Genomic DNA, 72,089 nt, shown 5'->3' with positions numbered 1-72,089 from the left:
TGACATCTGCTGGCTTTGTGCAGCACCAAGTGCAACACCTTTCTATGTTTTGACACGGAATTGACTCTATTGTTACTATGCAAAGGTACACCTTGGACTTGTTATGACTGCATGTGTCATTGGATTCCCTACACAGACCCAGTCTGCACCAGCCCTTAAGATTAATATTGTTATCCTTGGGATAGTGCACATGTACTAATTTCTTCTAGTAGTTAACATGAAATATGGCAAACATTACATTCTATCTATTATATTGTCCCGTTGAATCTTTGTCATGCCTGCTGTGGAACATATAGTTATGTATGATAGTTGCTTATTTTGGACTCTGAATCCTAATGTCTCTTCCTGTACAGAGAAACAAAAATGTATATAATGTCTGTCATTTGGGGTTCTTAAATGTTAAGTCACATGATTCAATCAAACTGATTTACCTGCAACTCCGTTATATCCTTTAGGTCCTTCTTTTCCTGGAGGTCCAACACCACCTCTTATACCCGGGGCCCCAGTATTCCCAGGTTGACCTACAATCGGACGATACTCTAGTTTGGTCTTCTTACCCATATAGGTTATTATTTTAAGAGAAACTAAGATTTGTGGCTGGTATAGCACAGTGATGTCATCAAACTTGGCTGTTATAAAAGGAATTAGTCAGCACAAAAATTCAACTAAGGCTTGGATTTACCAAATGGTGCCTTAGTTCACCATAAGACTCATTCAGTTGTGTGGACTTTGACATATGTTAACGCTTAACTTTAACCAGTAAATGTGGACCAATTAATTAGTAGATCAAAATTATGAGGTGTACTGGAAAATATATAAAATTTTATATTACATATGCCTCAACAGTGAACATTTAATGCATAATAAAAATATTTCTATGATGACAACCACGACACGCATCTTCTCACCTGGGTCACCTTTCAGTCCATTGGTCCCATCTCTCCCATCTCTCCCATTGAGACCTGTAAGCCCTTGTACTACAGAGCACATGGTCGGTGTTTCTGAAACAGCCTGACAGGATAACAGCAGAACCATTCCAGCTGTGATGGTAATCGTCTGTACGTAGTGAATCATGTCTGATGTGGGAGTCCTAGGAGAGAAATGATCAATCTTACTTATCCAACCCTTTATCATGTTCCAATAATGCCCAAAATATTTTATCAGCGTCCTCTAGTTGTCGATTTATCTTGAGTAGCTAATTTTCTACTTCCGAAGCTGCACATGAAGTTGAATAAAATGCACCGGGGAAGTGTTTAGAAATCCTGGTAATTTAGATATAGTGATTACCACATGGGGCTTTCCTCTAGTCAACTCCAAATGGAAACAGACTGTAGCAAGGGATCAATTGAAGCAGAACGTAACTCTTTTTATATGAGAGAATATCGATTACTTAGAAATATCTTGATGAACTTTGATCCACTCCAAGAAGGCCACTGACAAACCCGGTGAAGGTCCAAATGAATGGGAACGTTATGTACATTGTGAAATAGTTTTCAGCAAGCATCAGTCTTGTCATTTTATGTCGCACTATTTTTGCATGGGGCAGCTTCTTCGTGATTTATGCTGGGGAGGTTCATCACTTTCTCTGGTCCTTGTTGAACCTAATGTAGAGGTTCTCAATAAATGAAATGATGCCACCTTCAGTGATAGGTGCATCTTTCAGCAAGTCACTTTGTCTAAGATAATTTGTGGTTTTGTTTATGGTACAAAATGAAGATTGCAAGCTTTCTAGACTAGGATTCAGATAACTTCATGACGTCAGCTCCTGCTCATTACCAACAAATGCCTTTGTACAATGTAATGAACAAAATATTGCATTTTTAATTAAGGACACGGGAATTTAATGAGTAAAATAAGCAGATGGTTTTCAAGTGCAATGTAAATGGAAGCTATTTCCCAAATTCACATAAAATTATATTTCTACTTAAAGTACACAGTTATTATCAGTTCATTAGTTAGTCTCAATGAACACCTCATCACAGTTTTCCCGTAAGCTGCCATTGCTTTCCCCTTGACACCAGTTTGTGTATGTCAAGGATGGTTCTGGGGAAGAGCAGATTCGTTGCAGGTTGTGATACCTTTTAGTGCAGGGGTGGCCAACACTAGACCTCAAGGGACACCAACAGGTCAGGGTTTCAAGATATCCCTGCTTCAGTGAAGGTGTCTCCAGGGACGGCGCAAAGGTTTCATACGCCCTATACGAAACTTGAAATTTGTGCCTCAGTTGTATTCTGCCTTACCTGTGCCGGCTGCTCTGCTTCTCTTTTTAAAATTGAGCGTCAAATGATGCCGACGTCACTCGGCGTTGCATACCATGGTAACGATGATATGACGCTGTATTCTGAAGGAGCAATAGGGTGGCAGGCATAGGCGGCAGACACAGGCAAGTGCCTAAGAGCACTAAGGGCATAGCTATCGGGGCTGCAGGGGGTGCGATTATTATTAATGCCCCCCTAAGAACTTTGCGCCCTCGGTGACCGCCTAGGTTTGCCTAATAGACGGACCGGCCCTGGGTGTCTCAATCAGTGGCTCAATCTTTGACTGAGCCACTGATTGAGCCACCTGTGCTGAAGCAGGGATATCCTGAAAACCTGACCTGTTTGTGGCCCTTGAGGACTGGAGTTGGCCACCCCTGGTGTATGTGATCTTACTCCCAGTATGACCCAAAAAGTTACCTTCAACCCCAAAGTCACCTATGCCCAGGTAGGCCTTTTTATTTGCTGATTTTACCGTCTGATAGATAATAGAATCGTCATCTCCGCTCAGCGGTACAGGTGACGTTCCACCACCTCTCCAACAGACATCTTCAGCAGTGGGAAAATCACCCTCCTTTCCATTCGTGGCATAGAATGTATCCCCAGTCGTCATCACGCCACTTACGAAAAAGTAAAACTATTAGAAAACAAAAATGGTATTATTCTGAAGCAAAAATAAATCTGCCATTTGGCTAAAATACGCAAAAAAAATTGTAATTTTTACCAAATGATTTTTCATTAACATCATCTATTGCATTGCAAATGAAAGTACTCGATTGTAAGTGAGGGTAATGTATGGATGTCTTGTGTATAATGTCCAATCTTAAAACTCCTGCAGAGCAATCTCTAATGTTTTGTACTGCACGAAGGTGTAATGTTGGCGAGAATAAATTCCTTTCTGATGTCCAAATATAAAGAATAAGAAGAAACCTATATAAAATTAAGACATTTCCATACATACTTTTTGTTCTAACAAAATAAACTACATTTTGTTGAAGAACCTTTGCGAGATTGTGTGCGGCGGGCGCGGGGTTTTCAGAGGTCCCACGCGCTTCCCCAAGGCACTTAAATTAAATGCCGGGGTGTCAGCCGAGTCCCCTGCAAACTTCCCTTATCTTGGTTCAGACGTCTTCTGGAGACGTGTCGCCATCGCAACGCGGCATCACATGGCGCCTCGGGGGTCATGTGACGTCGTGTTGCTATGGCATTGTGACATCATGACGCCCAGAATGCTGGAACCAAGTTAATGGCACGGAAGGGGGACAGCCAGCAGGGCGCAGGAAAAAAAGATTGCACTCCCCTGGCCTACACATAATAACAATAACTACATTTGCCTTTGAGCGTGAGATTTATTTAACTGCATGTAAATTCCATCCCTGAATTTGTAGTTACTGCTGTAAAATTTGGTAACCACGGTAACTGTTCTGGTCCAAGAACACCCTGAGAGATGAGAAGGGACAGGCAGGTTAGCTCAATCCCATATATCAAGCAAGGGAACCTTCTTACTTGCTGAAGTGTTTATTTGGGGCAACAACATACAAATAAAAAGGGGGGAAAGTACTGAGGGAACACTGGGGCATGAGAGCGATGGAGGGGGGGGAGAGCTATGGGGGATGTGGGATAAATGCAGGATATAGGGATAGGTGAGAATCAGTAACTTTACCAGGATAGGAGAGATGACTGCTCAGGATGGCTGCTGGTACTAAGAGGCAGCATGCTGGTCTGGACTGATGAGAAATTTACTGGGACAAAACCACTTGGCAAGGGGAGGGAGAGCAGTTCCTCCTGGTAAAAGGCAGGGGTGTTGCCAAGGCAACTGGCTGAAGCCAAGAAACCCACAACGGGTAGCAACATTGTAGCAACTGCTAGGCTGAGGAGTGCTGGCAGCCTTAGGACAGAGAAAACACACAATCCTGTTCCAGGACAGTGACAAACAACACTGGACAACAACAACCTGTAGCTTTACTTTGGCATTAAGGTGGCCGTGATAATTATTCCTTGCGCTACAGGTTTTTTCACGATATTCACAATGTGAGATCTTATCTTGCATTAAATGGGGTATGGATGGAAGGGAAGTAAACAGAATTATGCTACTGTATAAAGCATTAGCAAGACCACACCTTGAATATGGAGTACAGTTTTGGGCACCACTCCATAAAAAAGACATTATGGAACTAGAAAAAGTGCAGAGAAGAGCCACCAAATTAATAAAGGGGATGGACAATATAACTTATGAGGAGAGGCTAGCTAAATTAGATTTATTTACATTACAAAAGGGTCTTTTAAGAGGGCATATACTGTAACTGTATATGAATATATTCAGGGTCAATATAAGGAGCTTTCAAATGAATATTCATCCCACGGGCGGTACTAAGGACTCTGGGCCATCCCTTAAGGTTGGAGGGAAGGAGATTTCACCAGCAACAAAGGAAAGGGTTCTTTACAGTAAGGGCAGTTACAATGTGAGATTCATTACCCATCGAGACTGGGATGGCAGATACAATAGATTTGTTCAAAAAAAGGTTGGGCATCTTTTTTAGAAAGGAAAGGTATACAGGGATATACCAAATAAGTAAACATGAGAAGGATGTTGATCCAGAGAGTAACCTGATTGCCAATATTGGAGTTTGGAAGGCATTTATTTTTTCCCTTATGAGGCATCTACCGCCCCCCTAAAGCCCCTCTACAATCCCTGATTGACATCACCCAATTTCTTGGCTCCATTTCCTCTCTGAATGAGAAGCGTGAGCTGCTAGGTCTTGGGGATTTCAACTTCAATTGTCTTGACCCTAAAACTACAAAATCCAGATACAACTCAAGTCACTTAACCTATCGCAACTCATTTCCCAACCCACACGGATAAACCTGAAATCGCAAAACCATTCCTTGCTAGACTGGATTCTCTCCTCAAACCCCAGCAGAATCCAATCCTCTGGCATCCTTCCTGATATTTTCAGTGACCATGCAATAGTGTACTGTGTAAGGAAAATTAAACCGCCCCATTCAAGCCCTAAAGTTCTCCTCACTAGAACATTTAAAATGTTTAACCCACAACAGTTTCTGGATGACCTTACCAACTGCCCATGGCACAGAATCGATTTAATTCCCGACCCTGATTCTGCGCTCGACTATTTCCAATCCGAGTTCTTAAAACTCTGCGATACCCATGCTCCACTACGCAAAATAAGGGTACGGGGGGCCCACCTTCCATGGGTTACACCTGACCTTATAGCACTCTACCAGCTCAGGGATGCCTTGTGGAAAAGCTACAAAGTAACTGGCACTACCAAGGATCTCAATCACTACAGATGCATGCGGAACATGTGCACAAGGCAAACAAGGCACGCAAAAGCACAATATTACTCTGACAATCTCCACCAGAATACATCAAACCCAGCTAACTTCTGGAAGGTTATCAACAATATATTCCAGCCTTCTAACCATCAACAACCAAGTAATATCACTAAGGGGGATATTACTCTGACAAACCCCACTGACATTGCAAATGCATTCAATGATTACTTTGTGGGGTGTGCCACTAACTTACGGTATTAGCGAAACGCAGCCCAAACCACAAACCTGAATCTCATCCTGGGAGTGCCCCTACAGTCCCACCTTCTCCCAACACTGCCCACAATTTTCAATTTGGCCCAGTATCTGAAGAGGAGATTATACAAGCGCTCCTCAAACTAAAACTAAGCAGCCAATGTGGACCCGACTTACTACAATCTAGGTTCCTACGACTTGGTGCCCCAGCCATTGCCAAACCAATTGCGTCCATAGTCAACTCTTTCCTGTTTGCAGGCCATATCCCTAAGACCTGGAAAACTGCCAGAGTTGTCCCAATCTTCAAAAGTGGGGACAAAAACACTGTCTTAAACTACAGGCCAATCTCACTTCTCCCAATTCTATCCAAAGTCATGGAAAAATGTGTCCTCTCCCAATTAACCGATTTCTATACCAAGACAAATTTCCCTAGCCAATTCCAATCTGGGTTTCGTCCCAAACACTCCACCGTAACTACCCTGCTAAAAGTTTGCAATGAAATCCAGTGTGGAATGGAACAGGGACAACTCACTGGTGCAGTATTCCTAGATTTTGCAAAGGCTTTTGACACAGTTGATCATGCTATCCTGCTTAACAAACTCCAGAGCTCTGGAATAGGGAAGCATGCTTTAAACTGGTTTCAGTCCTACCTATCAGGAAGATCCCAACATGTGTCCATCTCAGGCTCTAACTCCAACCCCCTGGATATCACCTGTGGTGTCCCGCAAGGCTCTGTTCTGGGGCCCCTACTCTTCTCAGTGTTCATTAATGATTTTCCCACAGCTTGTAAGGAAGCCTCAATACACATGTATGCAGATGACACAATCCTATATGCACACAGCCATAGCCTCTCTGACCTTCAACACATACTTCAGTCTGACTTTTTGTAACTCGAAAACTGGATTTCCCAAAACAAACTGTTTTTAAACACTGACAAGACTGTAACAATGGTATTTGGGACCAAGACTAAATTTGTAAAGCTTCCAGTGACTGAGCTCCTGATTAGAACCAACGCTAACACTACCCTAACACCTGTCACTAGTTTTAAATACCTGGGCTTATGGTTTGACTCCCACTTATCATTCGGGATGCACATTGATACCCTGACAACCAAGACCTATGCCAAACTAGGGGTACTTTACAGGAACAAATCCTCCCTAAGTCTCCTGGTCAGAAAGCAGATGCTAATGCCAATTATTGACTATGGAGACATAGTATATGGCTCGGCTCCTCAAACCCACCTTAGCAAACTTGACACCCTCTACAATTCAATTTGTCGTTTTGTTCTCCAATGCAACTACAACACACATCACTGCGAAATGCTCAAAGAACTAGATTGGTTATCACTCGAGTCTAGGCGCAAAGTTCACCTTTCCTGTCTTGCCTTTAAATTCTTCATGGGCAAGCTACCCAGCTACCTGAACAAGCTCCTCACCCCTACCACTTGCAGCACTTATCACCTGAGATCAGACTCCAAAAGACTATTCATGGTCCCAAGGCTCAACAAAGTATCCGGTTGTTCCTCCTTCTCCTTCCGTGCACCCCAAAACTGGAACAACCTACCAGAGACTCTCACATCCACCACCAGTTTAAGTTCTTTCAAATCTAAGGCTGTCTCACATTTTAACCTGGTCTGTAACTGTTACATACGCTCATAATATATATTTTCTTTAACTGTGCACGCAATGTCTTGTATATAATGTATACCCTGTTCATTTATGTAACTGTACTTGAAACCATGTATTATTTGTTTTACTCTGTGCCCAGGACATACTTGAAAATGAGAGGTAACTCTCAATGTATTACTTCCTGGTAAAATATTTTATAAATAAAATAAATAAATAATTGAATAATTGGATACATTTTCAATGTTTGCCTTCCTCTGGGTCAATATACTGTAAATACAAATATAGGATAAGTATCTGTCATCTTATTTTAACACAGGTTGAACTCGGACATTTCTATTTTTTCAACCTCATCTACTATGTAATTATGTAACTATGTAACTATGTAACGATGTAATTATGTAACTATGTAACTATGTAACTATGTTCCTACATCACGGCCGTGAGAATAATGCTTTTTGTGTTTTTTGTTTTTGTTTTTTTAACTTGCGGACAGTTTGTTGCGAATGAGATTGTTAGATGAAAGTGTTGTGCAGTTTGTGATATTATAAACGGATTTCTTTTTGTCACAATAATGTGAGAGATGAGGTGATATTCAGTATTTATATTTTTGTTTGATCCTTGTGACAGATAATAGCCGCCTCTCTGGGCAACGTCATTGGCGGAGCCTCGACGGTCAGTGGAAACCAGGCTTATTTATAGGTTTGTATAATACCACACTGTAGTGTGAGAATATAATTGGCCAGACATTATTGTTTGTAACTGGTTTGACTATACTAGGATAACTTGATGAGAAAATCCCCACATTAATGGCATTTCAAAGGTTGTTTTGCCCGTGTTTCATTCCATGCTATGAATCTTTGTCCTATTAAGTTTAATAGCTCATCCAACAATATGGTTTAAAATATAGCATTTTCCCGTTTTTTTTATATATAGTTAAGAATAAGTATGTGTATATGTATGAACAGTGGAGACCATCATTTCACCCCTCCATGTATATTAAAGCTGCAGTTCAAGCTACTGTTTAAAAAATAAAATTTTAAAATCCCTGTTTAATATGTACATCAATACAATCTGCACACTGACAAGTTATTAGCTAAGCTGCAGATCGATCTGTTCTCCTGTAATCGATCGCTTTGTGATCGGGATATCTAATTCAGTTCTTGCACAGAATTGTGGGCAATGTAGTCCTGGAATATCATGCGACTGGGCAGTTAGAAGGTGGGGCTCAAGAGTCAGAGCCAATCAGAAGGGGAAGGGGCTGTCACTTTGGAAATGGTTTCTATAGAAACATTAAAAATGTCTATAAAAATTATTATTATTATTTTTTTTAAATGCTACAAGTATTTTCTCATAGTACAGAACGGATTTATTTAAAAAAAACCAACAAAACAGACTTCCGGTGACGTCAGCCGGTATGGAGTAGCAGCCTGGGAGCTCCACAGACTCTCTCGCATAAACTCGAGAATAAGCACCCTTCCACTTAAAATTCCCACCCAAATTCTTCACCCTCAAGTGGGGGAAACAACGATACGATGTCCAGGCAACAAAGGAAGCCGACATCACAAGCAGTCACGAAATACTTCTCCCCGCAGCAGAAAAGCCCCGATCAGCAATCTGCTGCACAAGATGGCGGAGGCGCACGTGGCGAACAAGCAGCACAAGGCAAGCCTGCCAGGGCCAAAGAGACCTCCACACAGGAGCAGCCTTTAACCAGGGCCTTCATGGAGGAGCTGATGGCAGCCCAACATATTAAAATGCATACATCCCTCCAAATGGAGATAAAAGCCGCGGTCAACGATCTCAAACAACAGATTAGCGGCCTAACGGACAAAACCGCCACGCTGGAAGGCGAAATGGAGGAGACCCACACGCGACAAACAGCAATGGAGAATGAGATCTTCAGGCTCCGAGAGGAAATCGCCCTGCTCAAGGACGGGTTGGAGGACCAGGAGAACAGGGATAGAAGACAAAATCTTCGTATTCGCAACATCCCAGAGACAGTTCTTCCTGGCCTCCTCCGCCCATACCTCCTGGACCTGTTTAAGTCTGTCTGCGCTACACTACAAGACGGGGACTTAGAAATAGACCGGGCCCATAGGGCCCTAGGGCCCAGATCTGAGGACCCTGGAAGAAGGCGAGACGTAATAGTGAGGCTGCATAGCTATTCTACAAAAGAAAGCATTCTTCAAGCATGCAGAGAAAAAGAATCACTCACCTTTCTAAACGATCGGCTTGAAGTTTTCAGCGACATCTCCAGTAAAACAGTGCTGCGGAGAAAGGAGATGAAACCCCTAACGACCCTACTGCGGGACCACGAGATCAGGTATCGTTGGGGGTTCCCCTTTAAGCTTACAGCTAATAACAAGGGCAAGTACCTCACGATCAGGTATCCTGAGGATATGGGCCCGTTTGCGCGGGCTCTGGGGCTGACCCCGCCAGCGGCGTGGACACAGGATCACCACCAAGCCCCAGACCAGAGCGAAGAAGAGGAAAACAACATCGAGCCGAGAAGAATGGAGGCCTCAGCAAGTAACAAGACGCCCAAACGCTGAGGGGACCGACGGAGAAGACGATCCCGATCCCGATCCCGATGTTTCCCAGCGCAAACAACGCGGGACTAACCCCCCCCCCAACACGAGGGCAAAGTAAAAAAAAAAAAATGAATGACGAAATCCAGAAGTTAGAGATCAGGCGCCCCAGGACGGAGAGGGCATCCACAAAAGTCCGTGGTCTTTCTGCCACAAAGTTTTAAATCAGTGTTAAGTTAAATCGTTGGAAAAGTTTTTTCCCCCTGGAGAGCCGACCCGTCCGGCTCAGGTTTACAAAGCTGGGAGGCCAGCATGGTTCCAGAGACCTGCGCCCGGGGGGTGGGGGGAGGGAGGTGGTGAGATCCACTATATCTTGGCAGAAGACTTCGAACAGTAAGTACTGCCCCCTCTAAGCTTGCTGAAGCTTCCCCCCCCCCCATGTGAAAGGTCCAACTTGTCACTGCCGAGTGACAAGGGGAAAAACGGCACAGCTCCAGACACCGAGAGAGTGCGCCCCTGTCCCACTTCCCCCCCCCCACCTTCTCCCCCCCCCCCCCCCACCTCCCTCCCATGGCCGAGCCAATACCCCCTCGGCAGGTATCCGAACTCAATGAGGCAAACAGGCCCACGCGTCGTCCCCCCCCCCCCCTTCTCCCTTGGACTACCACACAAAGGGTCCCTGCGCCCCATATATCTAATTCACTAACCACATCACCTAGCCATGCTCTAAGGGCCTACACAAAAGAACTCCTGAAATAACCCTGTAACCCTGGTCTCAGGGTTGAGCTGACTTACCAGAGTAAAACCGGAACTTGGCCTCCAGAACATTCGGACAAGGGGCACACATACCAACAGGCCAAGAGGCCCTAATAGAGTTTAAACGCCACACAGCGTAAAATCCAGTCAGCAGGCAAAAAAAAAAAAAAAAAAAATGCTTTGATGGGAAACTCAGGTCTACTTAGAAAGAAATGCACAGAACTCTCCCCTCCCCCCCCCCTCTCCCCTCCCCCCCCTCTCCCCTCCCCCTCCCTCTCCCCACCCCCCCTCCCTCTCCCCTCCCCCCCCTCTCCCCTCCCTCTCCCCACCCCCCCTCCCTCTCCCCTCCCCCCCCTCTCCCCACCCCCCCCCTCCCTCTCCCCTCCCCCCTCCCTCTCCCTTCCCCCCCCCTCCCTTCCCCCTCCCCCCCTCCCTTTCCCCTCCCCCCCCTCCCTTTCCCCTCCCCCCCCCTTCCCCTTCCCCTCCCCCCCCCTCTCCCCTTCCTCGCCCCCCCCCCTCGCCCCCCCCTCTCCCCTCCCTCGCCCCCCCCCCTTCTCCCCTTCCTCGCCCCCCCCTCCCACCTCCCTCGCCCCCCCCCCTCCCGCCTCCCCCCCACCTCCCTCGCCCCCCCCCTCCCACCTCCCTCGCCCCCCCCCCTCCCACCTCCCTCGCCCCCCCCTCCCTCTCCCCCCCCTCCCTCCCCCCCCGCCCCCCTTCCCCCCCCCTCCCCTCCCCCCCCTCTCCCTCCCCTCCCCTCCCCTCCCCCCCATAGCCCTCTCCCCTCCCCTCCTAACCCCTCCCCCCCCTACCTCTCCCCTCCCCTCCTACCCCCCCCCTCCCTCTCCCCTCCTAACCCCCCCCTCCCTCTCCCCTCCTAGCCCCCCCCCCCTCCCTCTCCCCTCTCCCCTCCCCCCTCTCCCCCCCCCCCTCCCCAAGGCTATACAAGGCAAAACATACAAACTGGAGTCAGCAGTAATACTTCTGGCTTGAATTAAAGGTTGACTTTGTGTATAAATCTTCAAGCGTGCGTACACATACTATTTGTCAAGTATGACTGTGTGAAACAGATCATACAAAGGACCAGGTCCCTGAATGTTGATAATATAAATATATTTCCTTAGGTATGGATAAGTATTGTAATATAAATATGTCTGCTTTAATTGGGAAAAGGTAGAGCAACATGCCCCCCCCCTTACCCATCCCCCCCTCCCACTGCCCTCCCCTCTCCCCCCCCCCCTCCTCTCCTCTTCACTCCCTCGCCCCCCCCCTCATCTCCCCCCCCCCCAGCCTATCCCCCCCCCTCCCCCCTCTACCACCAAGGGTACTTAAGGCAAACTATGTACTTTGGAGTCGTTAGAAATATCCCTGGATGGAAAGGAATGTCATCTGGTATAATATATTCTCAGGCGGGGATATACATATAATACTTACCAAGTATGTACGATGGATACAGACGGTGCAAAAACATATATCAGTGAATGTTAACTACGGAAATGTACCACTCCATGCATATATTTTTTACTGTATGATAAATATGTCCACTACAAATGGAAAAAGTAGAGCGAAATGTTCCCTTTCCCCCCCCCCACCCTCCCCCCCCCCGCTCCGCCAACTCCGCTCCCCCCGCCAACTTTTCCTGACGAGAACCCAATAGGATAGGATAAGATGTTTATAGTTTCAGAGAGTCTGCATCCCCGGACTTACCTGCTCCCTCGGTACAGGGGTCAGCGGATTTCTCCCATCGGGCCTTCAGCCCGCATGTTGGTTACAAAAACCAACAGTAAATTAAGAGGACCACTTCAGGCCCTCTTTCCACTCTATCTCTCCCTGGTGATTCTGTCACACCAGGTCTTCCCCCCAACCCCTCCCCCCTCCCCAACCCCCTCTAGCGCCCCTTATGTGTCTCACAAATCCCTCCCCCGCACGAGGCCTAACAAACCGCCTTATACACGACAGACAAGGCCTAAGAGTGTAGTGATCCAAAAAATCCTCTTGACATGGGAATCCCAAGAGCTTTGGAGCCCAAGGCCCCGAAGAAAACCAAAAAAACAATAATGTCGGCCATTAAATTGATCTCAATAAACGCCAAGGGGCTTAACTCCCCGAAGAAAAGGAAACTAGTTCTGAAAGACCTGAAAAAATCCAAAGGAAACATCGTCCTTATTCAGGAGACCCATTTCAATTCCCTAACTCCACCCAACACTTTTAAAAGCATATTCCCACAGGCATACTTTGCCTCGTCCCCAAGTAAGAAACGAGGAGTAGCCATCCTTATAAGAGCAGGGACACCATTTGCTCTCACAAAGACCCATCCTGACCCCTGGTTTCAGTCCTACCTATCAGGAAGATCCCAACATGTGTCCATCTCAGGCTCTAACTCCAACCCCCTGGATATCACCTGTGGTGTCCCGCAAGGCTCTGTTCTGGGGCCCCTACTCTTCTCAGTGTTCATTAATGATTTTCCCACAGCTTGTAAGGAAGCCTCAATACACATGTATGCAGATGACACAATCCTATATGCACACAGCCATAGCCTCTCTGACCTTCAACACATACTTCAGTCTGACTTTTTGTAACTCGAAAACTGGATTTCCCAAAACAAACTGTTTTTAAACACTGACAAGACTGTAACAATGGTATTTGGGACCAAGACTAAATTTGTAAAGCTTCCAGTGACTGAGCTCCTGATTAGAACCAACGCTAACACTACCCTAACACCTGTCACTAGTTTTAAATACCTGGGCTTATGGTTTGACTCCCACTTATCATTCGGGATGCACATTGATACCCTGACAACCAAGACCTATGCCAAACTAGGGGTACTTTACAGGAACAAATCCTCCCTAAGTCTCCTGGTCAGAAAGCAGATGCTAATGCCAATTATTGACTATGGAGACATAGTATATGGCTCGGCTCCTCAAACCCACCTTAGCAAACTTGACACCCTCTACAATTCAATTTGTCGTTTTGTTCTCCAATGCAACTACAACACACATCACTGCGAAATGCTCAAAGAACTAGATTGGTTATCACTCGAGTCTAGGCGCAAAGTTCACCTTTCCTGTCTTGCCTTTAAATTCTTCATGGGCAAGCTACCCAGCTACCTGAACAAGCTCCTCACCCCTACCACTTGCAGCACTTATCACCTGAGATCAGACTCCAAAAGACTATTCATGGTCCCAAGGCTCAACAAAGTATCCGGTTGTTCCTCCTTCTCCTTCCGTGCACCCCAAAACTGGAACAACCTACCAGAGACTCTCACATCCACCACCAGTTTAAGTTCTTTCAAATCTAAGGCTGTCTCACATTTTAACCTGGTCTGTAACTGTTACATACGCTCATAATATATATTTTCTTTAACTGTGCACGCAATGTCTTGTATATAATGTATACCCTGTTCATTTATGTAACTGTACTTGAAACCATGTATTATTTGTTTTACTCTGTGCCCAGGACATACTTGAAAATGAGAGGTAACTCTCAATGTATTACTTCCTGGTAAAATATTTTATAAATAAAATAAATAAATAATTGAATAATTGGATACATTTTCAATGTTTGCCTTCCTCTGGGTCAATATACTGTAAATACAAATATAGGATAAGTATCTGTCATCTTATTTTAACACAGGTTGAACTCGGACATTTCTATTTTTTCAACCTCATCTACTATGTAATTATGTAACTATGTAACTATGTAACGATGTAATTATGTAACTATGTAACTATGTAACTATGTTCCTACATCACGGCCGTGAGAATAATGCTTTTTGTGTTTTTTGTTTTTGTTTTTTTAACTTGCGGACAGTTTGTTGCGAATGAGATTGTTAGATGAAAGTGTTGTGCAGTTTGTGATATTATAAACGGATTTCTTTTTGTCACAATAATGTGAGAGATGAGGTGATATTCAGTATTTATATTTTTGTTTGATCCTTGTGACAGATAATAGCCGCCTCTCTGGGCAACGTCATTGGCGGAGCCTCGACGGTCAGTGGAAACCAGGCTTATTTATAGGTTTGTATAATACCACACTGTAGTGTGAGAATATAATTGGCCAGACATTATTGTTTGTAACTGGTTTGACTATACTAGGATAACTTGATGAGAAAATCCCCACATTAATGGCATTTCAAAGGTTGTTTTGCCCGTGTTTCATTCCATGCTATGAATCTTTGTCCTATTAAGTTTAATAGCTCATCCAACAATATGGTTTAAAATATAGCATTTTCCCGTTTTTTTTATATATAGTTAAGAATAAGTATGTGTATATGTATGAACAGTGGAGACCATCATTTCACCCCTCCATGTATATTAAAGCTGCAGTTCAAGCTACTGTTTAAAAAATAAAATTTTAAAATCCCTGTTTAATATGTACATCAATACAATCTGCACACTGACAAGTTATTAGCTAAGCTGCAGATCGATCTGTTCTCCTGTAATCGATCGCTTTGTGATCGGGATATCTAATTCAGTTCTTGCACAGAATTGTGGGCAATGTAGTCCTGGAATATCATGCGACTGGGCAGTTAGAAGGTGGGGCTCAAGAGTCAGAGCCAATCAGAAGGGGAAGGGGCTGTCACTTTGGAAATGGTTTCTATAGAAACATTAAAAATGTCTATAAAAATTATTATTATTATTTTTTTTAAATGCTACAAGTATTTTCTCATAGTACAGAACGGATTTATTTAAAAAAAACCAACAAAACAGACTTCCGGTGACGTCAGCCGGTATGGAGTAGCAGCCTGGGAGCTCCACAGACTCTCTCGCATAAACTCGAGAATAAGCACCCTTCCACTTAAAATTCCCACCCAAATTCTTCACCCTCAAGTGGGGGAAACAACGATACGATGTCCAGGCAACAAAGGAAGCCGACATCACAAGCAGTCACGAAATACTTCTCCCCGCAGCAGAAAAGCCCCGATCAGCAATCTGCTGCACAAGATGGCGGAGGCGCACGTGGCGAACAAGCAGCACAAGGCAAGCCTGCCAGGGCCAAAGAGACCTCCACACAGGAGCAGCCTTTAACCAGGGCCTTCATGGAGGAGCTGATGGCAGCCCAACATATTAAAATGCATACATCCCTCCAAATGGAGATAAAAGCCGCGGTCAACGATCTCAAACAACAGATTAGCGGCCTAACGGACAAAACCGCCACGCTGGAAGGCGAAATGGAGGAGACCCACACGCGACAAACAGCAATGGAGAATGAGATCTTCAGGCTCCGAGAGGAAATCGCCCTGCTCAAGGACGGGTTGGAGGACCAGGAGAACAGGGATAGAAGACAAAATCTTCGTATTCGCAACATCCCAGAGACAGTTCTTCCTGGCCTCCTCCGCCCATACCTCCTGGACCTGTTTAAGTCTGTCTGCGCTACACTACAAGACGGGGACTTAGAAATAGACCGGGCCCATAGGGCCCTAGGGCCCAGATCTGAGGACCCTGGAAGAAGGCGAGACGTAATAGTGAGGCTGCATAGCTATTCTACAAAAGAAAGCATTCTTCAAGCATGCAGAGAAAAAGAATCACTCACCTTTCTAAACGATCGGCTTGAAGTTTTCAGCGACATCTCCAGTAAAACAGTGCTGCGGAGAAAGGAGATGAAACCCCTAACGACCCTACTGCGGGACCACGAGATCAGGTATCGTTGGGGGTTCCCCTTTAAGCTTACAGCTAATAACAAGGGCAAGTACCTCACGATCAGGTATCCTGAGGATATGGGCCCGTTTGCGCGGGCTCTGGGGCTGACCCCGCCAGCGGCGTGGACACAGGATCACCACCAAGCCCCAGACCAGAGCGAAGAAGAGGAAAACAACATCGAGCCGAGAAGAATGGAGGCCTCAGCAAGTAACAAGACGCCCAAACGCTGAGGGGACCGACGGAGAAGACGATCCCGATCCCGATCCCGATGTTTCCCAGCGCAAACAACGCGGGACTAACCCCCCCCCCAACACGAGGGCAAAGTAAAAAAAAAAAAATGAATGACGAAATCCAGAAGTTAGAGATCAGGCGCCCCAGGACGGAGAGGGCATCCACAAAAGTCCGTGGTCTTTCTGCCACAAAGTTTTAAATCAGTGTTAAGTTAAATCGTTGGAAAAGTTTTTTCCCCCTGGAGAGCCGACCCGTCCGGCTCAGGTTTACAAAGCTGGGAGGCCAGCATGGTTCCAGAGACCTGCGCCCGGGGGGTGGGGGGAGGGAGGTGGTGAGATCCACTATATCTTGGCAGAAGACTTCGAACAGTAAGTACTGCCCCCTCTAAGCTTGCTGAAGCTTCCCCCCCCCCCCATGTGAAAGGTCCAACTTGTCACTGCCGAGTGACAAGGGGAAAAACGGCACAGCTCCAGACACCGAGAGAGTGCGCCCCTGTCCCACTTCCCCCCCCCACCTTCTCCCCCCCCCCCCCCCACCTCCCTCCCATGGCCGAGCCAATACCCCCTCGGCAGGTATCCGAACTCAATGAGGCAAACAGGCCCACGCGTCGTCCCCCCCCCCCCCCTTCTCCCTTGGACTACCACACAAAGGGTCCCTGCGCCCCATATATCTAATTCACTAACCACATCACCTAGCCATGCTCTAAGGGCCTACACAAAAGAACTCCTGAAATAACCCTGTAACCCTGGTCTCAGGGTTGAGCTGACTTACCAGAGTAAAACCGGAACTTGGCCTCCAGAACATTCGGACAAGGGGCACACATACCAACAGGCCAAGAGGCCCTAATAGAGTTTAAACGCCACACAGCGTAAAATCCAGTCAGCAGGCAAAAAAAAAAAAAAAAAAAATGCTTTGATGGGAAACTCAGGTCTACTTAGAAAGAAATGCACAGAACTCTCCCCTCCCCCCCCCCTCTCCCCTCCCCCCCCTCTCCCCTCCCCCTCCCTCTCCCCACCCCCCCTCCCTCTCCCCTCCCCCCCCTCTCCCCTCCCTCTCCCCACCCCCCCTCCCTCTCCCCTCCCCCCCCTCTCCCCACCCCCCCCCTCCCTCTCCCCTCCCCCCTCCCTCTCCCTTCCCCCCCCCTCCCTTCCCCCTCCCCCCTCCCTTTCCCCTCCCCCCCCTCCCTTTCCCCTCCCCCCCCCTTCCCCTTCCCCTCCCCCCCCCCTCTCCCCTTCCTCGCCCCCCCCCCCTCGCCCCCCCCTCTCCCCTCCCTCGCCCCCCCCCCTTCTCCCCTTCCTCGCCCCCCCCTCCCACCTCCCTCGCCCCCCCCCCTCCCGCCTCCCCCCCACCTCCCTCGCCCCCCCCCCTCCCACCTCCCTCGCCCCCCCCCCTCCCACCTCCCTCGCCCCCCCCTCCCTCTCCCCCCCCTCCCTCCCCCCCCCGCCCCCCTTCCCCCCCCCTCCCCTCCCCCCCCTCTCCCTCCCCTCCCCTCCCCTCCCCCCCATAGCCCTCTCCCCTCCCCTCCTAACCCCTCCCCCCCCTACCTCTCCCCTCCCCTCCTACCCCCCCCCTCCCTCTCCCCTCCTAACCCCCCCCTCCCTCTCCCCTCCTAGCCCCCCCCCCCTCCCTCTCCCCTCTCCCCTCCCCCCTCTCCCCCCCCCCCTCCCCAAGGCTATACAAGGCAAAACATACAAACTGGAGTCAGCAGTAATACTTCTGGCTTGAATTAAAGGTTGACTTTGTGTATAAATCTTCAAGCGTGCGTACACATACTATTTGTCAAGTATGACTGTGTGAAACAGATCATACAAAGGACCAGGTCCCTGAATGTTGATAATATAAATATATTTCCTTAGGTATGGATAAGTATTGTAATATAAATATGTCTGCTTTAATTGGGAAAAGGTAGAGCAACATGCCCCCCCCCTTACCCATCCCCCCCTCCCACTGCCCTCCCCTCTCCCCCCCCCCCTCCTCTCCTCTTCACTCCCTCGCCCCCCCCCTCATCTCCCCCCCCCCCAGCCTATCCCCCCCCCTCCCCCCTCTACCACCAAGGGTACTTAAGGCAAACTATGTACTTTGGAGTCGTTAGAAATATCCCTGGATGGAAAGGAATGTCATCTGGTATAATATATTCTCAGGCGGGGATATACATATAATACTTACCAAGTATGTACGATGGATACAGACGGTGCAAAAACATATATCAGTGAATGTTAACTACGGAAATGTACCACTCCATGCATATATTTTTTACTGTATGATAAATATGTCCACTACAAATGGAAAAAGTAGAGCGAAATGTTCCCTTTCCCCCCCCCCCACCCTCCCCCCCCCCGCTCCGCCAACTCCGCTCCCCCCGCCAACTTTTCCTGACGAGAACCCAATAGGATAGGATAAGATGTTTATAGTTTCAGAGAGTCTGCATCCCCGGACTTACCTGCTCCCTCGGTACAGGGGTCAGCGGATTTCTCCCATCGGGCCTTCAGCCCGCATGTTGGTTACAAAAACCAACAGTAAATTAAGAGGACCACTTCAGGCCCTCTTTCCACTCTATCTCTCCCTGGTGATTCTGTCACACCAGGTCTTCCCCCCAACCCCTCCCCCCTCCCCAACCCCCTCTAGCGCCCCTTATGTGTCTCACAAATCCCTCCCCCGCACGAGGCCTAACAAACCGCCTTATACACGACAGACAAGGCCTAAGAGTGTAGTGATCCAAAAAATCCTCTTGACATGGGAATCCCAAGAGCTTTGGAGCCCAAGGCCCCGAAGAAAACCAAAAAAACAATAATGTCGGCCATTAAATTGATCTCAATAAACGCCAAGGGGCTTAACTCCCCGAAGAAAAGGAAACTAGTTCTGAAAGACCTGAAAAAATCCAAAGGAAACATCGTCCTTATTCAGGAGACCCATTTCAATTCCCTAACTCCACCCAACACTTTTAAAAGCATATTCCCACAGGCATACTTTGCCTCGTCCCCAAGTAAGAAACGAGGAGTAGCCATCCTTATAAGAGCAGGGACACCATTTGCTCTCACAAAGACCCATCCTGACCCGGATGGCCGATTTCTAATTGTCCAGGGCACGCTTGCTGGCACACCAATCACATTGGTGAACATCTATGCCCCTAATGAGAATCAAGTCCCTTTCCTCAGGAAACTCCTTGAGTCCCTGGAGCAACAATCCTTGGGGTCTCTTATTATAGGTGGGGACTTCAATATGGTAGCTTCCCACACGCAGGATAAATCAACCCCCCCTAGCAACGCCCAACCGCCCCCCCAAGCTAGGTATATAACACAATCACAAAAGAAAGCTAAAGAATTTAGGGATACTATGGAGGAATTCTCGTTGGTTGATATCTGGAGGGCCCAGCACCAGGGCCAAAGGGATTATACCTTCTTCTCAGCCCCTCATCAGTCCTACTCGAGGATTGACTATTTCCTGGGTACAAGAAATGTTTTCCAGGCCTCCGCCCAGTCAAGTATAGGATCAATCACCTGGTCAGACCACGCACCCATAGATCTAACTCTAACTCTCCCCTTCGTCAAAAACACACAATATAGATGGAATCTAAACGATTCCATGCTCAATTGCCCAGACACAGAGGCAACTATACGTGAGAAATTATCACTATATTTCCAGCAAAATATAGGATCTGTCTCCACCCCATCCATGCTATGGGAGGCTCACAAAGCCACAATAAGGGGAGACCTAATTTCAATAGCCTCATACAAGAAAAAAACCAAACTTAAACTCCAAAAAGACCTGACAGATAAAATCACACAACTGGAAAAACAGCATAAAGCCACAATATCAAAAAAAGTACTTAAAAACTTAAACCTAGCTAGAGCGGCCCTCAAGCAGTCCCAATTAGAAGATGTCGAAAAGGCCCTCAGATGGACTAGACAGAAGTACTTCGACAAAGGCAACAAGGCAAGTAGATTGCTAGCCTCCAAACTGAGAGGAGCCAGGGTTAAATCCCAGATAACTCGTATAAAGAAAAAAAAAGGACAGGTTACATTCGCTGAAAAAGAAATAGCGCAGGAATTTGCGAATTATTACTCCGAATTATATAACCTCCACCCCCCAGGCCGAGACCCAGTGAGCCTTGAAACAATTACTAGCTACTTAGAGGAGTGCTCCCTCCCAACACTAACACCGGAAGAGTTAGAAACACTCAACGAAGAGATAACGCAAGAGGAGCTTAGTCTAGCTATAAGCACACTCAAGCCATCCAAGGCCCCAGGACCAGATGGGTTCTCCAACTCTTATTACAAACTGTTTAGGTCTACCCTGTCACCTCACCTCCTTAATATGTTTAACTCCTATCTACAAGGTGAACCAATCCCAGCCACCATCACAGCGGCAAATCTTGCCATAATACACAAGGAGGGTAGAGACCCACTCCTCTGTGGAAATTACAGACCTATTTCACTATTAAACACAGACCTCAAAATCTACAGCAAGATCTTAGCAAACAGGTTAAACCCTATTCTCCCTAGACTTATAAATAAAGATCAAGTGGGTTTTGTATCAGGAAGACAGGCCTCCGACAATACCCGCAAAATCATTGATATAATCGACCACGTGCATCTCACAGGTTCAAAAGCAATGATTCTAAGTCTGGATGCCGAAAAGGCATTCGACAGAATCAAGTGGACTTTCCTAGATCAGACTATGAGGAGGTTCGGTTTTAGTGGTCCATATCTAGAGGGAGTGAGAGCCCTCTATCATAACCCCACAGCCCACATAAAATTGCCAGGGGGCCCCTCGAATCCAATTCAAATTAGAAACGGGACCAGACAGGGATGCCCACTCTCCCCACTATTATTTGCCCTAACTATAGAGCCCCTCGCAGCCACAATCAGGAGCGAACAAAGTATAAGAGGCGTACCAATTGCGGATAGGGAGCACAAAATCTCTCTATTTGCGGATGACGTGATCCTGACGCTCACGGACCCCCATAACTCCCTTCCTAACCTCCAAAGAGTCCTAACTGAATTTGGTGTAGTCTCCGACTATAAAGTTAACATGGACAAGTCGGAGGCTCTAAATATATCCCTACCCGACCAAACCTGGAAGCTTATCCAAGCCAATTATAAATATAAATGGAGTACTAGTTGCATAAAATATTTAGGAGTCAAAATCTCCAACTCCTACGATAAGCTTTATCAAAATAACTATCCCCCTTTATTTGACCAAATCAGAAAAGATCTAGAAGCCTGGAAAAAGCACCAAATATCATGGTTTGGAAGGATAGTGTCCATAAAAATGAATATCCTGCCCAGGCTACTATACCACTTCCAAACCCTCCCAATCTTAATTCCGCAAGCAGTATTAAAAAGTCTCCAATCCCAAATCCTCCAATTTATATGGAATGACAAAAAACCCAGAGTCCCAAGATCGGTCTTGCTTGCGTCAAAGGGTAGAGGAGGATTGGGGGTTCCTGATATAGTCAAGTATTACCAAGCGGCACAACTGAAGCAGGCTGTGATGTGGAACTGTGATCCGGACTTAGCCGCCTGGCTGGAAATAGAGGCCCACTACGCGCATCGCAGCCCCCTTCAGTCAGCAATGTGGACCCCTGGCAGCAACAGGTCAGGCTCCCAAAAATTTGATCTAGGAGCAATGAGATGCACGTGGAGTATATGGCTGAAAAGCAAAGGGAAGTATGGTCTGATAGCATCCCCTTCCCGGCTCATCCCACTCTTCGGGAACCCAAACTTCCCACCAGGGTGCTCCCCAAGACAATTCGACCAATTTCAAGGTCATAACATTAAGCTGGTTGCTGATCTGCTGAAGAAAGAGGAAATCTTGACTTATCAAGAGCTTAAAAATAAATATCAATTCCATGACCTACACTTATTCAAGTTTCTGCAGGTCCGCCACTTCCTACAAGCACTATCACCAACAGCAAAATTCCCCCCACTCACCAAATTTGAATCTATATGCATCAAAAACAGATATATGAGAGGCCTGATATCTGAGATCTACAAGTGCCTGGAGCTAGGATCTCAGGATCCTATGCACCGATATATGCAAAAATGGTCAGAAGACCTACAGATAGATATAGAGCAGGAAGACTGGGCGGAGATCTGGGAACAAGCCAAAAAAACATCAATATGCACGATAACAAAAGAGAATATCTATAAAATTATGTATCAGTGGTACCTGACTCCAGTCAGACTGAGCCAAATCTACCCCGGCACATTAGACCTCTGCTGGCGGGGATGTGGTCAAAAGGGGGACATGGCCCATATTTGGTGGTCATGTCCAGAGATCCAGAAGTACTGGAGTATGATCCAGACACTGGTGGAGGACACAACGGGACTTATTCTCCCGACCGACCCGCTGACCCTGGTGCTGGGCAAACCTATAGAAGATACCCCCCCCCCGATGTCGAGACTCATCACGGCCATATTAACAGCAGCCAGGTGCTCAATTGCAGCTGCCTGGAAGCATATCAAACCCCCCTCAAGGACTATCGTGATCAGAAGAATCAACGAGGTAATGTTAATGGAGAAGCTCACGGCCATGCTCCAGAAAAAGATACCCCAATTCCAGAATACCTGGGAGCCCTGGCTAGGGAGATAAAACTAGAGAAGAATAGACTGAGGCTGACCCAAAGCGGGAAAATACGCCGCACTCTTGAGCCAGGGAAATAGACATGGCCTCAACCCCTCCCCCCCGTTCCCCCCCCCCCCCTCCCTACCAGTCCCTCCACCCCCCCTCCCCTGTGAGTGCTCCCTTCTCCCCTCTTCCCCCCCCTCTCCCCCTCTTTCTTTTTCACCCCTTTCTCCTTCTGCGGAAAATGAGAAAAAGACATTGGTCACGATGTACAACTATCTTGGGCTCAAGACAGAAATGTATGTAAAATTCTGTTTGAAGAAATGACCAATAAAAGAAATTGTTACAAAAAAAAAACCCAACAAAAAAAACCACATGTATATTGTTTGAACTTCTGTTGTAAGAAATAAACCTATTTCCTTTACATACTCTTGTAATGTTTTATTCAGCCCTCTTTGTAATGTGGTGGTGAGCGGAACTGTACAATCTAACATATACAAGCTTGGCTCAATAGACCCATTAGGGTCCCTATTCAATATGTTGTGAAACCCTTGTCAGAGAAGACTTGTCGCCCAAGGACAGGTCCTCGTGGCAACAGAATGGTAACATTTTAAAATGTGTGTAAGTGACTTCCCTTTAAAATAGATAAAAAATAATAGTAGTAATCCATACAAAACACAATGTTACAGAGTTAGCATAAAACAGGAAACACTGTACTCTTATCAGTCTCTGGCTTGGAGGTAACATAGACTGGACCGGAGGGATCAATTGCAAAGTCTAAAATGTACTGGACACTGAATATTTATTAAGTGCGGAATTGGAAGATAAAGGAAGTGATTATGAAGCAGAAGCTATTAAATAATGGTGGGCATTTCCGCTGGGGTTTTGGTTTAAAAAAATGTGTTTGTTTTTACATTGTTTTTTAAATTATGGAAAAAACTCAATATAAGATCTTTATCACATCCATATGCAATAAATAAAACTATCTGTAAATAGTATATCATGTCTGATGGTACCAATCTAGAATTCACCAATCTTACTGATGCAACCATTTATCATGTCCTAGGAATAACCCAAATAATTGTATCTACAATGTAAAAATACAGCAACCTCATTATCAACTTTTTAGTAAAAACCACTGACTTTTTTGGCAAAGATAACAAGAACACTTGATTTCCAGTTAACTCATTACTAGGTTTAGGTTTCCACGCACATTGTTGCTTTAACTATATTACTTATCTCATGGGTTGCTAGCATCCCTGAGCATGTAATACTGACCTCCTTCCGTGATCGGTTCTACGTTGGTGATAACTGTGGGAGTATTTACTCACTATCAGAAATCTTCTTAGCTTTAAATGTTGTTGCCAGTCACACTGTAAGCCCTTTAACACGAGAGTGAACAGACCGCAGTAAACCAATTATTAAACTGAACACAGAGGATATTGATTAGTTGGAAATAACTCGATGAACTTTGATCTGCTCCAAGAAGGTCAATAACAAGACCTTTGCCGTAAAACGAGTTTTGATTTTTAAGTTGCATTAATTATCCTTAGTATTGTATACATTTTTAGTAATTTATCTTTTTAGGTTTAGTAATTTCTGGGTCTTGAATTTGAGATATACAGTATATCACTTGAAGACGTTGTCTAATGGCCCCAATGTAACGTATTAGATTTCTAAGCTGTTGGCAAAGGGTGCTATGCCTTATTCATTGTATATAGAGCAGCTTTAATTAAAGTGATTTTGATAATATTATATAATATTTCATAATAGAAATACTCTCTACTCACACATAGTTTTTTCTCATAAAGATGTTTAATTATCATTTGCATTAAGTTACATTGTACATCTTCAATGCACTTTAACACAAAGCAAGTTGATCTTATAGAACCTCTAACTTTCTTTAATATTAACAAGCAACTCTGAGTCAGATTAAACACTTTAAACCATCTACAGTACATGTTTTTTTTTTTTTTTAAACCAAAGACACAAAAATGCATTATTGGACCACTCTATAACACACTATGCATCTCCTATCTGCCCATCTCTAATGCCCTCTAATATCATATTTACTGTCTTATTCCGCTTCCGAGAACATGTCCAGACTCCCTATTTGGCCAACAAGTTATTACGCTATCAAACCGCGCGTCAACTGATGACTTGTGAATAAATTGCGGAAAAGGGAGAAGTCTGACAGCACGCCCTATATTTCATCTCAGGCCGGCCATAGTGCGTGCGACGGAACAGCAGAATTTTGAAGAGACAAATCATTTTGTTTTTCCGTGCAAAATATTGACCATGTGACAGAGTCATTTTAGGTCAAGTATGTGACGTCATCCAAAGAGAGTCACAAGGTGTTCTACAACCAATCAGATTGGGAATTTAGTTCCCATGATCTGATTGGCTGAAATACCATGTGATGCAGGCCATCTTCGATTTAGTGGCGAAATGTTAAAGGGAAATGAAGCACAGCCATTCTGATTGGCTGGCATCATTCCCTTTAAATGACGTCATAATTTTTTTTTTTTTAAATCGGCACATAGTTTTAACAGCCAATAGATGGATGTTGAACCAGTCCCCTCCCAAATGTGACATCACAAGCAATATTTAAGGCCGTGACGCCTCATTTCATCCCAAGAAGACAACGAGACAACATCGGTTGGGATCTACCATGGGGTTTTTGGATTGACAGATGAAGATTAAGAAATAATTACAGAAGAAGATAGAAGAAGCGCATTAAAGCTAAACCAAAGAAGAATTGGGTACCTGATCCGGATCTTTATGGCAGATGACATTGGATGAAGTTTCAGGCCTTCGCAGTACGTGAGCTTCCTGTTTCCGCAGGAGTCGGAGGGCCAACGCTTCTTAAGGTAAGTAAAATATTGAATGTATATAAATGTATGTTTTTACAGGTTTTTTGATTGGATGTATATTTTTTTCTTGAACATTGACTGAGAATGTATTAATCTGTACCCCTTTAGAGTACAGATCAATACATTATTAGGCCAATAATTTGTTTTTAATTGCTTGCTTTGTATTGATGGTGATTCGCAATCACAGATATTGACCATTACAGGGTGTGTGGTGCATACCTGCTGGAAACAAGAGGGCTGAGTCGTCCGCGATGACTTTGGGACACAGAAACAGGCTTCTGGGGTCCATACCCCACATAATACTTAGCAGTGCAGCACCTCCGTCTGCCGTAGGCTCCAGGGAAATGGAGATGATCTCCCACGGTAGAACTTGCACCTCTCCCCACAGTTAGATCACACACCAGGCCGGAGGTATATTGCAAAACAGGAACTGTTTATTACTACACTCTTTGCAGTGACACAACAGGTGCTCAGCAGTCTTCTGCCGGATACAGTCTCTTTAGATCAGCTCTCACTGGAGATAGTCCCTGGGCCGCCACTACAGGCCAATGGCACCCGCAGCTGTCCTAGCTCTTCCCCACCTCCCTAGCGGAGGCAGAGGTATAGTCACACTCACTCCTACCCGGAGGTTAGGAAAGGCCCCAATCTCATTCTCCCAGTTGTGTCACATGGAAAGGCCCCAATCTCATTCTCCCAGTTGTGTAACCTGCCTTCCTCAGAAGGAAGGACAAAGACACTTAACTTTTGGGCGGTCCTGCCCTTAAGTACGGCCAGAAGGCGGGCACTCCATTGTCAAAGCTACAACAGAATGTACCACCCCCTTCTGTCACTCAAGTGCAGTACCAAAGATGAAGGGAAAAATACCATGATAACTACTGGCAAACCTGTGAATACCAGGGTTTACTGCCAGCCCATTGGGTAGAATAGTAACCAGGGGGTACCCCATTACATTAGTAACCAGTGATGCACTGCAAAACAGCAGTGCGCAAACTGGGGGTCGTGCCCCGTTGGGGGTGCATGATTACTTAGGGGGGGGCGCAGGCGACGAGCCGGCAAAAGCTGTGTGCGGGCAGGCGACTGAACAAACTCCATCCTGGCTGCTCTCTGCTCTCTGATTGTTGTGGGGGTGGGGCCTTGTTGCGGGGGCGGGGCCTTGCTGCTTCTCTCTGCTTGTTGCATGGCCTTCCCTGCACACTGACAGGCCCTCCTCCTCCTGTCTGTTTCCCCGCCTCAGTTTGCAACAGCACACGGGGGACAGGGGGACCGGAGCATGCTTAGTACTCCCCCCCAGGTGAAAGTGTGTGACTGTTATGATGGTGTGTGTTGTGGTTGAGTATGTGTGCTGTGTTGTGATTGAGTGTGTGTTGTGTCTGTTTTGGTTGTGATTGAGTATTGTGTGTGTTGTGATTGAGTATGTGTGCTGTGTGGGCTTTCCTCCGCTGCCAACCTGCTTCGCTGCGATCCTCTGCGAGTGAAAGGTTAGGCTGCCACTATATCAATCACACTATGAATGTACAATTATAATTTAAAAAAAAAGTGAAAACACAACATTGAAAACAGAAATAAATAAATAAATAATACATAATACTGTAGGTAGGAGTGTGGATGAAACTGGGGACAGCAAGCCAAAGAGCAGGGAGAATAAAAAGGCAAATGGGAGAAGGAAAAAAGGAGGGGGGAGTAAAAAAAAGGGGGGGGGAGGAGAGGGAAGGGAGGTAGCAAAGAGATGGATGAATGCCCCCCCAAAAAGATTGCCTTTGTGCACGTACGCTCTCCCAAGCTTGGTGCTTGGGGAGACAAACAAAATTGACTTTGAAGCGTGCTTGGCAGCAGTCAATGCACACAGCCACACACACCTACAGCCACACACACCTACAGCCACACACAAACACACCGAAATGGCCCCGATCCATGCCCCCCTCTCGTGCTTGCAAAATTATGCAGGACACCCTGTGCTCATGCTTGGAGATAAAATAAAAATATAATAAGTGCGCTACTAGAAAATATTCAGTGGATAAATATGTGAATAATTATTAAAAACCCCACATTCAAATAGTCCACACTGAATTGATTAGTGTTAATAATACATGACATTTGGTGAATAGCGTCTGCAGATGAAGATATTAGGCTGGCTCAGCACCCCTAAAATACAAGGAAAACGACAGAAAAACAGCGCACAACGCACATAGTGAAGTATGTTCAAAATATAAAATTGTATTTAAGGGGTAATAAATCTGCGTACATCAAAAAGTATAAACAAGCATTCCATGTACTAAGACATGGGTTATCACACGCCGCAACGGAACAGGAAGAGTTGTCGTCACTGCACCCTCCGATGGTATTCACCAATATCTCCTGGACGATGCGATTCTCCCTCAGGTAGTGTAACGCTCGGCCTGCCCTCAAGCCAGACGAGACCCTGGGACTGAGGTGGAAAGGACAAATACCACACACCTAACAGTAAACGGAGGCACGGCCGGAGTGTGGTAGTAGGGTAGCTGGTCCAGGGAACAAAAATAGAAAGAGTGCAGTACTTGCCAACTCCGACGTAGAAGGGTTAAGTCCGTAAGCCAATGGTCTAGGTGGTGGGAGAGCAGCGTGGTAGAATGTCCGTAAGCCTGGGTCGAGGAGTGGAGAGAGCTGCATAGTAGGGGTCCGTTTGCCGAGTCCAAGGGATATAGAAGACAGCGAGGTAGAGAGTCCAAAGCCAAATCCAAGGGGTTCCAGAGAGCAGCATAATCAAAGTCCAAAGCCAAGGTCGAAATCCAGGGGAGGTCAGCAGAGTATCCAGGAACAGGGACTGAAACACAAGAGAGCCAAGCAGAAGCAGACAGCACCAAGGTACAGAAGCTATGCAGCGCAAAGAGGGACTGGAGAGACCAGGCTAAATAGCGGGCTGGAACCTATCAGGAGAAAGGGAGGAGCGGAGGAGTGGTCCAGGGGTTCACCCTGATAGGAGAGAGAAGCCTGGGGGCGGACCTGGAGGAGCAGGGGCAGGAAAGTGCGCCGGCGCGCGCACCGGAATGGAAGAGGCGGGACCAGGCTCCGAGCGCCAGTAAATAGAGGCCTGGTTCCGCGCGCGGACCGGAAGTGAGGAGACAGCCGCGGGGGAGATGCCGATGGCCGGGGAACGCCGCCGGGGGTTAGAGGCAGCATGGGAAAAAGGTAAGGGAGCGCTCAGAGCGGGAGTCCCCGCAGCGCAGGTCCTTACAGGTAGGTGGCCTCTCACACAGTGGCACTATTTACCCTCCTTAATTCGGGCATCCCTTCCGATTGGTTCCTCTCAGTGGGGGTATCAATCTCATACATCAATGCTGCTTAAGCAATGTCCATGGTGAATGAGCCAAAAAAGTGACCCCCCTTTTTCTCCTCTAAACCGAACAATATAACGGTAAAGGTAACAGTCCATGAATAGGGGGAGACGAAGATGAAATCATAGGGGTCACGTGAAGAAACAAAAACAGCCGGAATAAGGCAATAACAAACCAACTGAGCTCAATGTTTGCACCGATCACCTGCTTTAGGTCAGTGATAACACCTTCAGGATGCCACAAAGTAGCGATCGAGAGCAGGGTAAAACACTTCATCCCGCCAGGCTCTGTGTAGGAGCTTCAGGGGTTAACCGGCAATAATAACCAGGACCTAGCCTTTCGAGAATAGATATTGCAAATTATCCAACGCGTTTCGTAGCGCAATGCTACTTCTTCAGGGAATAATAACCCCTGAAGCTTCTACCTATTCACGGACTGTTATCTTTACCATTATATTGTTCGCGTTCCAACTCTTCTCGTTCCGTTCCGGCGTGTGCTAACCCATGTCTTAGTACATTGAATGCTTGATTATATTTTTTTTTATGTACGCAGATTTATTAAATAAAATTTTATAATTTGAACATACTTCAGTATGTGCGTTGTGTGCTGTTTTTCTGTCGTTTTTCATGCTTGGAGAGTTGGTGATGTCACCGCTCTCAGCGGCAGCGTGGACGCAGCCTAATTTTTCAAGCGCGAGCTGTTGAAATATGTAAGTATTTAGACATATTTGTATTTACATTGTATACCGTTTAATAAAGTTTTTTTTTTTTTCATGTGATTTTGATTAGATCAGGCAGGGGAGGCCCGAGAAATTTCATGGATTAAAAGGGGGGCTCGGCATAAAAAGTTTGCTCACCCCTGTCTAGGGAACCCCTTAAGTTGTGGGACCCCATGTTCTGTTGTTATGTCCCTGAATTTAAAAGTACAAGGTTTGTCTTGGTCAACTGTCCTATAGTTGACTATTGGTGGGAGAAAGGCCAATTCTCTCCTGAAGAGGTGGCAGAGTCACTTCGTAAGCGACAGGGAGAGATTAATAATAATCAGGAGGTGGACCCTGATGACCATGGGTTTTGGGCATTACCTGGCCAAGGAGCTGGCCGGAAAATTATACGTCTAAGTAGAGCGGACAGGGCCATATGGAATAGGTACCGATTATCACATGGTTATAATTTCCCCTATGTCCCAGAACCAATCATGCAGGAGATAGACGACCAATGGCATGATTAGTTGAGGTTAGCTGTCACAGAATATCTACAGTCCAAGACCAGTTACAAAGACCGAGTCTCGTATCTGTGCGATGATGAGGGAGTGGATCACTGGGGCTTGCATCTTTAAAGACAGGGTGGAGGTTCGCCATGACACTGGTGGACCCAAAGTGTATTACATTTGGATTAAGGATCTTGAGGGACGGGCAATCAAGAAACCTGATCCCAAGTACTATAAGTAGTCGCCCCATACTCTTATGTTCAAGAGTTAGTCTATCATCAGTGTGGTCAGTGGGTGATGGGTACTAATTTTGTCTGTGCCTGTACTTGGGTAACCATGCATAATATGCTATGTATATTGTTGTTACCTTGCAGGTTCCAGACTGACAGATGGTGCAGTAAATTTGATTCCAGTGAGGACATGGAACTTCCACCCAGGGGAGAGTGTAACATGGTTAGTCTACTCTGCCTGTCTCTTCCATCTGTCACATAAGCCCTAAGCAGTCTAGGCTGTGATAGACCATCCTGTGGGCTTTTGACCCCCCTTATGCTCCTCTCCGAGTGACAGAAGTGTGGTGGTGACTCATGGTCTGTGTATAGCCTATCAGATATAGGTACAGACCTTGAGCCCTCCTCTTCTGGTTCCTCAGAGTGGCAGTGCTAAATTTAGTTAGTTCTCTCCCACCCTTCCAACCTGTAAGGAATATCTGCAGTGACTGCAGAAAAAAGACCCCTTTGCTTTCATCATACTCCTGTCTGAGTGTCAGTCCCTGGGCAGGAGGAAAGAAGTGTGCTTTAGTGGGGACTAATCTCTGGGCACCCTGGAGTCTGCTACAGCTGGAGGCGCTAAGCACCGAGTAAAGAATGTCAGTGATTATTTAAAGCCTGTCCTTGTCTCCATATCATTGCAGACAACTCAGCTCTCCTGAACCCTCACAGGTAAGCCACTCCACAACACCTGCAGCTGCAACAAGTATCTCCTAGAGCAGGGGGGCGCAAACTTTTTTCCCTGCGCCCCCCTGACGGCTGTCCCCTCGCTCCCGCGCCCCCCCCAACCCCAACTTACCCGCGCTCCGGCGTAATGACGTCACGTTGCCATAGCAACGTGACGTCACATGACCTCGCAGCGTCATTTTGACGCCGCGTTGCCATGGCGACGCCGGGAGGAAGCCGCCGGAGCCACGGGTAAGTATGGTTTACAGAGGCCCTGCAGCTCCCCCGGCACTTAATTTAAGTGCCTTCGGGAAGCGCGCGGGGCCTCTGTAAACCCCGCGCCCCCCGTCGGCAGTCTCGCGCCCCCCCTGGGGGTCGCGCCCCACAGATTGCGCACCGCTGTCCTAGAGGATGGGGGTACATGTGCTACAGAAGGAAGTGCAACATGATTCATCAGTAAACTGTAAAACTATAAGCAGGTTGCTGATGGTGAATCTTAAGAGGTAAGTGCCGGGTACAGTGGGTGTTTAGATACCTTTAATATGATGATTAATCAGGTTTTACATTAACTATTTGAGATACTGAGACTCTTTAAGTGTTGAGTAAACTAGTGTTATTGTGATTAGTGAGCAGTTATATGTTATGGTATAGGCAAAGGATTACTTTATTCTGATTGCTACCTTACTGCAATGTGGAAGGTGTGGCCTATAGTGTTTTCTCCTCTTATGAGGGCAGACATGTAAACATGTCACATACGTGATTTCACTAAGTACTCCACATCTGTATGTGTGTTTGCACTGCAAATAATACAGTAATCTTTGGTCTGATCTTAAAGGTTGTGTATAAAGTGACATGTATACATGAGATTGATACATAGTGTATAATATATGTACTGTATTTTTGATTACTATACCAGATTGATCCCTCTAAAGATCCTCGGTAACTACCAGTCCTGGTAGTCCCACTGCCTGGGAGGAGGATATGACCTCCATCAGTTGCTTCTCAATAGCCATGAGGTCAAGGCAAGCAGGTGATCCCCTCCTGTTTTTCTGATGTGGGCCACGTGGCCATCAAACTTGCTCCCCAGCTTGCACTTCAGCTTGCGCTTGCTGTCATCCCAGCGGTACTTGAGCATGTCCACAGTGCAGACAGTGTTGCCGGGGTCATTAATTCAGCTCAGGATCCTGCCTTAAATCTTCTGCTTCTCATCAGTGCTTGTGCCTGAACACACAGCACCCACCAATTTTGAGTGGTTGTCCACGACATTGATCAGTAACTCAAATTCATCCTCAGTAAACTTGCCAATTCTTATTCTTGCTGCATCAGAAGTTGGAGCATTAGGAATAGCTGGAGTAGCTGAATCAGCTGGAGCAGCAGAGAGGTAGAAGCCTGCTCAGTGATGTGGACACTTGAAAGATCTAGCTGATATGGCTGAGTAACTTCAGTATGTAATGTGTAATCATTTGAATTTGAACGTGCTCAAGGGTGTTATCTTTAGGTAGTGCGCATGCGTAACGCGGCTGTAACACATGTGCATTAACTGTAACAGTTGTTATAGTTTTGCCAATGTGCATGTACAGTGTATTGGTTAACACATCTCTGCACAACGAAACTCCTTGATAATACAGCTAGCGTAATGATGCTAGTTTGCCGAATGGCCGTTGTTTTTGCATATTATTAGTTTTATGGATACTCGCTAAATAGAGGAGAAGTAACAGACGTTACCTATTTATGTAATGTCACGTTAGTAGCACGGATGTAACGGAGCTCTGGGTATCTCTACCTGTTAGTTCTCTTTAAGATACAGATGTGCAGTAAGTAGTCGTTAATGCTCCCTGTGGCACGCTGCAGCGGGACAAACACAGAACACACCAGCGGGAGCAGACACCATTGTGTGTTCAATAGTCGTGCGTACAAAAAGGGGTGAAAGTGCTACTCCCCCTGCTGGCACTCACCGGGGGTGCAATAACGCCTGCTGCAGCTGTACATTCAGATATAAATGCTTGTCTGCAAAATTGCCTCTCTGCAGCTTGTGATCTCTGGAAACAAAAATAACCCCAGTAAATATTTGTATGTTTTTTCCCGGCATGTTTGAGGATTGTGAAACATCGTCGCTGCCAGTAAATGTGTTACAATGCAGACGTCAAATTAAGGGGTTTTTTTTAACAAAAAATATATGAGATTAAAGACTGCTGCAGCAGAATTACAAATTAGCTGTGACTAGATCAGGGGGGCTCAACACCAGTCCTCAAACCCCCCCAAACAGGTCAGGTTTTCAGGATATCCCTGCATCTGCACAGGTGGCTCCATCAGAGGCTCAGTCAAAGGCTGAGCCACTGATTGAGCCACCTGTGCTGATGCAGGGACTAATTGAGCCACCTGTGCTAAAGCAGGGATAGCCTAAAAACCTGACCTGTTGGTGGCCCTTGAAGACTGGAGTTGGCCACACCTGATTTAGACAGTATTCAATATGAGGTGAAGTCCCTTTCCCGGGGGAATAAGATTCCAATCTTCTTCAGCTCAGGGAATCGACTTCACCAGTGATCAATGTGAATGGAAAAGTAATGATACTGTGTCTGACTTAAAGCAGCAATACGGGTTAACTTAAAAAAAAAATATGTATATATTTTTATTATTACCGAATTGAAGCAGTCGGTCTCTGGACCTGAACTGTGTACATTTCAGCTCTGGGAACCCCCTGCTTCCATAAATTCTTACCTCCGTATGGGGTGCTGGTATCCCTGTGCAGTTTAAAGGTCAAAGTCATGCTGACCAATAGGATGCTGCACCAGATGATGTCATGGCTTCCTGTAGATCGGCACAACGTCGGACATTTAAACTGCCATTAGATTAGACACATCGTGCTTCTGCCTGCAGGGATACCAGCACCACTACGGAGGTAAGTATTTCTGGAAGCAGGAAGTCTCCGGAGCTGAAATTAACAGGGTTCAGCTCCGAAGACCCCCTGCTTCAAAGCTGTAATAAAAAAACATTTTTTTAACAAAAGTGAACCTGTATTGCCGCTTTAACCAAATACTGACCTGATTAAACATTGTGGAAAAGCTAAGAAGGAAAAAAGGGATTGGTGGCGACCACAAACCCCAGGACAAAAGGAACTCACCAGGTAAAGGAAAAAAATGAAAAACAATTTATTAACTACTAAGAAAATACTAGGCACAAAACTAAAACAGACAGAAAATATCCTCCCACGCATTTCGCACCAAAAAGACGTTTTTTCAAGGATTCAATTATAGTATTGGATACCTTTGTATTTATCCCGTTTTCTTGTTCTACCCTATTATATTGAGATATACCAGAGACTCTTTATAGTGCTCTTCCTGGAGCTCATACTCGGCTTCCTGTTCTATTGTGGGAAAGCTACATGGAGCAAACTTTAAGAGGATGAATACAATATTTATGCTTAAAAAAAAAAACCAGAAGAAAGAAAGACAAGCTTCCTAAAATAAGGCCATATTTCATTAAATTGATTGTGGAATTGTAAAACATGCAGCAAAGACATTGAAACCAGATGTTACAAAAAACTGAGGACATTAAACAGTAAAGGAGAACAAATATTGATATCACTGTACACAGGTTGCTGACCGAGATTGTTTGGACACATTCTGACCTCTGGAGGTCACTGAACTTCTTCTCCAATCCAATGAACATATCCCAGGTTCTGACTAATGCATGCAAGTTCCTAACAGAAGCAATGTCCTTTCCAACAAACATAACATAAAGATAATGACTGCAGGACAACAAGAAATTCACAGTCACATAGTGTTACATATTAGATGAGGTTGAAAAAAGACATATGTCCATGAAGTTCAACCTATGCTAAATTTAGATGATAGATACTTTATCCTATATTTGTACTTCCAGTATATTGTTCAAGAGGAAGGCAAACAAAAAACCCCAGTGAAATATAATCTAATGATATCTCATAAGGGGAAACATAAATCTTTTCCTGACTCCAAATATTGACAATCTTTCCATGTTTTCTTCATTTCAACTGTTAATTTCTCTTGCCTCTCCCATTCAAAAAGCTTATTGCTTCAAGGACTTCATTGGTGCAAAAATAAATAAATCACAGAGCCGCATTAAGCCTAATTAATGCATATTAATAATTAATAAGGTATATTTTCAAAGGACAATAACATTACTTTAAACTGTAGAAAACCTAATGTTCCCAGCACACAAACAAGGTCCATAAAGGAGGGGAATATGCCAAAAAGAAAATTTAATGACAAAAAACACAAATCCACATCAATGTGAATAAAGACCAAAAAATACAGCACAAAAGGGAAACGGGAGAAAAACAAACACATTCTTTCACACAGAACTGGTCATAACAGACCAAATGGTTTCTGAACACCGCCAACAACCTAATCTCCAGAGCCCCCATCCATTTCATCAATATGTCATTCATTTCAACAATATGTTCATTTCAACAATATTAGATCAACAACCTTTTCTGACTTCCGCCACTGGCCCCTGAAGTCTGAGGGGGAGTAAGGGCCGATGTAGATACTGCAGGGCTGTGCCGCTCTGCTGGAGCGCTGGGCCAATAAAACATGACATGCATGGGTATTGACATGCAAATGAGCACACAGTGTCACCTTTTACTTAGGGTGACCAGATTTCCAAAAGTAAAAACCGGGACACATTAAAAAAAATATTTATAAAACAAATGTCAGGATTCCATGGTAGGGACAACATAGCACAGCAAGCAGGAAAAAACGAACAAAAGTGGGGGCTATGATGCAAAAATTGGATAGAAATAATTTATTGAAAGGTGTACACATGGTCTGGTGCAGGACTGCTTGCTGTCCTCTGTTGTCACTACCCATGGAATCCTGCTTGATACCCTCTACGTGAGGCACGCTCTGTATCTGGAATAGCACCACAATCGTGAGTTGTTTCAATCTTGTTTCATTGTCACATTTGTACACAGGCAGTGTACTAAGCTCTAGGGAGTGTATCCATTTAGACAGTAGTGTTAGTGGGAGCTGTATATACACAGTATCCTATTTTTCTCCCTGCCAGAGGATTGATACTTATTGCACTACCCAATCTATGATCTACTATAATACATTGTTTTGGTAAGGCAAGGTGCTCAAAGTGTACTATGTGTATAGGAAGGAGGGGAGCACACTCTGGGTATTAATGCATTCAGTTAGTGTTTATACTGAGCCTAAAAGCAATGGGGCACTAAATACCCTGAAGGCTGTGGTAGGTTGTCCAAGAACAGCCTCCCCTACCTCATTGGGTTGGCCCTAGGTTCTCTATTTGCTATAATACATTGTGACATAATTTCTCACAGGTGCCAATATTATTTGATACAAGGAGAAATACAATTTATTTGGCTTATATTATAGTGCTATTTGCTCCACTTGAGATTCGGAAGCACTGTTATTTGGGACTTTGTTCTATTTTAGCTTAAAACAAATGACATCATCAACTACTGTATGCTTTATGTCTCCTTTATGTCTCTCCTCCCCTCTTACACACACAGTCTATTCTCTCCCCCCATCCCTCCATTCTCGTTCCCCAACCATCCCCATTCCCCCTACCATCCCTCCATTCTCGTTCCACCGTTCCCATTCTGTCTCTCTCTCCCATTCTCTGTCTCTCGCTCTCTCCCCCCCATTGTCTGTGTATCTCTCTCTCCTATTCTCTGTGTCTCTCTCCTCCCATTCTCTGTGTGTCTCTCTCCCCCATTCTCTGTGTGTCTCTCTCCCCTCCATTCCCTGTCTCTCTCTCTCTCTCCCATTCTCTGTGTGTCTCTCTCTACCAATGCTGTGTGTTTCTCTCTCCTCATGCTGTGTGTTCTCTTTCCCCATGCTGTGTGTGTCTCTCTCTCCCCATGATGTCTCTCTCTCTCTCCCCATGCTGTGTGTGTCTCTCCCATGCTGTGTGTGTGTCTCTCTCACTATGCTGTGTGTTTCTCTCTCTCTCTCTCTCTCTCTCTCTCTCTCTCTCTCTCTCTCTCTCTCTCTCTCTCTCTCTCTCTCTCTCTCTCTCTCTCTCTCTCTCTCTCTCTCTCTCTCTCTCTCTCTCTCTCTCTCTCTCTCCATGCTGTGTGTGTGTCTCTCTCTCTCCCCATGCTCTGTGTCTTTCTCTCCCCAAGTTGTGTGTTCTCTTTCACCATGCTGTGTGTGTCTCTCTCCCCATGCTTTGTGTGTGTCTCTCTCTCCCCATGCTGTGTTTGTGTCTCTCTTCCCATGTTGTGTTTGTCTCTCTCACCATGCTGTGTGTGTCTCTCTCCCCATGATGTGTCTCTCTCTCTCCCCATGCTGTGTGTCTCTCTCGCCCCATGCTGTGTGTGTCTCTCTCTCCCCCTGCTGTGTGTCTTTCTCTCCCCCTGCTGTGTGTCTCTCTCTCCCCCTGCTGTGTGTCTCGCTCTCCCCATGCTGTGTGTCTCTCTCCCCCCATGCTGGGTGTGTCTCTCTCTCTCTCTCCCCATGCTGCATGTGTCTCTCTTCCCATGCTGTGTGTCTCTCTCCCCATGCTCTTTGTGTGTGTGTGTCTCCCCCATGCTGTGTCTCTCCCCCCATGCTGTGTGTGTGTCTCTCTCCCCCCATACTGTGTGTGTCTCTCTCTCCCCATGGTGTGTGTGTCTCTCTCCCCATGCTGTGTGTGTGTCTCTCTGTCTCTCTCTCCCCATGCTGTGTGTGTGTCTCTCTCCCCATGCTGTGTCTCTCTCTCCCCATGCTATGTGTGTCTCTCTCTCCCCATGCTGTGTGTGTCTCTCTCTCCCCATGCTCTGTGTGTCTCTCCCCATGCTGTGTGTGTCTCTATTCCCATGTTGTGTGTGTTTCTCTCTCCCCACGCGGTGTGTGTCTCTCTCTCCCCATGCTGTGTCTCTCTCTCCCCATGCTATGTGTGTCTCTCTCTCCCCATGCTGTGTGTGTCTCTCTCTCCCCATGCTCTGTGTGTCTCTCCCCATGCTGTGTGTGTCTCTATTCCCATGTTGTGTGTGTTTTTCTCTCCCCACGCGGTGTGTGTCTCTCTCTCCCCATGCTGTGTGTGTCTCTCCCCATGCTGTGTGTGTCTCTCTCCCCATGTTGTGTGTGCTTCTCTCTCTCCATGCTGTGTGTGTGTCTCTCTCTCCCCATTCAGGACCCTACCTGTCACTGTTGAATGTGGGGGGGAAGCCATATTGAGCCCTGGCAGCAGACACCGGATGTACTCACTGATGGGGCTCCGCTTACACTAACCCTGCCCCCACCTTCTGCAGTTAACCCCACCCCCCCTCTGCAGCTAACCTTGCCCCCACCCTCTGCAGTCAGATCCGGCCTCTGCTCTCCTCCTGCTCTCCTCCCTGCATTCTCTGCTCTCTGCTTCTCCCTCTGTTCTGATGGTCAAAACCGGGACAGCCACAAAAAACAGGCCATTTTAAAGAATGTCGGGCAGCCGGGACAGACATTAAAAAACCGGGACATCTGGTCACACTACTTTTACTTCATGTCCATTTTAACATGAACCCCTGTAAGCATATGCCTGCCATATTACACAGTTTTTCAGCACTGGGTTAAAGAAGAGTAAAGCCAGTAACCCTACTCATAGACAGCTTTTTAACCTTTTGAGTCTCTTCAGTGTGAGGCTGGTTATACTGGCATTGATTAAAAGTGAAATACATGATACAGATCATGATCTCCCCACAAGAGGGCGATCACCACCAGTAATTACAGTACAAAGATCTTCAAAGATTTCCAGGCTTTGCTGAAAAAGCTGTGTAATACGGCAGACATTAGCTAATAGGGGACCATGTTAAAATGGATAAGAAGTAAAGAGTGATATACTGTGAGTGCTCATTTGCATGTCATTACCCAGAATCCCTGGCTGCAGTGGAAGCATTACATGCTAAGCGATAATGGGAGATAGACTTCAAGTCACAGACACAGCTTGAAAAACCTGGAATATATCACCTTCTAACCCCCCAACCCCCCCCCCCGCATCCCCCCCTGAATTTGAATTTTTGCTGGGTGATTCTGCCCACCCACATCTCTACCAAAGAATCTCTTGAGTTGCCCCTAGGCATCAGCCAAAGGGTGCCACCGTTTTGCTGATGTTTGGTAATGTTACAGCTGCTCTATTGCTCCTGAAACTCACCAACCCTCTAATCCCCTGTACCCAATGTCTACTTTCCCAGCCTATATATTGTAAGCTCCCTGAGGCAGGGCCTCTTATAACAACACATTGCAGGTCTATCTTACCTCTTCTAACACATTGCAGGTCTATCCTACCTCTTCTAACACATTGCAGGTCTATCCTACCTCTTCTAACACATTGCAGGTCTATCCTACCTCTTCTAACACATTGCAGGTCTATCCTACCTCTTCTAACACCAACCAATTTAATCATTTCTGTAAATGTTACTTATGCCCCATAATCATATCTCTAACTTTCCAAGAAACGTCTGTAATTTGAATGTACAGTATAACGTGTTCATTTAAAGCAGCCGACCAAGCTGCTGTGTGAAAAATATATGTGCATTAATACAATTAACACAATAAGTATTTAGCTAAGTTGCCGATCGATCCGTTCTCCTGTAATCGATCGGCGAAAATTCGGCGAAGGGGGTTCACTATTTAGCCGAAATGACGGCTGTCAGTGCAGCAGAAGAGGACCACAAATGGTTAAAAGCTCACTCCATAGCATCTCCCACTCACAGGGGAACTTGCCTGCTTACAGTGTGATTGTGATAAATCTAATACAGAGTGCTTTTCCTGGTAATGTACAGGTTAATAAAAGCTTCAATCAGACTTAGAACTATGCAACTAATTTTGACAGATTTATTATAAATAATTCTTCCTGGTAATGCACAGGTTATTAAGAATTTATATTAGTGTTAGGGACACTTGAGATGTGGTCTGCCATGCAGTGGCTCAGGGGCTTACAACACTTTGGCCAAAATGTTAAACTAAAAGACCATTTTATTCAAAAGACATCTATACATATATATTTAGGCACTGTACCGTGTATAAGTTTATTTGGATGTGCACTGAGCTCTGTCTGTGTTTCATGTTCTGTCTCTGGTTTTAAGGGAATATCATGTGACCAGGCAGTCACTAGATACAATTGGTGCACTGCTAGAGACAGGGCAGGGCTCAACAAGGGGTGTGCCAGAACCTGTTACAGAAGAGGAAGGGGATGTGACTTTGTAAATGGTTGCTATAGAGATCAAAAAAAATACTTGTTACATTATAATAGTTTAAAAATGTCATTAAGAATTTTTAAACATTTTTTTAATGCTATTAGTATTTTCTCATAGTACAGAACTGATTTATTAAAAAAACAAAACAAAAAAAACATATGTAGGATATTGCTTGGTCTGCAGCTTTAATGCAACCATGTATTATTATAACTCTGGCTTTGCTGTCTGTCTCCTGTGTAACAAACTAATAGTATTGAATTGTAGCTGTTCTCAAACTGACTGTAAAGTATTGCGATGCCCCCTTTACTTAAAAAATAAATGCTGAGGCGGATGCGGACAGGGTTGCAAACCTGTCTGATACATGTGAATGTGCTCACAAGTGGTATTTTTATTTGCAGTATAAAGATCAAAATTCAGCAAATACCAGAGAAATCGTTTTGACAGCCCCGGAAAAAGGGATCGCATTTTAGTCTATTAACACCTGATATCAGAGGCTTACTTGTAATCTATTCAACAAATCCCGAATTTAACCAACCAACATGAATAAACATATTGGGAGCAAAATATCGGAGCCGAGTTTTATTGGAATTCACAGATTACTAGCCGTAGCATAGAACACGGGATATCGTTCCATTTCCCATTATCCTGAATTTCCACGCAGTCTTCATTGTCCTTACTGTTGTTAGGTTCTCCCAGATTCCAGTTGGTGAAAGTGATCTTGTCTCCTCCAAGATATTTGAAGATCCCTTCCACCTGCTGATCAGAAATACCTAGGAAAGTCTTGGTCGACTCTCCCTTCGTTTGGAGTATTTCCTGCACGGCGTAGTTTTCTGCTGCATTTCTTGGTGTGGGAAGATGACCTCCAGCTTCCCGGCACGTCTTCTGGGCGCTCTCGAAACTCTCTTCCTGCCCGTTACTCACAAATACTTTCTCACCAGATTGCTTTCCGCCATGAAAAAGCAAAACTGGAACAGATCAAGCAGAAGCAGTAATAAGGGTGTTTTAGTTGAACTGTAAATATATATTATGGGGTATTTGTTGGGTACAAGGTTAGGCACAGATATTGCAGCACTTTTCTTCCCAAATGGAAAAATGACAGTATACACACCGCCCTTGCTATGGTATGTGTGAGACAGTGGTGTAGCTAAACAAGCTGGGGCCCCGGGCAAAATTTTGCCCATGCATGATCAGCATACCGGCTGCTAGTGCGCATGTGCGATCGGCATTTGCTGAGCGGGCCCCCAAGAGCGTGGACCCCCAGGTATTACCCGGGCTATAGCTATGACCCTGGTGTGAGTGCTTCTGGACAAAGCTAGTAATAGCTGAACCTACATTTTGAGCTGCATTTAATCATTTTTCTTATCAAGCATTTCCACTACTTTTAAGAAATAGTTTGCAAGAGACCAGGCTGGTTGATGGCATCACTGTAACAGGACCCCAATTCATAGCATTTTGGACCACATAATATTACATCTAAAAGAGATTAGAAGCAACCCGGTCACGTGTTCCTGGTTAATGCTCTAGCATAGACTAACATTTCTTACAGCACAGTCATATGTCATGAACGTTATTTATCAGAGTAAAGGGAGGTGTTATCTGCCTGTATTCATTTGGGGGTGTCTGATACTGTCCCGGCGAGCTTTATTGTAAAGCTTGCCGGGTGTATTGCGGGCTGACAGCGGGGCTTTTTTCCGTTTAAAACGGAGTTTCCCGCGCGGCGGCCACTTCAATAGATAAGCGCTAGATAAGCTTTAAGCTGGCCGGCACAGTATAAAGGGTTACACAAAAGGAATTGTAAAAAGCAAGGGGTGGCCAACTCCAGTCCTAAAGGGATACCAACAGGTCAGTTTGTCAGGATATATCTGCTTCAGCACAGGTGGCTCAATCAGTGGCTCAGTCAAAGACTGTAGGGATAGCATGAAAACCTGACCTTTTGGTGGCCCTTGAGCACTGGAGTTGGCTACCCCTGGTATAAAGGAACTATAATATAGCAAGATAAGCACACCTTACTTTTATTGTACTTGTTAAAGTTTGCTTGAAGAGTGTGCAGTTGTTCTTCCAAAGTCTTCATTTGACCCTTAACAACTTCCACCTCTGAAGAAAACAAAGTGTTCATTAGCTACATTTTTTCATTTTTTATTTTGTGTCATGTTTGTATTTGGGACTTGTTTTGGGAAACATTAGCACATCTAGTTCAGTGGCTCTCAAACCCCTTGTCAGGGATCACTGAGCACACCACGTTTTAGGAATAACCAATGCACCTGTACACAGGTGAACCCATTTCATTTGCATTTGACTAGAATGTTGCGTGGTTTCCTCAGAAGCCTGACCTGGCTCCGGGCCGGGAAGAAAGATTTAACGGGTAATTCCAGGCTACAGCATGTGTTTTTTTTTTGTTTTAAATAGATTTGAAGTGGTGGGTCTCTGGAGGTGAACCGCATTGATTTCAGCTACGGGGTCCCCCTACTCCCAGAGATTCTTACCTACATACTGTAGGTGCTGCCGGTATCTCTGTCCAGTTTAAACCTCCCAATCACGTGGTCCAATAGGAAGACACAAGGAATAAACGTGGTTCAGCTCCGTAGACCAGACACACTAAGCAGTTTAATCAATTTTGTTTGCTCGATCCTCATTCACTTCAATCATTGATAAGTAAATCTCACCCATCTCACCCACTGAGTTTTAGCTTTCCTGAAACAAGCCATGCTTGTATTTACTAAAGTTTCACGGCTGCAAAACTTGGGAAAAAGCTGTGTAAAAAACAGCAACATAATTATCAAAGTAAAGGAATCCTATTGGGAACAATTGGAGTTTTCCCTTTAAATCTGGTGCAATTAGTTGGCATTGCTTTCCCCCCACCTGGGAGACGTTATTAAATAACTCCCTGTATGTAACCTCCTTGTACCATTTTATCCAGGCGGCAGTGTACCATGGACAGCGACATTTTCTTACCTGAAGTAGCGCTCCTGCCCTGCTCCCCTTTCTCCCCAGTGGAGCCCTGATCACCCTTCACACCAGGAGGGCCAACTTTTCCTGGAGGTCCCTGGTTTCCCCGAGCTCCTTGCTGTCCTGTGGGAAATTACATCAAACGTACTACAGTACACACATATTGCTGGTTTCATTTCATGCAGGTTAAGTTGCAATTATACTATATTGATCTCAGTTACCTATAAAGATTACTTACCTACTTAGGCTCAGATCCACAAAAGGGTGAATGAATGGAAGTACTGTAAAGGTGTGCTACAGCTTAGCGGATCTGGGTCTTAGATTGTAAGCTCTTTGGGTTAGGTTTCCCTTTTCCTACCTTATGCTTCAATATTTGATAAATTTGTATTATATTTTCCTGTAATCTTATCTCTATTTTGTGAATGGTGTCAAACATTGTTGGTGTTGTATAAATAACAATATACAGACATCCAGGTACCTTGGAAACTCCTCCAATATGTCAGAGCACAGTGACTTTTAAGTGGACCATAGTTCATGATCAGTGCCTTTCATTGATGGATAATCTTGCAAATTACGCCAACAAAACAATTTAGCAAATCCTGTCTGCCCATTTTGTAATCTCAGAGTCCTGCAGGCCACTGGACTAGTTCCCACAAAATCTAACTTCATAGAACAACTAAATTGGTTGTTTTATATTGTCTGACTCATACAGAATTACCCCCTAAATCTTCTCTCCGGAAGTTGGGCTAAAAAAAACCTGTCTACAAACCTTAATGCTGAAACAAAAAGTTGAGATCAATGTAACAATATGTACAGGATGGGGGATTGGAGCACTTTGAAATTGTCTCTGGCCAAGGGGTGGCAAACTCTAGTCCTGAAGGGCAACCAGCAGGCCAGGTTCAGGATATGCCTGCTTCAGCACAGGTGGCTCAATCAGTGGCTCAGTCACTCAGACCCAGCTGCTCGTCCGCATGCGAAATTGGCATTTCCGACTGCGCATGCGTGAATGGCGTTTGCCGGTTGCTCATGTGCACGAGCAGCCCGGGAACTTCCGACCGCGCAGCAAGTGATCTTTGCGCATGTGCAGTCGGTGTTCACCAGCGGGACAGAAAACTGGTACTGTCCCTGCCAAACCGGGACGTCTGGTCACCCTAACAATTTTATATATCACGGAAAGGTGGGACAGCTATTTGCACCCATCTAATGAAGAAGCAAATCTTTATGAACAGAGACTGCTCAATCATTCTGAATTATCCCCTTGTTACCTCGCTCTCCCTTTTCCCCTTTGGGTCCTTCTTTGCCATCTCTTCCGTCTCTGCCAGGCGTACCACCGGAGGTATGTGTGCCACATGAAACGACTGCACAGGTGTTGGTTATTTCTTCACATCTACCGGTCTCTGTAGTGAGCGCCTTCAAGGATTCTCCAAACATTAACAAGCCCAGCAGCACGGAAACATTCATTGTTCAAGAATTTAACCTAAAAAACAATGTTATGTGAGGGGGGCTCATTAACTCCAGTCCTCAAGATGCCCCAACAGGTCAGGTTTTAAAGATATCCCAGCTTCTGCAAAAGTGGTCTTTGACTGAGCCACTGATTGAGCCACCTGTGCTGAAGCAGGGATATCCTTATATCCTGACCTGTTGGGGGATCTTGAGGACTGGAGTTTAGCACCCCTGAGTTATGTAGAATTAGATTGTCTTCTTATCCTAAAATTCCCTAACGTAGATTGGTTGAATGTTTTGGACATGTGCCTTTAGTATAGCATTATTAGTGGGTTATTAACTGTAATAGTGCGGATTGGGTCAATCCCATTGAAATCATTTGGAGATTCTGGGTGAAAGTACACAGATAGGTACTGTTGCAGCTTAATGAATAACCCCCCTAATTGGGAGACCTCAAATCAAGGCTTGAACTCAAACTGTGATGCCCTCTTGGTCAAGTAGCAAGGTTACAAGCTATATAGAATACGGGCTCCTTGTACTAGAGAAACAAGAATAGAACAGTAAAACAAATGGTAAACATTATTTAATAAAATGTATTCTTTCTTGCCATTTAATTATTTAAATTTGCATTGAGTACAATGGCATGTCTACTGACTGTTCTATCCATTGGGCCATTCCAGTCCCTGGCTAATATGATTAATGAGGATATTGTGTGCATTTGAATGCCTACTGTGCATCCAGGGCTACTGACAGGGGGGGGGGGAGGGCGGGGGAGTCTGGACTTCTGTCCCAGGCCAAGAGGGGGTCTGCTGGAGATTGTCTTGGAGGTGCCTGTGCTCCTACCCCTCTATCCCCCCTCTTTTCCACTCTCTGTCTCCCCTTACTCTTTCCTCCATCTCCCCACTCTTTCATCTCCCCTGCCTAGGGGGGGTGGTCTTCTCCTTTAATTTGTCCTAGGCCCCACGATTTCTGATGGCAGCCCTGCATACAACTTTTTTTTTTTTTTTTCAAACATTTTTATTAGGCATTGATACGAAACATTACAGACCTTCCAGAATGATCATAAACTAATACCATAATACATTTTTTAACAGTTTTGGTTGACAGGGTGGGGGGGGTAGAGAAGGGAGGGGACACCGACTGACCACACCGGCGTGTGGTTGACCTCCAGGGTTGTGCAGTGATCACTAGGAACAGACTCCCGAAGAAGAAAAGGGAAATCCAGGGGAGGAAAAGGAGGGAGGGGAGGGAGAAGGGGAGGGGGGGGAGGGGAGGGTGGGAACCGGTAGGGCACCTCTCAGTATTGAAGCAATGGTCCTCCGTGGCAGCCCTTATTGGGCCGAGGATATAGGTTTTGCTATCTGCGGATTATCCACGGTTCCCATATTAAGTAAAACCTCTCTGTCGAGTGGTTGAGAAATGCTGTCAATTTTTCCATTAGCATTACCTCGTTGAGTCTCTTTTTTACCATTTGCTCTGTGGGGAGTGGTATCCTCTTCCAAGATGACGCAACTGAACATCTTGCCGCCGTTAATATGAAGGAGATTAATTTCCATACTGGGCGGTCGATTTCCTCTATCGGCCTGCCCAGTATGTAGGTCAGTGGATCTATAGGGATTGTGAGGTCCGTGACCTCTTTTATTAGATTTTGTATTATGAGCCAATCTTTCTGAATTTCTGGGCATAGTCCCCCTTTTGTCCACAGCCTCTCCAGCATTGATCAGAGGCCAGAGGGTAGATTTGTCTCAATCTCACTGATCTTAGGTATCAGTGGAACAATATCTTGTATATATTTTTGTATATATTTTCCCTAGTTGTGGTACATAAAGAGGTTCATACATCTTTTATATACCTTTAATAATTTGAAAAAAATCTTCTTTTTTCATATTCAACCAACAATGCACAATAGCACATAAAGACCACCATGAATCCCTAACCAAGCAAGCTTAACATGTGATTTTAATATCATGGTACGTATGTCTTGCACAGTGTGGCAGATATGATTGATTACTGCACTTAATCCAGGACTGTGTAACCATGATCACATTTTGCTGGATAGCTATTTTTTAATCCCCTGATTTTATTAAGACATTAGTATTTTATATGACTAACTACTGTACCTTTCCTCTCTCAGATTGTATTGCTGCATTACCACCCATGGGTCATTGCAACAGCATTTAATTTATATATAAAATGTTTTACCAAGAATTAATACATTGAGAATTACCTCTCGTTTTTAAGTATGTCCGGGCACAGAGTTATAACAATACATGGTTACATTAAATGAACAGAGGATATACAGTCACTTCACAGACATTTCATGGACATTTAGAGCTGGAAAATTAGGTGCAGGGGATAAAAAGGCTAGTGAGTGTCAGATTGAAATACAGCAATTGTAACACCAATAAACATCAGCGAACGGCAGCAAATGGCTCACACCCTTTGGCTGCGCCAATGGCTGTCCGCCTTTGGGGTGACACAGATGTAGACTGAAGGGATACAGAATGAATGCAGCTGGGATTTCAGAGTCTAACATATTGCATTAATGCCTAACCCCTTGGAAACTAATTACAACCTTTCCAAATTGAGATTTGTTCTGTAGCATGACATAGTAACCTCTTAAAAATACACAAAATCTGAGAGGCATACAGTATATGCCAGTTGTTACACTTAATGGTTTCATTATATCCACTCACCTGTGCTAAATTAGTACTTACCACGATACAGCATATGCAGGTGCAATATAATCACTCACTGCGGTGAAAATGTAAGGTTTAATTCTTGCTCTAAGGAAAGTCCCCTTATATTTCTGCACCTATATCTATATTAGATTGTAACTACTTTGGTAGATGGTCACAATGACCTTATTCTACCTGGGACACTACCAGTGCAGGGTAAAAAGAATGCAAAGATTAATTACTAAAAGCTACTAGCGGGTAACTAGCATTTTACCACTGAATGTTGATCCGTTAGCGAGAGGACAGTTATGCAACTGAACTTTGACTTTTAAAGTCCCAGTCACGCTTATAAGGTTCAACATGTTTTTTTTGTTTCAGAAATTGCCTTTACTGTTTCTCTTTTATATTTTGCTTTCCAATCCTCAAGCGGTTATAAATTTCTAAAACATTTGCTATTTGGCATTCATTTACAAATCGCTGCAATAGGAAGTTTTTTTAAGGAATGACTTACAGTTAATACATGTTATGTGTCATTTGTAGTTACATTTATGGGCTTATATTTGGAAAGTTATTAATCATAAGTTATAGTGTGAAACAAACATTAGAAGCCTGAGTGATAGTCTTTATTGCAAATCCAATATATTGTTGAGTGGAACCGGGGATATTAAACGGCGTATAATCCGATTTCTATTTCTCTCGCACTTGTTATTGCGTTTGTGTTAAATGTCCTTATTACTGTACGTCTTTTCTATAGATTTTCTCCAGCATAACAGAATTCAGCATTCTTGTCGTTGCACACAGAAACAAAACGTTTATTTTGAAAATAATTACTTACATACAAAAATAGTAAGAATGGCAATGATGACATTTCAAATACAATAGATTATGATATTCTTAAGAATGGTTGCACATAGTAGCATTCTGTAGTTATCTTCTCCAGATATTAACACGTCTTTCTCTTCATGATGTTATCATTCTCTCCCTCCTGGATTCCTAGTCTCCTTGCTGACTATTTATCCAAATAAAACCACCCATTCAGCCATCTTAATTTGAAGTGTGATATCCTAATATACAGTAGTATTTTCATATAGTACTGATGTCATGTAAACTCCTTGTGAACATACATACTGTATTAGGAACTGAAGCTTCTTTTCTGAAATGGTTACTTCAGCATATCATTAGTGGGAAATGGCAACTGTCTGTTACAGCCGCTCATCTTAGCTAGCACCTACAGTTGTCAATAATCTCTGTGTCAGTATAGCCGTTCAAGCAACTTAAAACCATTATTTGACCTTTATGTCTATTCTAGTTGTTAGAATAGATTAACTTGCTTCAAATACTTTTACTTAAAATACTTCATATATAATTGAAATCTATCAAAATGTTACAGTATATGTTTGTAGCCCTCTTTCCCCCCCCCACCCTAAGTGAGATTGAGGTGGGTAGGTGTGTCTGACTACTTATCAGTGTGGTGCGGTACCTATTTGGCAACAAGGAGAACTGAGCTTCCGCCACGGGGAACCTGGGGTATGTACTTACACTCGGTGCAGCGCCTCCACTGATGAGGGATCCCAACGGGGTGGGAGTGTGCCCTCACCAGAACAACCATACAGTAAATACACACCGTGTGAATAAACAGTATTTACTGAGCAGAAACTGTAACTCCAATAACACCTCTTTGCATAACATCAAAACAATATATCAATAACAGTGCATCACTCTGAATGCATACCATCCCCCCCACCCACATGTCCATCATCACATTCCCCGCAGTCTCTTGAGTGTCCCCAACAATAAAGACCAGTGTGAGTGTGAGGGATAGCGCTTCCCTGTGTTGGGGCCCGGTGGTGCACTTAATATATACTACCTCCCTGACCAGTCCTGGTCAGGAAAATCCTTGGAACTCAGCAGCACCGCACAGTGATCCCACGGCGTGCTGCGCTGCTCCCTGCAGGAATGGGTGCACACGCTGCATCCACAGGAAAGGAATCTCCAGCCGGGATGTTTCTTTAACACAGTCTCTGAACACGCTGTCAGACAGTCAGATGCTGTCAGACAGCAACCCTCTTGCTGCTTTGAATAGGGTGAAGGAGTCCCTGTCCTAAGGCCAACACTATGCCATACAGCTTCCTCTGGTGTCATAGGGGACTAACTGGGCCCTGGGGTATACCTCTACCCTAGTCCCTGCATGCAGAATAACTCTCCCTGTAACTTCTGTCGGATCCCAGACTCTGGCAGCTCACCACGTGCAACTGGCACTGGTGATATACACACACTGAACAACTAGCTCCTAACTCACTTATCCTAACGCGCCTGCAGCCGACACACAGCTCTCAGTCAGCCGGCAGACAGTAACACACGCTGCACACACACTGCACTCAGTACAGTCAACGTCACATGCAACACTCCACACAGCAACCTGGAACCCTAACACTAACACTAACAGCTACGCACTGCAAACTTCTGGAACGCGTACAGCAACTTGCTGCACACTAGCACTATGCCTTCTTGTCAGGCCTCACAGCACTGCCAGCCGTGATCCTGACAAGACAGCACACAGACACGCACTAAGGGCAGCGTCCCTATCTGGGCCGTCCCTCAGCACTTACCCACTAACCTGGTGGGGAGTTGGGGCCTTACTTGGGATGTGGGGACCTTACTCGATGCAGGAGCTGCACATGCTCTCTGCACCCTTCCTTCCTTCACAGCTCCCCAGCTCCAACTGACAAACGTGCTCAAGCCCAAACAATGTATCCACTTTGCCTGCCTGGCCTTCCTAAGCCCTATTGGCTCCCTGGTGTCACATGGGGCATACAGAGGCTCATGGGATATGTAGTCCCAGCTCAGAGCCTTCCCTGGTAGGCTAGGGGTTCGCGGGCTTTTCCTACCCTGCACTGCGCTTGCGCAAGCTTTCCCGGGCTTTCTCTCTTCTCCCTGAGCTGTCCCTATGCTCGCGCGAGCTATCCCTAGCTCTGGGGCTTTCCCTGCGCCTACGCGTCCACTGCGCATGTGCGAGACGGTCCTTAATGGCGGCGCCCTGCTCTGCGGCCGCCGGGACCTTAGAGACGCGATCGCGGCCTTAGCAACGGCCCGATCGCGTCCCCGGCAACCGGCCGCAGGCAGGGGAAGCCGCGCTGCTCCCTGCTCCAGCCCCCACCCTTGGAAGCAGCCGTCGGGTCTTTCGGCACCCGCGATCGAGCTGCCCAAGGGGAGGGGGGTCTCAAGGAGCTGCGGGAGCTCCAGGCTACACTCTCCCCCTGGTGGAAAATCCAACGTCCTCGCTTGGAGAACGCCATACCCTGACATAAGGTTTATACAATTAAAATGCATGGCACAGAACATACAACACGTGTCGAATTTACCCTTCAGGTTACATTGCACTTCACACCAGACTATACCCGAGACTAGCTGAGACCATTTGTGGGGAGCCCCTAATTGAACATGTGGGGGTACCTCACTTTTGCGTCCGTGAGCCTCCCCTAGAAAAATTTCTTGGAGAGCACACTCTAAAGCGACAGTTACTGGCTCTTCGCTACTTCCTCCCCCTGGTGGAAGGAGTAGCACAGTGTCTCTGAAGCAGACCCTTACCCGGTCATCCGCGGCAGGGATGCGGCAGACCAGGAGGCCAGGCCCTTTTCCGCGGTCCACGACTTGGCGAATGGCACACTCCTTTTTGGGCTTAAAGGAGGCCAGTCTCCCTGGATCTTCCTTTACACAGTCCTTGTCCCTACGGACTTGCGAGGCTTTCACTGAAAAGCGAGCACTGGACAATGTCTCTGTTTCACCTGACCGGGGGTAAAGAGTAGACACCCGACCACTGCGGTGATTCACGGTGGCCAACAGGTCCTCGGGGATGCTGTCAGTTCCCACCTCGGCCGTCTTGGGACCTGTCCCCGGCACTTCTGGGGCAGTCCACTTACGTGCTGAAAATTCGGGAGCGTTGGATCCCAGTCCTGGGACCACTTGTGTCGGAGCGCACGGGCTCATACTCCGTTCAGAAGCCGCAACCCTGACCTTCTTCACGGCCAGCTCCATCGGAGATTGTGGGGAGTTAGGGAGTTCCTTACCACTCCACTGGCTTGGGATGGATTCTCCCAAGGAGGACACCTCCGCCAGGACGCGATGTAGAGGGGAGCCCTTCGCCCGGGTAACCAGACTTAAGGAGCCATCGTGCTCCGCGGTCACCTGGAGGCTCACCCCCGACACCCCTGGGGCAGTCGACTCACCCTCATCGTCGTTTGGTACTGGTCCCCATTCTAGGACCGATGGTACCTCGGTAGTAGGTCGGACTGACCATTGTAGGGCGCACGGGCCCACAGCAGGGTCCGCAACATCGGGATACACCTCCTCTAGGGCACACGGGCCCACAGCAGGCTCTGCATCCGCCAAGATAGGGTGTTCATTGCTGTCACTAAAGTGGTCCGCCGGCAGGCGCATCACCACAAGTGACTGGTCGCTGGATTCACTAGAAGGTGGGGGTATATACGCCTTACCCTGTGATTCCTCTGTATAATCGCTGAGGTGGTTCGCCGGTAGGCGCATCGCCACCGATGGGACTTCAACCTCGTCCCGCTCAGGAACCGGATCTGAAATGTTCACTCGGGCACACGGGCCCTCCACAACCGGTTGTTGGTAGCGGGAATCCCTAAGTAATTTCTCCCTGAAGACAGACTTAACTTCAGCACAACTCAGAGTGATATAGAGGTCAGGCTCCTCCTCCCTAGAACAGTCTGTCTCATCCACGTTTGGTTGAAAGTCACAGTGCTTGCTCCCCCTGGTGGAATCTGAAGGAGGGGCACTTTCTACAAGGGAGTGGTTCTGGCTCTGTGCTGAGTCACTCACAGTGCAGGGGCGGGGTTCAGGTTTTCGCGCCCAACCCGGACAATACTCTGCAACAATTTCTTGCACAGTCCTGGTGCTCTCCCGACTTGGCGGGAGCCGCCATCTTAGGTGTGACTCTCTGCTAGAGAGAGACTCCATTTTAATCACAGTCTCTGCAATTACACTAGGGCTCTCTTCTGTATAGATAGGGGGGTAGCCTTCTGGTTTTCCCGCCAATCCCGGACAGTTTTCCTCAACACAATCTAGTGCAGGCTTGCAGCCAGCAGCACGTGCGCTCCCCTGCTCTGGCGGGAGACGCCATTTGGCTGGGTCGGCGTAAACTAGGGGGTACCCCTCAGACGGGCCCCCGGGCATACACAGGGCGGACGGTGCCTCTGCCAGGCATATATCCGCGGTGGGGATGGCCACAAAAAGTATCATTTTCCATAGGGCCGTGGGATCGTGTTCTTCTTCTAAGAGACATGCGTGCGGCCACCCTGGAATTTCACGCATATAGGACTGAACCTCAACCGCGGGCATAGTTGCGGGAAGGCCTCCTACTGCCACTACCTGGCCAGGCTCCATATACTGCCTCAAAGCCCAGGCAAGGACCTCGTGTCCGGACTTCACAAACATGGCGACAAAAAAAATTGAGACTTGGACAATTTGGGAAAAAAATGGAACAGGGCACCCCAGGTCTGTATCTCAGCAGCGCCTCCAAATGTAGCCCTCTTTCCCCCCCCCACCCTAAGTGAGATTGAGGTGGGTAGGTGTGTCTGACTACTTATCAGTGTGGTGCGGTACCTATTTGGCAACAAGGAGAACTGAGCTTCCGCCACGGGGAACCTGGGGTATGTACTTACACTCGGTGCAGCGCCTCCACTGATGAGGGATCCCAACGGGGTGGGAGTGTGCCCTCACCAGAACAACCATACAGTAAATACACACCGTGTGAATAAACAGTATTTACTGAGCAGAAACTGTAACTCCAATAACACCTCTTTGCATAACATCAAAACAATATATCAATAACAGTGCATCACTCTGAATGCATACCATCCCCCCACCCACATGTCCATCATCACATTCCCCGCAGTCTCTTGAGTGTCCCCAACAATAAAGACCAGTGTGAGTGTGAGGGATAGCGCTTCCCTGTGTTGGGGCCCGGTGGTGCACTTAATATATACTACCTCCCTGACCAGTCCTGGTCAGGAAAATCCTTGGAACTCAGCAGCACCGCACAGTGATCCCACGGCGTGCTGCGCTGCTCCCTGCAGGAATGGGTGCACACGCTGCATCCACAGGAAAGGAATCTCCAGCCGGGATGTTTCTTTAACACAGTCTCTGAACACGCTGTCAGACAGTCAGATGCTGTCAGACAGCAACCCTCTTGCTGCTTTGAATAGGGTGAAGGAGTCCCTGTCCTAAGGCCAACACTATGCCATACAGCTTCCTCTGGTGTCATAGGGGACTAACTGGGCCCTGGGGTATACCTCTACCCTAGTCCCTGCATGCAGAATAACTCTCCCTGTAACTTCTGTCGGATCCCAGACTCTGGCAGCTCACCACGTGCAACTGGCACTGGTGATATACACACACTGAACAACTAGCTCCTAACTCACTTATCCTAACGCGCCTGCAGCCGACACACAGCTCTCAGTCAGCCGGCAGACAGTAACACACGCTGCACACACACTGCACTCAGTACAGTCAACGTCACATGCAACACTCCACACAGCAACCTGGAACCCTAACACTAACACTAACAGCTACGCACTGCAAACTTCTGGAACGCGTACAGCAACTTGCTGCACACTAGCACTATGCCTTCTTGTCAGGCCTCACAGCACTGCCAGCCGTGATCCTGACAAGACAGCACACAGACACGCACTAAGGGCAGCGTCCCTATCTGGGCCGTCCCTCAGCACTTACCCACTAACCTGGTGGGGAGTTGGGGCCTTACTTGGGATGTGGGGACCTTACTCGATGCAGGAGCTGCACATGCTCTCTGCACCCTTCCTTCCTTCACAGCTCCCCAGCTCCAACTGACAAACGTGCTCAAGCCCAAACAATGTATCCACTTTGCCTGCCTGGCCTTCCTAAGCCCTATTGGCTCCCTGGTGTCACATGGGGCATACAGAGGCTCATGGGATATGTAGTCCCAGCTCAGAGCCTTCCCTGGTAGGCTAGGGGTTCGCGGGCTTTTCCTACCCTGCACTGCGCTTGCGCAAGCTTTCCCGGGCTTTCTCTCTTCTCCCTGAGCTGTCCCTATGCTCGCGCGAGCTATCCCTAGCTCTGGGGCTTTCCCTGCGCCTACGCGTCCACTGCGCATGTGCGAGACGGTCCTTAATGGCGGCGCCCTGCTCTGCGGCCGCCGGGACCTTAGAGACGCGATCGCGGCCTTAGCAACGGCCCGATCGCGTCCCCGGCAACCGGCCGCAGGCAGGGGAAGCCGCGCTGCTCCCTGCTCCAGCCCCCACCCTTGGAAGCAGCCGTCGGGTCTTTCGGCACCCGCGATCGAGCTGCCCAAGGGGAGGGGGGTCTCAAGGAGCTGCGGGAGCTCCAGGCTACATGTTGAAGAAGCATATGTTAGCGTACGAAACATGTTAGAGTACCTCTACAGCGTCATGTGAACCCTGTTTGTCTTGTTCCTCAATAAAGAAGCTTATTTTTATTGCACCTAATCCAGCCACCGTCACATCTTTTTCCTATATGCACCTTTAAGCAGCGCACTGCCTGTATGTTCCATCCAGTGATACGCCCTTTATGTTCAAAAAGAACCTTCAGAACGTATTCCAGTGCTCAGACACATCTCCTTATCTTTGTAGGACATCTCTTCAACAATTGTCCTGCAATCTTTCACTCAAATGCTTGAATCGTAATTCTGACAAATACAATTTCTTACAGTTTGGCTTCATTACAACCCAAGATTTTCCAACATATCAACACAAGCCTTTGGGCATGCTGAAAATACATGGAACATATCTTTACCTGAAGAAACAATTCATATTGTCAGAAGAAGTTTTTTACATCTAGAGAATGAAAGTGGCGATTAAGAGGCAGATTCCCCAAGCGCCGGTACGAGTTAGCGCACATGATGATGTAGACTATCATCTTAAAACACACCTCTTTAACAAAGCATGTTGGTAGCTCCGCTGGCTGATACTACAGTATATACCTCATACATCGACCTTGACCCCTTGCTGACGCCCTAACAAGAACACCCTCCAACTGTCTCTGTACACTCTTCCTGCTTACCACTTAGATTGTAAGCTCTTCTGGTCAGTGACTCCTTTTCCTTTTGTTACTTTTATGTCTCAAACTCTTATTCCCATTATGTGGTATATTATTACAGTATGTCACGTGTATTACTGCTATGAAGCACTATGTATGTAGATGGAACTATATCAGGGGTCTCCAAACTCAGTCCTCAAGAGCCACCAACAGGCCAGCTTTTCAGGATATCCTTGCTTCTGCACAGGTGGCTCAATAAATGGCTCAATTGAAGACTAAGCCACTTAGTCTGAGCCACGTGTGCTAAAGCAGGGAATGCATAAAACCTGGCCCGTGGTGGCTCTTGAGGACTGAGTTTGGAGACCCCTGCACGATATAAATAAAGATATACATATACATACAGTACTGTACATACAATACCATTAAGGTGATTGGGAGATCATACTGGATTATGTGCACTAACCGGTACCAGTGCTTGGGGAATCTTCCCCCAAAGATCTTCACAGTTAAGAGATCAGCGTGTGGTGTTTACGTGAAACGTTTGAATCATACCTGGCCATGATGATAATGATAATAATGACCATTGAATGAGATTGGTACTATTGAATAATTGTTCTTCATCTTTAAAGGCAAGAGATACCCACAGTGAGAACAATCTGACTGCCTCTGCCTCTCTATTGCATAGTAATATAGTATTTCTGACTGCTAACACATGTACATCATAATGATCAGATAGGCGGGTAGCTTGCCCAGAAAGAATTTGAAGGCAAAACCCTGTTACTGTATGTCACTTGTATTACTGCTATGAAGCACTATGTATATAGATGGCACTATATAAATAAAGATATACATATACATACATACATTACCATTAAGGTGAATGGGAGATAATACTGAATTAGGTGCACTAACCGGTACCAGTGCGTGGGGAATCTTCCCCCAAAGATCTTCACGGTTAAGAGATCAGCGTGTGGTGTTTACGTGAAATGGTTAAATCATACCTGGCCATAATGATAATAATGACCATTGAATGAGATTGGTACTATTGAATAATTGTTCTTCATCTTTAAGGGCAAGAGATATCCACTAGTGAAAACTACAGTATCTGATTGCCTCTGCCTCTCTATTGCATACTGTAGTAATATAGTATCTGTGACGGCTAACACATGTACTTTGACAGTACCAGCTGTGCTGAAGCAGGGATATTCTGAAAACTTGAAATGTTGGTAGCCTGTCAGGACTGGAGTTGGCCAGCCCTACTATAGATGAATTTGCAATGAGATGAGAGGGAGTCGGCCCTTCCCATGTGAGAGGAATAATGTTTTGGGGGGAGCTTTTCCGCATGTTTGGGTTCTGTTTTCTTCACAGTTCTAGGTTTTTCCCTGAAGAATTATTTAATTAATATCTATCTCTTGTGTATTTTCTCAGAGCACTGGTTTTGTAATAAATGGACCATTTTAGATTAGAATAATATTGCTCGGAGATCGTCAGTTTAACATGTGGGATTTAGTGATGTGGACACAACCGATGCCCAACACCAATTCTAAGCAGCAATTTCCACATTTCTGTCCATTGATTTTTATTAGAAGTCATATGTCATTCAACCTTTTCACCAAATCAGACCTGTTGCAGTTTCCCGTTTTACATCAGCACCATCTGCTGTCCCAAACTGTTTTGTGCAATAACTAAGTAGCAGTTTCTAAATTAGTCTCCCTATCTTTCCCACCGCAAGTGCTAGAACAGCAACAAATATATAACACAGCAAGTGATACAAAAAGATTAGCAGGAAGTCTGGTGGAAGTGTATTGTGATTTTATTGATTATTGCTATTAATTCGCTTACATTTACGTGTGTAAGGCACAGGATTATGCAAATAGAAAGAAATACAGAAAGTAACAAATAATAGTTGTAATCTAAGGCTCAGAAATACAAGAAAGCAAAGTAACCGAAACCCCCGCCTATCGTTAACCCATATGGTACGTACATTTTTGGATGCAAACAGAACAATTGTAAAAGGAGCAATAAGTAACCTCCATGTTGTGTTACAGGACTGGAAGTGGGAGGTCTCCCAGAGTTAAACCGCACTTTTTCTGGCCCCCTCCTCCCCCTCTCGTTTCCCGAGATACTTACTGGTGAAGTCAGGCCCCCTCCTCCCTCTCATTTACTTACTTACTGGTGAAGTTACCACCGGTATTACTTCCTAGTTGTTAAAGGGGATTTGAATGTCCATTCTATAGAAAGCCACAACCGAGCATGTTACAGCTTCCAATCGGCCCGAGATTTGGCAGCCATTTTGCTTCCCCTGAGGGATATTTGACTTCACCGGTAAGTATCTCAGGAGCCCCAGAGCTGAAAATAGTGGTGTTTTGGCTCAGTGGGGACTGGGAATCCCACCCTATAATAAAAACGGGCTAAAAAACAAAAAACGAATAGGAAGAACCGCCCCTTTAATATCCCAAGGTTGCTGAAGAGAATGCCTAAATATGTTATTTCCAATCCCACTGAATTTCATTGGTTATTTTGCAGAGTAGTATAGTAACAGAGCAGCCACACACAGAAAAGTGTTATTAGCTGGGAAAGAATGGGATTTATTAGAGACGTATGTATGGCCCCACTATAGGTATATACCACACAGAGATATTACCGTCTCGTTAGATTGGGTGCAAAGAAGATTTCCATAACTCTTTCTCTCTGCATATAAAAAGCCCTGTATTGCATCTAATCTGGTGTAACTGGGGTTCCTATGGCATCTTTTCTCTTTGACAAAGCGCAGGCGCGCGAAATGATCGTCGGTTTTATGACGTCACACCGGTGACGTCATCAGTGAGTGCGGAGCGGAGAGTATTATGCGAGCAGCTTCTGCCCAAGATACCAGGTTGTATATGGCTGGGCTAAGACTGCAGCGGGGGATTGTAGATTTCTACACCGTACTGCAGAGCTGTTCTGTTGCTTTGCTGACAACGCTGTAAACGTATTGATTGATGGTTTGTCTCCGGCCTGGAGGCTTGTTTGTCAGGACTCCACATGAGGGGAATTTGAGATAACATAGGGAATACTTCCAAGGGAGACCCACAACACATTCCCTGATTTAGGAGGCAGCTGCTCTGTAATTTAGAGACACTGGCAGAATCCAGCTCTTAACTACTGGTGCAATACAGCACAATTTCCTTCGAGATAGGACACAAACGCTTACCACATACAGGTTGGGTGTGTTAGAGGTCCTTTCCATGACTATGATACACAAACACCACTTGTAGCATGCAAGAACGTGTGCACAATAGGAGGGTTATGCATTAGTCTGTGAGGATATACCAATAGGTATTTGTTGCTGTTAGCTGCGTGCTGACTATACTAGGTCAGATTGAGCACTCCACTCTCTGCACCCATTCCCTGTTCTTTTTAACAATTTGTACTTGTCTTTGCATAACTGTTTAATAAACTATTTTTACTGTATATTACTAAATGGTATATTGTTTTTTTACCCAGGGATTGAATCTTTCCCAACCATTTAATAGTATAGGTGAGTGCAAATAGGAATTCTTTTGGGTTTTTCCTTTTAACCCTTCCCTGCCTTAACATATGTTGATAATTCCCGTATGCACCTCCTATCTATATGTATATATTTTGCGTACATTTGGTGAGCGGCAATATCCTCTGTTTCAGTTCCTATGGCATGCCTATTATTTTACCAGCATAAATATGTTACATGGTTGTTCTATAGACAATGGGGCTGCTGCGTCAAGGCAAATGTGACGCATATTGTGTAATTTTCATCTTGCCTTTTTGCTTCAATGTATCAAGGTGCTTGCTCTAAGTTTTGCACCGTGTGTGTGTGTCAGTTTGTCTTTAGAAGGAGTGAGGGAGGAGTTTCATAACGCACAGATTACAATGAGATGCAGCAAACTCTGTGTCTGCGCGCCTCACTTTCAGATCTTGTATTTGCGTCCAAAACATCTGCCAGGTCTGAGACGGCGTAAACTTTTCTCGCCAACAGTTTGCAGCAAATGTAAGAAACACTTTCATACATTCGACCACAAATACAAGCAGAAAATGGCGCAATGCAGCAAAGCAAACCTCTATTCACACTTTACGTTCATACATCTCCCCCAAAGTCTACATTGGTAGTGGATCGGCAAAGTGCATTACCTGTCTGTTCCCACACCACCACTCTATGACAATCCTGTGTACATATCCCAACAAGAAGACTCATTTTACCACCAATACCATGAATAGCCTTAAAATCTCTGCTGTCTACTCCCCAAACCCCACCGCCCCCCACAGTGAGATCTGTAAACGTTTTTGGCGAGGAGGCTAAAAGAATTCACATACGATCAGACGTTTGTCATTGCAATTCGCATCATTCCATTTTCCATTTTCGACCATTTCCACGCAGTCCTCCATCCCATTGTCATTATTCGGTTCATTAGGATGCCAGTTAGAGTAGCCAATCAACTCACCAGTTGGGTATCTAAACGTGCCTTCCGTTTCTATGTCGTTTATACCCAAAAATAGTTTCTTCTTGTACTGCAAACTTAGTGCTAACACAGCTTGGTTGTCCTCTGAGTTCCGCGGTGAAGCCACCTGACCTCCAGTTTCGGAGCAAATTGCTTTTGCCTCATTAAAGTTGCCTTCTGTGCCGCTTGTAACAAAAAAATTTGTTCCAGCGCGTGTCACAGTAGAAAAAAGCAATGCTGGAACACAGAGAACAAGTATGTTCTGGTTAAGATACAATGCTCACTACGTCTGAGATCATTCAGATGTTAAATGTTTCCTTAACTCCAAATATTCTATTAATGGGGATGTGATGATCTTCATATTTTATAGAGCCAAAACACATAGTAGTTTATAGTATTAGCCAGGAAATAAAGCAATAAAGAGATACAGTTTATATGGAGAGTGCACTTCTCCTTCAGAACCAGCGCTTTCACAAAGACTCTTCCTGTTATAATACTTAGCATGGACACCATGTCATTATAGTCACGAGAACAAGATATTTTATCCCTGAATACTCCCAGTAGGATAATGATCCTTTTTATCTCAACATTGCACACAATGATGTTAGTAACTGAATTTGGAGATATTACCATAAAAAGGTGTCAACTCTCTTGGGGCATTGTTACTTAATACCCATAAGGGCCAGGTCTGGTATAACACATCAGGAAATGTAGCACAGAACTGATTGTACATCATCTTGTTTGGGCTAAAGTACTAACCTTTACTCATCGCTGCTACAGTGGTTTGCAAAGCAGTCAGGCGTACTCCCATGGAAAATATTTGGATTTTGAGAGCTTCAAGTGCTGAATGGGAAGGGATTTTTGACAGTTAGAGATCCATTTCATAATTTTACCTTTGTTTACTTAAGAAGATCATAGTTTTAAAAATAATGCTGATCAAGTGATCTACAACAGTGTTGCTCAACTCCAGTCCTCAAGACCCTCCAACAGGTCAGGTTTTAAGGATATCCCAGCTTCAGCACAGGTGGCTCAGAGGCTCAGTCTTGAGCACCCCTGATCTACAACATACGTCAGTAGAATGCATTGCACATGCCTGGTCCTGGAGCAATTTAAATTACCCATTGCTGTTTGGCAACAATAGTGACCTTAGGTAAGGGCAAACGTAGCAACTGCCCGGGGCCCCACACTGTAGGAGGGCACTACATTTGACAAATGTTTGCAAATCATTGCATTGAATTCTATTCTTTCATGTTAGGGTGGATGAAACAATTGCTAAACTAGATGACAGATTTATACAAATTGTGCAGTTTAAGGACAAGTATGGTTTTGGTGTAAAATCTTTGGCTAAAATGGGTGATGATAACCTTGAAAAGGGAGGCAAAGAGTTGCTGACTGAAATCAGGAGTTGATTTTAGTTATATTGGCAACCTCAAGAAAAAGGGCTAGTTCTAGTAACCCTTCAGTTTATTCGTTAGTCCAACATTTAAATATTTACCCACATTCATGTGTGTAGTGCTTTGCATTACTCTCACTGTTCTTGTAACAGTTTTGTCAGGTGAGAGGTGATTTGCAAAGTTGAAAAGGATAAAGACTTATTTACGCTCTCTATGATATAGGAACGTGTAGTGGGATTAGCATTGATTTAAATTGAACATAACATTGGCAGAGATTTAGATATTAGGGATCTGATTGAGGACTTTGCTCCTAATAAGGCTCAAAAAGTGGCATTCCAATAAATATACAATTGAATTTTATTAATCATTTACCTGGCTATTAGCATATATCCTATTATGATATCTTCATGTAACGCTCCTCTTTGTGTTGGTAAGAGAATTAAATGTGCAGGTACTTTTTATTGTTTATGACTTGTGTACTGTAACTGTTACAGTGCAGTGGTGATAAACTGTAATGTTTGATGTTATATACATTGGAATATTCTTCACTCCAGTTGTAATAAATATGAATTACACTAGATGTACAGTATTATGATACTTTCATTGTCGCTTCATCGACAGGATAAAGTGACATTTAAATTAGAAATGCCCGACTTGCTAAGTTGTTTATGTCATCAAACTTTTAGTCACATTGGAAGTAGCTTTGGGCATCTTTGTTTGTTTTTTGTTGTATACACTTACCAGAACACCTTCCTACTGTCTCTGTACATTCTTCCCATTTACCAATTCGATTGTAAGCTCTTTAGGTCAGGGACTCCTTTTTCTATATGTCACTTTTATGTCTGAAGCACTTCTTCCCATTATGTGTTATTTGTATTATTTGTTATTTATATGAATCCCTGATGAAGGTGTTTGTTCACCGAAACGTCGGATGGTTTGTGACTGTGACCAGTCAATAAATGATCTTTTTGTAATGTATTGGATTTTGACTTGGTGTGCTCGGCTACACTTTTGTTTTATTTATATGAATGTCACGTGTATTACTGCTGTGAAGCACTATGTACATTAATGGCGTTATATAAATAAAGACATACACACATCAAATTCAAGCCCCTAAGAACCCAAAGGCCACCGTGTTTGCATTACACAGATAAAAGAGAGAATGGTTCTACATATAGATACATAGGATAAACAATGCTAATAGTCTCACCGTTGTTTGTTCAATGGAGGTCGTCTGCAGGTAATAAAATATTATAATGAACCAACATTGCTGCGTCGTATAATATTATTATACCTGAACTTTCTTTTCTTAGGTTTGCTGTTCATAATCTGAAACTTATCTACATTTCTCCACAACTACAAGGCCAGTGTGGCATCACAATACGTACCTGCAGATCCACTTTGTCCCTTCTCTCCTGGGGGTCCCTGTGCTCCCATGAGCCCTGGAGTTCCAGCAATACCTTGGGGTCCTCGTGGGCCATTTAATCCTGCTGGTCCTGGGAAGAGTAGGAGGTGAATTTTTTAATGTTCAAACTTAGGGCCTCATGCAGTAAGCATTGATAAGCCACTTATCGGAAGCTTCTCGCCAAAACAGCCAACAGCGATTCAGTAAGCCCAGAGAAGCTGGCGATAAGAGCAAAAATCGCAGGGTTTTTTTGGCCTGAAAAAAAAAAAACTCTGACCGCTCTGTGATAAGCCAATTTTCGCCGCTCCTCGCCAGCTTTTCAAACTCGCTGTATTCTAGTAGCCCTGACCAGCAGCTGATCGCCGCTCTAGAATTGCTATTTTCTCTCAAAATCGTTGGCAAGAAGGTGGGGAAAAGCAGTGATGAGCGGCAAGATGGCACTTAGAAAAAATCAGGCCTTGTTCCAGCATCTGATTGATGCCGGGGGTCTCTGGAGCTGATACCCATTAATACCTGCACCGGAGACCCCCGGCATGAATCAGATGCCTGAAAAAGGCATTTACAGCCCACTTAATTACCATAGCGGCTAACCGCTAAGGCAATGAAGGGGTTAAACACCCATTTCAGGTTATTGTGGGTAGAGGGGGTGGGTGACGGTGGTATTTGGCCCTTGGTGGGTGTTTAGGCCATGCGGGGGGGGTTTCCGGTGGACTTAACCCCTTCATTAACTTAGCAGTTAATACCACCCGGTAGGCCTAGACACCTTGGGGATAATAGCCCCTTTACCCACCCCCGCTACCCATAATACTAAAAAATACTCACAACAGCCATACGACCCACCTCCTTGGCCCCCAATAAATATTACAATATTTAACAAACAACCATACACAACCCACCCACAGGTGGTACCCCTGGGCGCCCGGGGGTCATGTAAAGGAAATTAAGCCAGCCAATCAGAATAGTTATTTTGCCCATTACTGTATGTATGTGTTAGTGGGGGGGAAGGTGGTATTGATTTAAATGTAGGACATGTTTTATTTTTTCACATACAGGATTGGTACCGCAGGGCAGCGGGGACCAACAGGGACCACCCGAGGACCCCCAGATGCCCACGGGTACCACCCGAGGACCCCTGGACACCCACAGGTACCACCTGAGGATCCACGGGGGACACCTGCGGGGAAGAACCGGGGCAGCTGGGGGGACCTGCAGGGACCACCCAATGGCCCCCAGATCCTTTTGGAATCCCACGAGGGCCCCCAGACCCCCATGGGAACCACCCAAGGGCTCCCAGACACCCATGGGGACAACCTGGAGACCCCACTTGGGCCCACAGACACCCGCGGGTACCACCTGGAGGCCCACGGAGCCTAGTGGGGAACACCCGGACATCTCCAGGCACCCATGGGTACCCCCCGAGGTGCACTGTAGGGCCTGCAGACACTTGTTGAGACCACCAGGGACACCCGTCAGCCTGTGGTATTAATCGTGTGTGTTAAAAAATAGATATTGGTTTTATGGGGATTGTGTATTGGTGCTTGGTGAAAAATATCATTATTTCTGGCGAGATTTTCACAGAGAGAGGCGGATATCTCGGCAGCAGATACAAGTCGCCGGGTGAGCCCGTTTTTGAAGGGCAGGTCATCTCGGCTCTGGCAACTCGCCATGTTTGGAAATATTTCTCTCACTGTTATTCGTGGCTTTCTGCATACCATGAGAGCAACTCGGCAAAAACGTGGCGAGTTAAAACCCCTGCCGATTAATTTCTATCGGACTTTACTGCATTAAGCCCTTACTCGGATGCCTCTTATCTTACTTGAATTACTATGTTTAAAGCGTCGTCGGCAACCAAAGAGTTGATCAATGTGGTAAAAGAAAGAAATTATTTATCTCCATAGACTTCCTTGTGTCCAGTAACCTAAACCAAAAGCACTGGGAAATCAAAGTAAGAATATGAGTTCATGGCGGGATGAAAGCGTGTGATACATATTTTCTATTAATCTCCAGAATACAGTTATATTATTTTTATAGATTGGAAGATAGTGTCACATCAATATTGACAAACACAGCCCCTGTAAGTTCAGAACCCAAACCTACCACCCCATATATATTTGTGTCAAAAAGGAGTGTGACTGAGATTGTGACTTCATGTAACACAACAAAAGGCAAATGCCTCAGTACTACATCCAATATGACAAATTATATAGTTAAATACTTCTGTTTATCTTTTCACAAGTGAGAGTCATTTGGTAAAATGTTTGTCTTCCAGGAGATCAGAGGAGTGTAGAACGGCACCATAAAAAGGTGGGGGGGAGGGGGAAATGCAGAAAATAGCGCAATAATGTAACAACACGTTTCTATAAAAACTTGATATCGGGTGCCCGGGAACAGGAAACGCGTCACTCACAGTCTTCTCTCACTCTGACGCGTTTTGCTGCCGATCGGTTTCAGGCATCAATTGCTCCCCTCCACCAGGTTATTACTATATTTCCTTACTGATTACATGTTTATTCACTTATTCTATTACAACACATTCAATTAAAAACCGGGCAATCTTTTCATTTAGAGTTTGGGATCTTGGAAATGTGATCACCCATAAGTCTAATATTTATGTTAAAAAAGGCTAAAACACCTTTATGCTAAATGTGTCTATGCGGTTATACCCCATTATTCCTAAATTTGAGAATTATTATCTCGCAATGGTACTCTCTCTGTATATTTAACATTATCCTTTATTAAAAATATATTAATATGCAGTATTTAAAAATGTGTTTTGTTTTTATATTTGAAAGTGCATTATAAAATTCATATAAAATCTTAAAACATCATAAGGGATAGGTGAAATGTGAATTACATGACCACAAAGTCAATATTTGATCTACTATAGTTACAAAAAGTAATGCAAAGGGATTTCAAATACTAGATTTAGGTCCTAACTGTTCATATTATAGATGGAAACATATAAATGATCCATTCTATTATATCTTAAAGGGACTCACTTATAACAATAAAAGCTCTAACATAGTGTATGAGAATGTGAAGGGGAGGGCATATAAACCATACATAACAAAAATACCGAATAAAAACAGGTAGCTGATAGAAACATCAAATAATTTATACAAAACAAAATCCTATCTACTGTACATACAGTAGGGAAACAGCAAAAGCTATTATTGAGGTGATCTGATTAACCTATATACATAAACACCCCATCATGATATAGTGCAAGAGAGGCAAATATAGGACATAAATATCATTACTATTACTAGAAAAGGGAGAGAGAGAAACAACAATAACATATCACAAGAAAGAGGTACAAAAAATATAAACCGCAGAGGAACGGTTCCGTTAGTGTAATATTTTTTATACCTGTTTGTTGTGATATCTTATTGCTGTGTCTTTCTACTTTTTATTATGGTGCCTTCCTACTGTATTAATAGACTGGTCATTCACAGTGCACAGCAAGAACTGCCATTTACTGTATAAGGTGGGATGAGTTTGTAACCAGGGAGGAGGCGTCACCAACCCCCAAATTGTTTACCAATAGAAATTTACAAGCAAAGAATTTAAAGCAGTAAAACGTGAAATCCTATATATTTTTTTGATAAATAACTTCTGTAGTATTAGATAATACTTACTATAGTTTCTTACATTAATCACTTAATGACATACAGTAGGAGGTTTTAGCCCACCTCCCAATCAGTGCAAGACCGTTGCAACACATTCCTGTTGTGATAATTTGTTGCCAATATTCCCAGCAGTTTGAGCTGCAAACTGTAACAATAGATAATGTTACCTTAGTAATATAAGGATACATTGTAGCTGCTGAGTTACACAGCCTGAAGCAGCCATTATGTTAGTCACATAATCAGGATTTTTATAAATTTATAACAGGAGCACCAAACCATTGCCAGCATAGGTAAAAATGTAGAATTATACTGTACATTGTCACATGCTTTACATGATATAAATAAAAAAATCAAATAAAAAATTTAGCATTGCTGCTTTAACTGAATGACTCTCTTATGAAAAGATAAACAGATACGTATTAATTATATAATTTGTCACATTGGATGTAGCACTGAGGCTTTTTGTCTTATGTTGTATCACATTGACAGCATTAAAAACTAATGGTGCCGTCAGGTGTTTATAGAAGGAATTATTTACCCTTTACCCCAACTGGTCCCCTTGGTCCTTCCTTCCCATCGCTGCCAGGTAATCCGTCCTCTCCTGGAGATCAACAGGTAACCATAGAACAGACGTCTTTGTCCTTCTCGTGCAACACTATGGTACTGGCTGTTACCAGTGACCCACAGAGCAGAAGGGCGCTGAGAGTCTGAAGAAGAAGCATCTTGCAACTGTTCGTACCTGTATAGAAAGACAAGTGAACAAATCTTCCTGCAATGCTAATTGTACATTTTACACGTACTCCTGCTAGATTTTAAAGTAACAAAGTGTTATTAAGAATAACTGGATAACTTTTGAAAACGTATCATTATTAGAAATGTCAGAGCAACAAACTGTAGTATTTTGAAATGTGAAATTAGTAAAATAAGATGAAACATTTGTATAATCACACAGTATGGTTTGGTATTACTCACCCGGCCCTGATACTGTAACTCTGCAGCAGAACTCCAGCAGGTTAGAGAGAGAGAGAAATTGTTGTATCAAACACATGGAGAATACAGGTTTATATACCTCCTCCAAAGAAGAAAAACGCCCATCAGAGCACAGTATCTATCATTATGCAAATACTTGGAATGTAGATAAGTTATTAAACATCTGATAAGCTTCATTTCAAGAAACTTTATTGCAAAACTTTATTTTGTTTATATGGTGATGAATACATTGTGTATTAAACTGGCATGCAAATAACTTTATAATAATAATAATTGTTTGTTCTTGTATAGCGCTGCTAGTTTTATGTGTGTGTGTGGAGGGGGGGGGGGGTTCTTTTATATGTAATTGGGGGTGGGGAGGTTATATGTATTTGGGGGGTGGGGGCTTTCTTTTATATTTATTTGGGGGTGGAAGGGTTCTTTTACATGCATTTGGGGGGTAGGGTTTTTTTGGTATGTATTTTGTGGGGGGATATTCTGTGTCGGGGGAGGGGTTGGAGAGAATGAGTGAGAGGAGGGGGATTGCGTGAGAGTGGGGTAATTGATGGAGGGGGGAGAGTGAGAGGAGAGAGTGAGGAAAAGAGGGAGTAAGAGTGAGACAGAGGGGAGAGAAATACATATGGGGGTAATTGATGGAGGGGTGAGAGGAGAGAGGGAGCGAAAGAAAAAGAGGGCGTGAGACTGAGGGGAGAGAAAAGCATGGGAAGAGGGGGGGAAAGGGGGGGAATAGAGGGGGCTTGTGAGGTGGGAAATGGAGGGGGGGGGGGGCTCGCAAGACCGCTGAATTGAGGGAGGGGGAGCGGTTGCAACTCTAGTCCTGAGTACCAGGAAATCTGTCTGTGGCACTGAGTATATATTTGGGGGGTTAGTGTAAGTATGTATTTGGGAGGTTAGTGTATATATTTATCGGTGGGGTGGGTTAGTATAAGGATGTATTGTGGGGAGTTAGTGTTAGTATGTATTTTGGTGAGGTTAGTGTAAGTATGTATTTGGGTGGATTAGTGTATGAGATGTCCAAGATAATCAACGCACCTCGTAGGAAGAAAAAAGAGAAGAAAAGAGCACAATAGTGAAGCAAGTTCACAACACAGTGCTATGGTTCTAACTGGTGAGATATGCACTTACATTTCAGTGCCTGTCTCAGGCTTGTAATGGTAACTGTATGTGTCCTCACCACCATGAAGTCATCACGATTTTTCAGTAAACTTCTTTAAAATTCCATTTTTATAGACAGTAGAATATATCAGGAAAATTTCACACAACAGGTTTAAAATATGGGCACAGACCAGTTCATATAATTCCGCAACCTCCGGTGTCCGCGACAGTCACTCGCCGCACTGCTCGGCGTTCTGTGTGTCACTTCCGGTTCCTGGTGCCTCGATGAAACTGGTCCTCCCGGCAACCCTACGCGTTTCAACGGTGATCCGTCTTCGTCAGGGGTAACTTACGATGTTTATGCAGGGAAAATGTGAAAGATAAATGGGCAGTCTTTAAAACATTGTTAGAAAAGCACACTTACTGTACCAGTGTATACCCTTCGTTAATAAATATAAAAGAAACAAATCTAAACCAATGTGGCTAAATAAATAGGTAGGGGAGTAAATGGAAAAGAACAGGCAGGTGTTTACAGTAGATTCTTAAAGTCAGAAGGGACGGGGGCATCGTATCATAATTATAAGGAATGCAACAAACGTTGCAAAAGGGCAATCAAATGAGCAAAAATTGAAAATGAAAAAAGGATTGCAATTGAAAGTAAGACCAACCCTAAAAAGTTCTTTAAGTACCCTGATAACAAAAAATGTAGAAAATAAAATATAGGACCCTTTCAGTGTGAGATGGGCAGGTAAATTATTGGAAATAAGGAAAAAGCAGAGGAATTAAACACATTCTTTGCCTCTGTATTTACCAGGGAAGAATCAATTGCAATAATAGTGCTGAAGGAGGAAGCCACAACCTCTATATTAACGAACAATTGGTTAACTGAGGAAGAAGTTTATAGGCGGCTTGATAAACTGAAAGTAAATAAGCACCTGGCCCTGATGTATTACCTGAATGATGAGGAGAGGCTAGCTAGTCCAATGTTCCTTGTGCACTCAGATAAGCACACTGAGACCCCTGAGAGATATGTGAGAGTGGTGATTGGTTTAGTTCAATGGTAGAGCTGCTGCCCTGTTCAGCAGAAGTTGTGGGTACTAATCCTGTTGGGGCTGACACTGGTACCCCCTTCATCAAAAGGGCCTTTTGACTAATTGATTGGTTATGGTTTATCATCACTTAATAAATGTTGCCCATCTTTCTTCTGTTATTCCCTGATGCAGTGATACAAATAGTAACAGCATTCAAGATAACTTCATTTGATTTATGATGAATTATAGTGCACATGAACAAAATGCAGTAGCTCTATCACACTGGCCATAGTGCGCGCGAGGAAGCACGACAGAACGGCAGATTTTTGAACCAACAAATAATTTCGTTTTTACGCGTGACGACCGCATCACAGCCACGTCACATGAGCGGTTCAGCCAATGAGGATGAACCAGCCTTGTGACGTCACAGCCATGCCTCCCTATCGCCTCCCCAAAAGAGTGCATGGATTGCTCGGGTGACAGGTGCGTGTGAGACGCATTATAGACGAAACCTGACACTTTGGAGTGCTGGTTCTTGTTTATTTAAAACTCCAGGAAATTCTAATTCTGGTGAAATTCTGTTGTGTAATCCTTTGAACTCTGATAAGGATCTATCTTCTTTAAGTAAATGTATTACTTACTATTTATCCTTAAGTTCCATTGGCTTTTTTACTGGTTTCCCAAAGGTTTGGTTTATTTAAATGAAGATAAGGAAATGAAGACATCGGGGCCTATTCACTAAACTTCGATGTTATCACTGCCAAATCGAATGTTTTGACATGACCCCATCTCAGGGTCTGACATTTGTGTTATCGTCACAAAGAATTAAGAAGAATTATCGCAAGTCATAAACCGTGAGGCAGGAAAATGCCAATACCCCTCAGGATAGCAGTGTCCTTATCTCAGCCTTTTTCTAAGTTCTGCCAGTACAGAATATACTTACTTTCTTCATGCAAGACCAATAACCTCAGCTGATATGACATTGATCTAATTGCATTCTCTTCACGGGTATGTCCCCCGGATGTGCAAGTCCTGTTTAAAAGATTGACTCAGCGGCCTTTAGCATTGATATAAGTATGTCCCCCTGATGTTTAAGTCCTGTTTAAAAGATTGACTCTGCGGCCTTTAGCATTGATATAAGTTAGTATGTTTGAATATCAAAAGGTGTTTTTTTTCCCCTCTTAACTCTGTGCTGTTAATTGACCAACTGGAACAAGCTGATTTATTGGTGAGGGGGAGGGTCATGTGACTGCTTTAGCTGTATAAAACCAATACCCCTTCTGCATTTGCAGGACCTACATTGGCATTTTTGTGAGGCATTTTAGTGTGCTTTTACGTGAGAAGATAGTTAGACTATAGTTTGACTAGAGATGACTGGGGACTGCATCCTACTGCACATGGCAACAAACGTGAGCTATTCTGATCACACTATGATCCCTGCTGTTTAGTCTGCGCACACACACTTGGCTCAAAACAGCTCCATGCAGCATTACCTACCTCTGGCATAATGAACCTGCTTTTTACCTCCACTTTGTTCTTTCTCATGGCCTCATTGAAATGTTATTCTCTCTATCCACTGCATACGCCTCTCTCCTGGCCCACACCCAACATCACCATACACCCTGGATTACTCAAAAGCCTTGCACTATCTACTGAATGGTGGTGGAGAACTCTGAAAACCAGCACACCAACCACCGCACACTCAAATGGCAAACATCATAAAGTAACAACTTGCAAACAACTACTCAAATTTCTACTCATACTATTACTCTCTTTAGCAGGTGGTATTGAATCTAACACAGGCCCTCCCACTTCAACTCTGTTCCACACCCCTGAGAATACCCCCTTCAAATTCCAAAAAGGGCTATCTGTTGCCCATATAAATATCCGGAGTCTACTGCCCAAACTGGATGAACTAAGAGCATGGTGCCTTGTGCATAAACCAAAAGCCATCGTTCTTACAGAAACATGGCTAACCCCTAAAACTCCTGATGCACATATTGCGATTCAGGGATACTCCATTTTTAGGAGAGATAGGTCAAAGAGAGGAGGAGGGGTGTTATTTTATATTGCAGACACATTACAATTTACACTGTTAAATTGCCCCCCAAGCCCAACCTCTTTTGAAATCCTAGTTGGCAGAATCTGCCTCCCCTTTTCTAAGCCCATCTTGCTAGCTGGCATCTACCGTCCCCCTAAAGCCCCTCTACAATCTCTGACTGATATTACCCAGTTTCTTGGCTCCATTTCCTCTCTGAATGAGAAGAGTGAGCTGCTAGTTCTTGGGGATTTCAACTTCAATTGGCTTGACCCTAAAAACCACAAAATCCACACACAAAT

General features: G+C 45.0%; 3 protein-coding genes across 4 annotated transcripts in view; all 3 read right to left on the bottom strand.

The window, feature by feature from the left end:
• The window catches only part of LOC142501015 (uncharacterized), a 14,801-nt gene extending 13,468 nt beyond the window's left edge, over nt 1-1,333 (bottom strand). The window contains exons 1-2 of the mRNA XM_075610254.1: nt 909-1,333; nt 432-521 (exon numbers count right to left, since the gene is read on the bottom strand). Of these exons, the coding sequence (XP_075466369.1) occupies nt 432-521; nt 909-1,134 (316 nt within the window). The 5' untranslated portion in view covers nt 1,135-1,333. The remainder of the gene's footprint in view (nt 1-431; nt 522-908) is intronic.
• Nucleotides 1,334-40,273: 38,940 nt separating this feature from the next.
• LOC142501091 (pulmonary surfactant-associated protein D-like) lies at nt 40,274-47,999 on the bottom strand. Of its 2 annotated transcripts, none has more exons than XM_075610432.1 (5): nt 47,971-47,989; nt 44,841-45,052; nt 43,582-43,698; nt 42,640-42,723; nt 40,274-41,594 (listed from the first exon to the last, which is right to left on the bottom strand). In XM_075610432.1, exons 2-5 carry the CDS (start codon nt 45,034-45,036, stop codon nt 41,209-41,211), a joined length of 783 nt encoding a protein of 260 aa, XP_075466547.1. In that variant the 5' UTR covers nt 45,037-45,052; nt 47,971-47,989; the 3' UTR covers nt 40,274-41,208. The 2 variants fall into 2 exon arrangements, with proteins under 2 accessions (XP_075466547.1, XP_075466546.1); XM_075610431.1 differs by having other exon boundaries at nt 40,276-41,594; nt 47,736-47,999.
• Nucleotides 48,000-57,926: 9,927 nt separating this feature from the next.
• LOC142501090 (pulmonary surfactant-associated protein D-like) lies at nt 57,927-67,748 on the bottom strand. Its single transcript, XM_075610430.1, has 5 exons — nt 67,606-67,748; nt 67,172-67,372; nt 62,988-63,095; nt 60,965-61,048; nt 57,927-60,442 (listed from the first exon to the last, which is right to left on the bottom strand). The coding sequence occupies exons 3-5, from the start codon at nt 63,034-63,036 to the stop codon at nt 60,063-60,065; spliced, it is 513 nt and encodes a 170-aa protein (XP_075466545.1). The 5' UTR covers nt 63,037-63,095; nt 67,172-67,372; nt 67,606-67,748; the 3' UTR covers nt 57,927-60,062.
• Nucleotides 67,749-72,089: the final 4,341 nt, after the last annotated feature.

Source organism: Ascaphus truei, chromosome 8 (genome assembly GCF_040206685.1).
Source record: "Ascaphus truei isolate aAscTru1 chromosome 8, aAscTru1.hap1, whole genome shotgun sequence".
NCBI classification, from domain to species: Eukaryota; Metazoa; Chordata; class Amphibia; order Anura; family Ascaphidae; genus Ascaphus; species Ascaphus truei.
This window is presented reverse-complemented; position numbering and strand designations above follow the sequence as displayed.

Excerpts from the sequence above, each read along its gene's own strand:
- LOC142501090 (XM_075610430.1), bottom strand. The coding sequence starts at position 63,036 with ATGGGAGCACAGGGACCCCCAGGAGAGAAGGGACAAAGTGGATCTGCA. Across the intron at positions 61,049-62,987 it reads GGGACAAAGTGGATCTGCAG|CACTTGAAGCTCTCAAAATC; the intron begins GTACGTATTGTG and ends CTTCCCATTCAG. Across the intron at positions 60,443-60,964 it reads TGTAGCAGCGATGAGTAAAG|CATTGCTTTTTTCTACTGTG; the intron begins GTTAGTACTTTA and ends TCTGTGTTCCAG.
- LOC142501091 (XM_075610431.1), bottom strand. The coding sequence starts at position 45,036 with ATGAATGTTTCCGTGCTGCTGGGCTTGTTAATGTTTGGAGAATCCTTG. Across the intron at positions 43,699-44,840 it reads AGGGGAAAAGGGAGAGCGAG|GACAGCAAGGAGCTCGGGGA; the intron begins GTAACAAGGGGA and ends AATTTCCCACAG. Across the intron at positions 41,595-42,639 it reads CTTTAACAAGTACAATAAAA|TTTTGCTTTTTCATGGCGGA; the intron begins GTAAGGTGTGCT and ends GATCTGTTCCAG.